This window comes from Lithobates pipiens, unplaced genomic scaffold (genome assembly GCF_037356315.1).
Source record: "Lithobates pipiens isolate NorthernLeopardFrog02 unplaced genomic scaffold, aLitPip1_a1.2 Scaffold_1, whole genome shotgun sequence".
NCBI classification, from domain to species: domain Eukaryota; kingdom Metazoa; phylum Chordata; class Amphibia; order Anura; family Ranidae; genus Lithobates; species Lithobates pipiens.
The window spans coordinates 134378423-134446521 of NW_027507685.1; the positions used below are offsets into that span (position 1 = coordinate 134378423).

At 44.6% G+C, this 68099-nt stretch overlaps 1 protein-coding gene across 2 annotated transcripts; it reads right to left on the reverse strand.

Annotated features, from left to right (window-relative positions):
• Positions 1-22797: 22797 nt before the first annotated feature.
• On the reverse strand, positions 22798-60547 carry SAPCD2 (suppressor APC domain containing 2). 2 transcript variants are annotated; one of them, XM_077477215.1, is made up of 6 exons: positions 60049-60547; positions 41778-41908; positions 33823-33957; positions 31694-31795; positions 25797-25895; positions 22798-24341 (listed from the first exon to the last, which is right to left on the reverse strand). In XM_077477215.1, the coding sequence occupies exons 1-6, from the start codon at positions 60494-60496 to the stop codon at positions 24213-24215; spliced, it is 1044 nt and encodes a 347-aa protein (XP_077333341.1). In that variant the 5' UTR covers positions 60497-60547; the 3' UTR covers positions 22798-24212. The 2 variants fall into 2 exon arrangements, with proteins under 2 accessions (XP_077333341.1, XP_077333334.1); XM_077477208.1 differs by having other exon boundaries at positions 41778-41911.
• Positions 60548-68099: the final 7552 nt, after the last annotated feature.

Genomic DNA, 68099 nt, shown 5'->3' on the forward strand with positions numbered 1-68099 from the left:
CACCCCTGGCAGGGTCATGTTTTGTCCCAACCAAACCAAAGTGTGTCTATGGGAATGTTTGACCATTCTTCCAGAAGCGCATTTGTGAGGTCAGGCACTGGTGTGGAGGAGAAGGCCTGGCTCACAGTCTCTGCTCTAATTCATCCCAAAGGTGTTCTGTTGGGTTGAGGTCAGGACTCTGTGCAAGCCAGTCAAGTTCCTCCACCCCCTACTCGCTCATCCATGTCTTTATGGGCCTTGCTTTGTTGTGCAGTCATGTTGTAACAGGAAGGGACCATCCCCTAACAGTTCCCACAAAGTTGGGAGCATGAAATTGTTCAAAATGTCTTGGTATGCTGACGCTTAAAGTCCCATACACACTATCAGATTTTCTTCTGGTTTTTGTCTTCAAATTTACCAAAACCATGTAGTGCAAGGGCCTGTCTGATTGCATACACATTAAAACTCCTAAGATTTGACCTCATATTATATGGTTTTGGTAAATCTGAAGGAAAAAATCTGCAGAAAATATGATAGTGTGTATGGGGCTTAAGAGTTCCCTTCACTGGAACTAAGGGGCTAAGCCCAACCCTGAAAAACATACCCACACCATAATCCCCCCTCCACCAAATGATCTGGACCAGTGCACAAACAAGGTCCATAATGTCCACATGGATAAGTGAGTTTTGGGTGAAGGACTGACCTGCACAGAGTCCTGACCTCAACCCGATAGAACACCTTTGGGATGAATTAGAGTGGAGACTGCGAGCCAGGCCTTATCGTCCAACATCAGTGCCTGACCTCACAAATGTGCTTCTGGATTATATATATATATGAGAAAAAATGTTAATAGTTTATTTTTTTATCAAATAACCAAATGGAAAGTAAATGAACAGAAGAGAAATCCAAATCAAATCAACATTTGGTGTAACCACCCTTTGCCTTCAAAACAGCATCAATTCTAATTACACTTACACTTGCAGAACTGGGTGACATGAGATGTTAGCGATTGGGTTAATTAACATCTACGTTTATTTCTGCTTCTCATTCACCAGTACAATTGCTGTATACAATGATGTGATCTCTGTTACATATCTCTTATTGGAAAAGGGTGTATAGCTCTGTGCGTTTACTTGATTACATAGCACATAGAACCTAATGATTAATCCATTATTTTGCCAATTACATCAGCCCTGGAACAGCTTTAGTAATATGCTTTAACCACTTCGGCCTGGAGTATTTTACTCCCTTCCTGGTCAGAGCACTTTTTGCGATTCGGTACTGCCTAGATGCATACAGGGGCCCAAAATCCATTTGGCTTTCAAGGAATATTATTTATGTGTCAAATTTTTGGACTACCTATCATATTTTTGGAATCCCTAAAGTGCCTGGACAGTAGAAACACTCACAAAGTGACTACATTTTGGAAAGCAAAGACTGTATTTTCTGATGGACAGGATTGAAAATATATTTTTGTGCTACAAGTTTTTGGAAAATGCAGGAAAGAAAATTTTACTTTTTTTTTTTTTTTTTTTTTTTTTACACAAAGTTGTCAATTGATAAGATATTCCTAACACACGTCATAGGCATACTTAGAATTACACCCACAAGATATTCTGCTACTCCTCCAAGTATCACAACATGACATGCATGAGACTTCTTCACACCTTAGCCACATAGAGGAGCCCAAAATCCAAGGAGCAACTTTAGGCATTCTAATTTCCGGACTACCTATCACATATTTTGGGCCCTGAAAGACCAGGACAGTGAAAACCTGAAAGACCAGGACAGTGAAAACAAAATGACCAAATTTTGGAAAGCAAACAGCTCAAGGTATTTTTTAATTAGCATGGTTGGTCTTTTGAAGACTTTTTTGCCACAAGTTTTTGGAAAATGTGGAAGGAAAATGAAAATGTGTTTTCTTTTTACACAAATTTGTCAATGAATAAAATATTTCTCACATGGAGCATAGGCGTACTTTGAATTACACTCCAAAACACGTACTGTTACTCCTTTGCAAGTGTGGCGATATCACGTCTAACACTTTTTCACAGCCTAACCACATAGAGAGGCCCAAAATCTATTGTAGGGGCATAAATTACTCATCTAATTTCCTGATTACATTTTTGGAGGCCCTGCAGCATCAGGGCAGTGGAAACACCCATAATATGACCACATTTTGGAGAGTAAACATCTCAAGGTATTTTTTAAGAGGCACAGTGAGTCTTTTGAAGACTTCATTTTTATGCCACAAGTTTTTGGAAAATGCAGAAAGAAATGTAAATAATTTTTTTTACACAAATTTGTCAGTTTAACAAGATACTTTTCAAACTCAGCATGGGCATACTTAGAAATACAACCCAAAACACATTCTGCTCTTCCTTCTGAGTATGGCGATAGCACATGTATGAGACTTTATTATATACCAAACATTGTCTCTTGTGTATCACACAAAGGAACAATTTGTGTCAAAACCAATGTACTGTAGTGATTGCCTCTGTACGAGTGGTCAGGGGATATAACTTAGTGTAGCATCACCTGTAGCACTCTCTGTTCCTATTGGTCAAGAAAGGTCAAGCAAGCCTAGCCTACTGGTACATGGCTGCCACAGGAATTCTTTGTTTACTGGTTGGGAAATACAGGTGGCTGTAGAAATGAAGAACTAAAGAGTTCCTGTGGTTGCAAGAGTGAAGTTGTCCCCAGGGGATTGCTGTCTCACAGAAACATAGTCGGATTGTCGAAAATGCAGGAAAGAAAATTAAACTTTTTATTTTTTATTATTTTAATAATAAAGTTGTCAATTGTCCTAACACACATCATTGGCATACTTAGAATTACACCCCACAACACATTCTGCTACTCCTCCAAGTATCACGACATGATGTGCATGAGACTTCTTCACACCCTAGCCACATAGAGGAGCCCAAAATCCGAGGAGCACCTTTAGGTGTCCTAGGGGCATAAAATATGCATCTAATTTCCTGACTACCCATCACATTTTTGGGGCCCTGAAAGACCAGGACAGTGAAAACCTGAAAGACCAGGACAGTGAAAACAAAATGACCAAATTTTGGAAAGCAAACAACTCAAGGTATTTTCTAATTGGCATGGTTTGTCTTTTGAAGACTTTTTTGCCACAAGTTTTTGGAAAATGTGGAATGAAAATGTATTTTTTTTTTTACACAGATTTCTCAGTGAATAAAATATTTCTCACATGGAGCATAGAGGTACTTAGAATTACACTCCAAAACACATGCTGTTACTCCTTTGCAAGTGTGACGATACCACATGTCTAAGACTTTTTCACAGCCTAACCACATAGAGAGGCCCAAAATCTATTGTAGGGGCATAAATTACTCATCTAATTTCCTGGTTACATTTTTGGAGGCCCTGCAGCATCAGGGCAGTGGAAACACCCACAATATGACCACATTTTGGAGAGTAAACATCTCAAGGTATTTTTTAAGAGGCACAGTGAGTCTTTTGAAGACTTAATTTTTATGCCACAAGTTTTTGGAAAATGCAGAAAGAAATGTGTCAGTTTAACAAGATACTTTTCAAACTCAGCATGGGCATACTTAGAAATACAACCCAAAACACATTCTGCTACTCCTTCTGAGTATGGTGATACCACATGTATGAGACTTTTTCACTGTCTGGACTGATTATATACCAGACATTGTCTCTTGTATATCACACAAAGGAACCATTTTTGTCAAAACCAATGCCTCTGTATGAGTGGTCAGGGGATATAACTAAGTAAGTGTAGCATCACCTGTAGCACTCTCTGTTCCTATTGGTCAAGAAAGGTCAAGCAAGCCTAGCCTACTGGTACATGGCTGCCACAGGAATTCTTTGTTTACTGGTTGGGAAATACAGGTAGCTGTAGAAATGAAGAACAAAAGAGTTCCTGTGGTTGCAGGAGTGAAGTTGTTCCCAGGGGATAGCTGTCTCGCAGGAACATAGTCGGATGTGCAGATGGGCCAATTCAGGCGGCAGGCAGAGACATGGTCAGCAAACAGGCAAAGGATCAGTCCATGCAACAGGCAGAAATGTGGTCAATAAAAGGCCAGGGTTAGTATAGGTGGCAGGCAGAGGCAACACTGCACTGGTGTGGCGGTGATCAGGAACACTATTGCTGGCATACACTGGTCTGGTGACACTGGGACTGGTGTGGGGGTGCTTTTGCTGAGTGCAGATGGTTAAAGCAGGTGTTGAGGAGGTAATAAAGTGCCTTCTCGCTGCCTGTTAAATGCTAAAGACAAATGGCTCTTCAGAGAGTATTGCACATGTGAACACGTCCTTATGATGACTGGTGTGGCAGTAATCAGGGTGTGGTGGTGATTAAGGACAAAATATTAAAGTGATTAGTGGTATTGATTAGTGACACTGGCTGGTGCTGCAGTGATTAGGGATACCGACTGGCAGAACTGGTCTGGTGACATTGTACCACTGTGTTGGTGATCATGGACAATGGCTAATGACACTAACATCAGAGCAGCAAGCCATTGTACATGATCCCTGCCACAGCAGTACAATGTCACTATAGTGTCACCGAACTTGAACTGATGACAGTATGTAAAAAAATATATAATTTTTCATGTTAACCATACTACCATAGTGACCCTGAACTGCTCTGGGGGGGGGGGGGGGGTGACTGTGATTTTCTTTAACACTATGATTGCTAATGCAGCCATGATCACTATATAAGCAATCATTTTATTACTTTCTAATAATTCTAACTATTCATGATGCAATTGTTTACTACTGTGACAGCTGTGATTGGCCACAGATATCTCATGCTACAGGGCCACTGTAACTGGCTCTTTACCATGTGATCACTGTGACCAATCACAGAGATCACAATAGTAAACAATGGTGTCATGAATAACAGCCGTGTTTACTACTGATGACTGTGATTTGTCACGAACACAGGTACATCCCCCTAGAATGATGCTTATCTCACCCCGCCACTGCATGTAAATGGCCCATTAAGCAATTAGAGAAGTAAGGGATATTTTCATGAATAGAGACTGTGCATCATTATTGAAATTTTTTACTATTTTTTTGTCATTGTGCATCTTTGCTGTTTCACTTATTGATGACTCAACAGAAAATATGTTAGTAGAGAGTTGGACCAGAGGATTGAAAAGGGATGGGGCTTAACATGTAACATGTAAGTTCGTCTGTCACAAACTGAGAGCAGGCAGGCTCTTTATTGCCGAAGAGACATACAATGCTAGTATAAATCCAGTAGGTTTTTATTGTAAATGACAAAAGAATAAATCCAATGTATTTTGGAGCCTCAACCCCCCCGCCCCCCACCCACTTTAGAGCTATTTATTTTAGAAATAAAATGAAACAACATATGGAAATATACAGAAAACATACAAATCATGGGAGATCTACAGGGATATGGAAAAAAAAAGGGTTCTAAAAGAAAATACATTATCAAATTAATAGAATTATATGGCACATAATTGTGAAGTGGAAGTAAAATGATAAATTGGTTTTCACATTTGTTTACAAACAAATATGTGAAAAATGTGGCATGCGTTTGTATTCAGCCCCCCTGAGTAAATACTTTGTAGAACCACCTTTCACTGCACTTACACCTACAACTCTTTTTGCACATCTAGAGAGTCAACTTTTTGCCCATTCTTCTTTGCAAAATAGCTGAAGCTCTGTCAGATTGGATGAAGAGCTTCTGTGAACAGCAATTTTCAAGTTTTGCCACAGACTCTCAATTGGATTTAGGTCTGCACTTTGGGCCATTCTAATACAGAAATATGTTTTGATTGAAATCATTCCATTGAAGCTCTGGCTGAATGTTAAGGGTCGTTGTCCTTTTGTAAGGTGAACCTCCCATCTCTCAAATCTTTTGCAGTCTCCAACAGGTTTTTTTCTAAGATTTTTTGGCTCCGTCCATATTCCCATCAAGTCTGACCAGCTTCCCTATCCCTTCTGAAGAAAAGCATCCCATTCCTCACAACATGATGCTGCCACCACCATGTTTCCAATGATGGTGTGTTCAGGGTGTAGTGTTAGTTTTCCGCCACACATACTGTAGCTTTTGCTTTGAGGCCAAAAAGTTAAATTTTGGTCTCATCTGACCAGAGCACCTTCTTCCACATGTTTGCTGTGTCCCTCACATGGCTTCTCACAAACTGCAAATGGGACTTCTTATGGCTTTCTTTCAACAATGGCTTTTTTCTTACCACTCTTCCATAAAGGCCAGATTTGTGGAGTACACAGCTAATAGTTGTCCTGTGGACAGATTCTCCTACCTGAGCTGTGGACCTCTGCAGCTCCTCTAGAATTACCATGGGCCTTTTGGCTGCTTCTCGGTTTAATGCTCTCCTTGTCTGGCCTGTCAGTTTAGGTGGACAGCCATGTCTTGATAGGTTTGCAGTTGTGCCATACTCTTTCCATTTTCGGATGGATTGAACAATGCTCCATGAGATGTTCAAAGCTTGAGATAATTTTTATAACCTAACCCTGCTTTAAACTTCTCTACAACTTTTATCCTTGACCTGTCTGGTGTGTTTCTTGGCCTCCTAGAGGCGATTCAGTTCGCATTGTGCGCTATATAAGTATTTCATTCATTCATTCATTCATTCCATGATGCTGTTTGTTCACTAAGGTTCTCTAACAAACCTCTAAGGGTTTCACAGAACAGCTGTATTTATACTAAGATTACATTTCAGACAGGAGGGCTCTATTTACTAATTAGGTGACTTCTGAAGGCAATTGGTTCCACTGGATTTTAGTTAGGGGTATCGGAGTAAAGGGGGGTGAATAGCAATACAACACTTTTCACATATTTATTTGTAACAAATGTTGAAAACCATCGATCATTTTCCTTCCACTTTGCAATTATGTGCCACTTTGTGTTGGTCTATCACATAAAATCCCAATAAAATACATTTACCTTTTTGGTTTATGGAAAGTTTCAAGGGGTATGAATACTTTGTCAATACTTTGTACTTTATACCCAACAATGACTATTCTATTCACAGAAAACAAACAGTAAATAAGCATTTTGGTGTCAATGTAGTAAAATTAAAAATAATGCTGAATAATACTAATAATATGTTGTAGGTATAACTAAATAACATCATATAGATAAAATAATAAAGAAGGTAAAATCTGTATAAGATGCAGTTCAGTACCATTATATATTACAATAAAAATTCTTCAATGAGTTTAATAGAAGAAAAATGCTTAATAGAATTCATTAATAATTAGTACTATGATCGCTTATGTAAATTATATCCTGTACTGTTTATCATAATGATAAATGATAGGCAGTAACATAAACAACATGGAATAACCACCATGGCCGCACATATCAAAGAGATTAACATTAAATTCCGTATATCAGCCTATTAGTGTAGTCACCTTCAATCAGAAGGTTTTTTATGATCTCTAGATTAGTTATAATCATTTCTCCCTTTTGTGCATTTCTAATCAGAATGTCCGAATTTTGATACAGATTAATTATCTGTCTGTCGTTTGTTAGGTTGTGGTTGCTTAATTTCTTAGTATTATTTACTAAATTTCGTAATCACAATTATTACAAAGTTTTACATTGGTGCTATTCCAGCACCAGATACTGCAGTGGCTCCTGAGGAAGTCCACATGTGACGAAATGTGCAGGAAATAGTCAGTGTCATCATTACATTTCTGGTTGGATCATACTCCACTCCCGAAAGATTTTGTACGGACTGCGTCCAATATTAGAAAGTAAGTTGAACATTTTTTTATTACTAAAATATATTACACTTTTGGCACTTTCTCTCCTTTATATTTTTATTACCTGGAATTTGGTGGTGAGTTCTAAAGAAGTGAAGCTGTTTTGATAAATATATCTCATACTGCAGTTTGGGAAAAGCACTTAGTGACCTTTGTTTTCAATGTTTAAAGGTAATGTGATTTTGGTGAGTTTACCCTACTAACACTGTCCATACATTATAAAATCTCCTTGTTCAATTTTCTTTAGATTTATCTTCAACTATGTAGTTTAATGGCCTGCCTGATTTCATACAAATTGAAAGTGTTTAGGTTTGACCTCATATTATATGTTTTTGGTAAATCTAAATGAAAATTGTATAAGAAGATTGTATAATGTATGGCCAACCTAATAGGGTCATCAGTGTCACCTTTTATCTAGGATTGAAAAGCAAATCTCTTTTGGTGGATCACTGAAGTATATCGGGAACATTATTACACTGCTCACTTGGAATTGATTATTACTATTGCCAATTTTTCTCTTAAGATAAGGATACGATATTTGATTATTATCACATTTGCACTTTATTTTTCACAACTTTATTGTCAGCATTATTGTTATTTTTTTTTTTATTGGATTTTTAAGTGTTTATACATTATTAGAGACAATTATTTATTAAGTGATTGCCAACCTGCTCACGCCAATATACATTGGCAGAATGGCATGCCTGCGCAAACTGACATACCTGTACATCAGTCCGCAAAAGCAGGATAGCAGGCATGTGCACCAGCCGCGAGAGCGCACCTGCGGACTAGTTGTCCGCTGGCAGCCCGCAATCATGTCAAGGTAAGGCAGAATGGGGAAATTTATTTCCTTGTTCTGCCTAGTAACATGACAGAGATCTTCTGTTCCCTGTCGTAGAAGAATACATATTGGCCTAAACTGAGGAAGACTTTTTTTATTTTTTTTTATTTTGGGGATATTTATTATAGCATAAATTTTTAGGTGCTGGATATATACTGTACAGTGCAGAGTGGGTTGCTTGATAGAAATAAAAAAAAAGGCAATATAAAGTGAAAGGAGAGAAAATAAGGTGAAAATTAGTGTACATAAATGCAAAAGTGGCAGGGAAACTTGTGTACTTAAACCATAAGGTGACAGGAAAGGGGACAAATGTGACAATCAGCAGTATATATGGAAATTAGTGAAAATAAACAGGAAATTATGACAAAAGCAATGTTGAGAACAACTGCGTGAGATTTTATGGTTGATTTTACCTTTATTATTATTTTATTATCTAAACATCTCTTGTATCATGTCCTCAGTCTCTGACCATCTCTTGTATCATGTTCTCAGCCTCTAACCATCTCCTGTATCATGTCCTCAGTCTCTAACCATCTCTTGTACCATGTCTGAAACCTCTGACCATCTCTTGTATCATGTCCTCAGTCTCTGACCATCTCTTGTATCATGTCCTCAGTCTCTGACCATCTCTTGTACCGTGTTTGAAACCTCTGACCATCTCATCTTATATCATGTTTGCATTCTCTGAGGGAGAGTCTGGAGAGGAGTTAAGAGTGGGAGTGCCGCCAGGATGGGGGTCACGGGAGAAGTCAGATGTGTGTGGACTGTGGAGAGGAGACTATAGGATAAAACCAGAGCCACCAACCTGGAGCCATCTAACTGAGCCCTGCACAGTGTACTTGATAGGAGGCAGTGACAGCGCTGCCAGGCAAGTCTAAGGGGGGGGGGGGGGGGGTGAGGTCACTGATGTAAGGGGGGAGTGAATACAATATAAGGGGGCACTGATATAAAGGTTTCCCCCTTATATCAGTAACCCACCCCCTTACCTTTTTGTATTCTTTCTGCAGAATGTGGTCTCTGGAAACCAGAGTTCCCCCTCCCATATGCCCAGAGTTCCTGGGGTGCCCCTTGAGGATTGGCCAATCTTAGCACTTTTAAATGAAATTTACACATATATATATATATATATATATATATATATATATAATACACACTTCAAATGTGCTTTAAAATGCATGGCTTTGCCTTTCATGGACAAGAAAATGACGACGTTATGATGGTTATGATGTTGGGCTGGTATGACATTTTTTCCAAGTCTGGTTTTTATTCTTAGTCCGGCCCTGTCCATATCCGATCCACCAGATGGATGGAAAATAGGACCACTATCCATCTGGATTTGGCGGACAGGATCGGATCAGATAGTAGCGGATGTTATAGGGGTGGATGGAGGGTCTGATCAGGTCCGCCTGAAAAATTGACAAGTGGACCTGATCAAAAAGCCGGTGTGAAAGGGGACCTTAAGTGGTTATAAAGGCACAAGTTTTTTTTTTACCTTCATGCATTCTATGCTTGAAGGTAAAAAACCTTGTGTGCAGCAGCAGCCCGCCCCAACACTTACCTGAGCCCCCACTCGATCCAGCGAAGTCCACAAGAGCCTCGGTTCTCCAGGGACTAACACTCCTAATTGACTTTTGGCAATGGCTCCTGCTGCTGTCAATCAGTCACAGGCAGTGAGCCAATCAGGAGATGGGGGGGTGGGGCCGAGCACCTGCTTGGGTGCCCCAGAGCGAGCCGCTTGCTGTGGGGGCACCTGGCAGGAGGGAGGGACCAGGAGTAACAGCGTGGGACCTGAGAAGAGAAGGATAAGGACTGCTCTGTGCAAAATCACTGCACATAGCAGGCAAGTATAACATGTTTGTTATTTTAGTTAGCAGAACCTTTAGTATTACTTTAATGCATAGAATGGTGTGCACTGAAAATTAAGCCGGGTACTAGGGATGAGCTTCGAGTTCGAGTCGAACTCATGTTCTACTCGAACATTGCCTGTTCGCCTGTTCAGCGAACAGTGAACAATTTGGGCTGTTCGCAGCAAATTCGAAAAGCCGGAACACCCTATACAAGTCTATGGGAGAAATCTAAAGTGCTCATTTTAAAGGGTAATATGCAGGTTACTGTCCTAAAAAGTGTTAGGGGACCTGGGTCCTGCCCCAGGGGACATGAATCAATGCAAAAAAAAGTTTTAAAAACTGCCGTTTTTTCAGGAGCAGTGATTTTAATAATGATTAAAGTGAAACAATAAAAGTGTAATATTCCTTTAAATTTCGTAGCTGGGGGGTATCTATAGTATGCATGTGAAGGGGCGCATGTTTCTGGTGCTTAGAACTGTCCCTGCACAAAGTGTCATTTGTGCAGGAATAAAAAGTCTTTTAAAATCACTTGCGGCTAAATTGTCGGGTCTCCGTAATACAGAGAACACTCAATGAGTGTTCTCTGTATTAGCCGACAATTCATTCATTCATTGATTAAAAAAAAAAAAAAAAAAAAAAAAAAAAAAAAAGCGTGGGGGTTCCCCTAAATTCAATTACCAGGCCCTTCAGGTCTGACATGGATATTAAGGGGAACCCCGTGTCAAATTAAAAAAAAAATTGACGTGGGGGTCCCCCCAAATATCCATACCAGACCCTTCAGGTCTGATATGGATATTAAGGGGAACCCCGCATCAATTTTTTTTTAAAAATTGACGTGGGGGTCCCCCTAAAAATCCATATCAGACCCTTTATCCGAGCACGCAACCTGGCAGGCCGCAGGAAAAGAGGGGGGGACGAGAGAGCGGCCCCCCCTCCCTCCTGAACCGTACCAGGCCACATACCCTCAACATTGGGAGGATGCTTTGGGGGTCTGTGACCACTCAAAGCACCTTGTCCCCGTGTTGATAAGGACAAGGGCCTCATCCTCACAACCCTGGCCGTTGGTTGTGAGGGTCTGCGGGCGGGGGGCTTATCAGAATCTGGAAGCCCCCTTGAACAAGGGGACCCCCAGATCCCGGCCCCCCCTGTTTGAAATGGTAAGGGGGTACAAAAGTACCCCTACCATTTCACAAAGAAAGTGTCAAAATGGTTAAATAAGACAAACACACTTTTGAAAAATTCCTTTATTAAAAATGAAAAAAATAAAAAAAAGATTCCAGCGGTGCTAATCCACTCTTGCTATCCAGCGACGGATCTCCGGGGTCCAGCGATGGATGATCATATCCAGCGACGGGGGATCTCTCAGTCCAGCGCTGTCCATACATCTTTCTTCTGTCTCCACTCCGGAGACACTGCAGAGAGCCCAGCGCTGACTTTTCTTATATTAGGAGGGCGGGGCCACCCGTCACCTGACCCCGCCCCCTCTGACGCTGGTGAAGGGAGCCAGGGGTTCCCCAGTGACGTGTGGGTGACCCCGCCCCCTCTGATGTAACGGAAACCTGCGTTACATCAGAGGGGGCGGGGTCACCCACACGTCACTGGGGAACCCCTGGCTTCCCTCTCCAGCGTCAGAGGGGCGGGGTCAGGTGACGGGTGGCCCCGCCCTCCTAATATAAGAAACGTCAGCGCTGGGCTCTCTGCATTGTCATATGATATGATCATCCATCGCTGGACCCCGGAGATCCGTCGCTGGATAGCAAGAGTGGATTAGCACCGCTGGAATCTTTTTTTTATTTTTTTCATTTTTAATAAAGGAATTTTTCAAAAGTGTGTTTGTCTTATTTAACCATTTTGACACTTTCTTTGTGAAATGGTAGGGGTACTTTTGTACCCCCTTACCATTTCAAACAGGGGGGGGGCCGGGATCTGGGGGTCCCCTTGTTAAAGGGGGCTTCCAGATTCTGATAAGCCCCCCGCCCGCAGACCCTGACAACCAACGGCCAGGGTTGTGAGGATGAGGCCCTTGTCCTTATCAACACGGGGACAAGGTGCTTTGAGGGGTCACAGACCCCCAAAGCATCCTCCCAATGTTGAGGGTATGTGGCCTGGTACGGTTCAGGAGGGAGGGGGGCCGCTCTCTCGTCCCCCCCTCTTTTCCTGCGGCCTGCCAGGTTGCGTGCTCGGATAAAGGGTCTGATATGGATTTTTAGGGGGACCCCCACGTCAATTTTTTTTTTAAATTTGATGCAGGGTTCCCCTTAATATCCATATCAGACCTGAAGGGTCTGGTATGGATATTTGGGGGGACCCCCACGTCAATTTTTTTTTTTAATTTGACACGGGGTTCCCCTTAATATCCATGTCAGACCTGAAGGGCCTGGTAATTGAATTTAGGGGAACCCCCACGCTTTTTTTTTTTTTTTTTTTTAATCAATGAATGAATGAATTGTCGGCTAATACAGAGAACACTCATTGAGTGTTCTCTGTATTACGGAGACCCGACAATTTAGCCGCAAGTGATTTTAAAAGACTTTTTTTCCTGCACAAATGACACTTTGTGCAGGGACAGTTCTAAGCACCAGAAACATGCGCCCCTTCACAGGCATACTATAGATACCCCCCAGCTACGAAATTTAAAGGAATATTACACTTTTATTGTTTCACTTTAATCATTATTAAAATCACTGCTCCTGAAAAAACGGCCGTTTTTAAAACTTTTTTTTGCATTGATCCATGTCCCCTGGGGCAGGACCCGGGTCCTCAAACACTTTTTAGGACAGTAACCTGCATATTACCCTTTAAAATGAGCACTTTAGATTGTGAACGTTCGAGTCCCATAGACTTTAATAGGGTTCTAAAGTTCACACGAAGTTTAGGTCTGTTCGCAGGTTCTGGTGCGAACCGAACAGGGGGGTGTTCGGCTCATCCCTACCGGGTACACACTAATCACCTGTTAGCTCCAGTCAGAGCTGCTGTACTAATGATCCGACATTAGTACAGCAATCACCCCCGCTGAGCTGTTGTATTCTGACAGGGAGACGACCGATCAGAAGCCGGACGAATGCTGGTTTTCTAGCAAGCTTGTCTGACAGAAGCCTGCCACATGGACCGGCTTACATAAACATGGGCCGAAGGTTGGACAATTGTTATTGAACTGACCGGTGTCTCTCGAAATACGACCCGTGTGTAGTGGGCCTAGGTATGGGATGCAGTACGTTTTCAGTGCAATGTAATCCTCCACCTCACACTGCACTGTGGCCAATAGAACCTAATGAAATTTTACTTTGACAAAATCTTCATTTAAAAAAATAAAATAAAAAAATAAGTTTCACAGTACACTGCTGTCATCCAACTGCACACCAGCAGCTGCGTTCTTTGTTGTTACCATGGTGACCATCTGCTCCATCTAGTCGCAATAACCGATGACAAAATTACATTTGCAAATACATATTTAAACCCAGACCACTCACTTCCCAACTGCTATATACCTATTCTTCCAAGTCCCTTAACCTGGGGATATATGCAATATTTGCACCCTCTATCTGCTGAATATAAATAGAGACTGCTTTATATTACTGGGCTTCCTATTAATCATGATCGCTATATATTGATAAATCAGAGTCCACATTGAGATGAATGTATCCTCTGGGTCCATGTGAAAAAGACCTTGCTCACACCACAGCGGGTGCACTACCCAAAACACAGACAGTGTGGGTTTGGGTTTCGCCCGCCCCTACACCGCTGTCAGATTGGGAACAGGAGCTGTGTCCGTGCAGCCGCTGCATCCCATTGGACATAAATAGGACAGCCCACACCGGGATGCATGAAACGACTTACATGGCAGTACACAGTAGTACACCTGTGTGAATGAGGCCGTCTAGGATGTACACTCAATTTTTAGCAGCACTTCACAGCCAATTTTGCGGCGCCATTCGGCCGCTAGTGGGGAGCTTTTACCCCCACGCGCTAGCACCCGAAAAAGGGTTAAAACCACAGCAAAGCAGTGGCGCTATGCCGGCGGTATGGGGGGCTTGGATTAAGCAGGTACCCGATTTTGACAAGTACCTACTTCCCACTTCTGTTCTGAAGAGAAACTGAGTTTCTCCTCCCTCCCTTCCCGCTGCAGTCTTCTGGGACACCGATAGGTCCCAGAAGACTGCAGCCCCCACTAAGGCTGCGCAGTGGGCACCTGGCTGTGAAGCCGCAAGCTGTCACAGCCGGGTGACCATAGTGAAAATGCCAGCACCAGGGACCAAAGACAGTGGGTGAGACTGACTGGGGTGAGCACACTGCTGGATCGTGGGACAGGTGACTGGCTGTTTTTTTTTTTCCATGATGGATTGAACAGTGCTCTGGTCAAAGCTTGGGATTTTTTTTATATCCTATCCCTGCTTTAAACTTCTCCATGACTTTATCCCTGACCTGTCTGGTGTGTTCCTGGGCCTTCAGGGTTCTCTAACAAACCTCTGAGGGTTTCACAGAACAGCTCTATTTATACCAAGATTACATTTCAGACAGGTGAGCTCAATTCACTAATTAGGGGACTTCTGAAGGCAATTGGTTCACAGAATAGCTGTATTTATACTGGGATTTTTAGCTGCTCAGTTATTTTTTTCACAGGTGGCTGGAACTCCATTTTATGGCATATCTGACTGAAAATAATCATTTCTCAGCATTCTCCGACGATGTGAAACATCAATAGTCCCCAGCATCCAAATACCATTTGATCTTCTACCTAGGCTTTAGCTCATATCAGGTAGCACACAAACCCTGAGATTTTATACTCATGGCAAGCAAGAAGTCTTTTATCATCAAAATAATAGTGTGTCTTGTTTATGTTCCTAAGGTCCCTTTCACACTGGGGCGGTGCGGGCGTCAGCGGTAGAGCACCACTATTTTTAGCACCGCTTTACCGGTGGTATGCAGCCGCTAGCAGGGCGGTTTTAACCCCCGCTAGTGGCCGAAAAACGGTTAAAACCACCCGCAAAGTACCGCTGTATAGCCACACTGCCCCACTCATTTCAATGTGTAGGAGCGGTGTATACACAGCTCCAAAGATGCTGCTAGCAGGACTTTTTTCACCATCCTACTAGCGCACCGCTCCAGTGTGAAAGCCCTCCGGGCCGTTTTTTTTCAGGCGCTATTTTTAGCGCTGTAGCGCCTGAAAACTGCCTCAGTGTGAAAGGGGCCTAAGAGATATATAGTGGTTGGTGGATGCTGGCGCATCTTATATCAGGTTAGGGTTGGCAGGCCATGCAATAATTTAAGGTGGACAGTCAAGTAACCACATTTCCATAGCTCCCAGCTGTCCCGGAGTTCAAGGGAGTGTCCCCGATTTGAAACAATGGGGTTGATCTACTAAAGCCAAATCCACTTTGCACTACAAGTACACTTGGAAGTCCAGTTGAGGAAGCTCTGAAATGAGGGGAAGCTCTGCTGATTTTATCATCTAATCATATACAAGCAAAAATGCAGTTTTTTTATTTTCCTTGCATGTCCCCCTCAGATCTACAGGGACTTCACTTCCAAGAGCACTTGTAGTGCAAAGTGGGTTTGCCCTCAGTGAATAAACCCCAATGTCCCTCTTTCCTCCTCATTTTTCTCTATATAGTTGTATATAAAATGCACTACTTATCTTTCAAAAAGTGTTTCTCAGCGCTAAACCTTTCACCCAGTTTTTAAATTGCCACATTTGCAAAATTTCAAAAGCCAGTATAAAGGAATAGTAGTGGTAAAAGAAGAAACCGCTTGGGGTCTTAGCTAACCTTTTTGTATAATTCTAATTCTTTAAGGGGGTGTGAAGGTGTCCGATGCCTACATGTTTTTGCTAATAGGCGTCCCTCTTTCCAATCACAAAAAGTTGGGAGGTATGCATTTCCCACTCTCCTGCTGCACCAGGATAATTGATAGCATTAGGGGCTTATCTGCCGCAAGGCAAACAAGGTGTTTGCCTTGGGTGGAGCCGCCCTCCCCCCGGGGTGATTGCGCTGTTGCCAAATGATGGCTACAACACGGTTGTACAGTTCAGGCCAGAACTGCACCCGCTGTGGTGTGCAGTGTCCTTTGGGCACGCAGCTGTGATCGATGGGTCCTTGGGGCACGCAGCTGTGATCGATGGGTCCTTGGGGCACGCAGCTGTGATCGATGGGTCCTTGGGGCACGCAGCTGTGATCGATGGGTCCTTGGGGCACGCAGCTGTGATCGATGGGTCCTTGGTAGGGATGCACCGAAATTTCGGCCGCCGAAACATATCGGCCGAAAATGGCCCTTTCGGCAATTTGCCGAAAGGAAAGAACGGCCGATAATTGAGCCGAAAATGGGGCGTGGCCTGGGCATAGCTCCGCCCCCGCCCCTGGTGCTGCCCATCACGGGAGGTGTATAGCGCAGGAATGCCGCCTCCGCCGTCTGGATCAATAGAGCGCCGGGAACATCACAGCTTTAATTTTAATAGCTGTGTGTTCCCCCGTCGCGCGCCGTCGCATACAGTCCCCCCCCTCGTTCGGGGAACTGTGATAGACAGATCCCCCGTCCGGGGGATCTGTCTATCACAGTTCCCCGGACAAGGGGGAGGGGCTATATGCGACGGCGCGCAACGGGGGAACACACAGCTATTGAAATTAAAGCTGTGATGTTCCCGGCGCTTTATTGATCCAGACGGCGGAGGCGGCTCTCCTCTCTCTGCATCACTGACTACACAGGGGACACAAACACTGGCTGCACGAGGGGGGACACAAACACTGGCTGCACGAGGGGGGACACAAACACTGGCTGCACGAGGGGGGACACAAACACTGGCTGCACGAGGGGGGACACAAACACTGGCTGCACGAGGGGGGACACAAACACATATCTCTTTTTATCATGTCGCCAGTCTCTGGCCACCTCCTGAACCATGTCGCCAGTCTCTGGCCACCTCCTGAACCATGTCGCCAGTCTCTGGCCACCTCCTGAACCATGTCGCCAGTCTCTGGCCACCTCCTGAACCATGTCGCCAGTCTCTGGCCACCTCCTGAACCATGTCGCCAGTCTCTGGCCACCTCCTGAACCATGTCGCCAGTCTCTGGCCACCTCCTGTACCATGTCGCCAGTCTCTGGCCACCTCCTGTACCATGTCGCCAGTCTCTGGCCACCTCCTGTACCATGTCGCCAGTCTCTGGCCACCTCCTGTACCATGTCGCCAGTCTCTGGCCACCTCCTGTACCATGTCGCCAGTCTCTGGCCACCTCCTGTACCATGTCGCCAGTCTCTGGCCACCTCCTGTACCATGTCGCCAGTCTCTGGCCACCTCCTGTACCATGTCGCCAGTCTCTGGCCACCTCCTGAACCATGTCGCCAGTCTCTGGCCACCTCCTGAACCATGTCGCCAGTCTCTGGCCACCTCCTGAACCATGTCGCCAGTCTCTGGCCACCTCCTGAACCATGTCGCCAGTCTCTGGCCACCTCCTGAACCATGTCGCCAGTCTCTGGCCACCTCCTGAACCATGTCGCCAGTCTCTGGCCACCTCCTGTACCATGTCGCCAGTCTCTGGCCACCTCCTGTACCATGTCGCCAGTCTCTGGCCACCTCCTGTACCATGTCGCCAGTCTCTGGCCACCTCCTGTACCATGTCGCCAGTCTCTGGCCACCTCCTGTACCATGTCGCCAGTCTCTGGCCACCTCCTGTACCATGTCGCCAGTCTCTGGCCACCTCCTGTACCATGTCGCCAGTCTCTGGCCACCTCCTGAACCATGTCCCCAGTCTCTGACCACCTCCTGTATAAAAATATTTTTTAAAAACAGTCATTTTCGGTATCGGTGCTGTTTCGGTTTTCGGCCTAGTGTATTTTTCATTTTCGGTATCGGTTTCGGCACCAAAAAACCCATTCGGTGCATCCCTAGTCCTTCGGGCACGCAGCTGTGATCGATGGGTCCTTGGGGCACGCAGCTGATCACAGATTGGGGTAAAGAACCAATCAAAGCAGATCTTTACCATGTGAGAAACTGTGTCCAATCACAGCTGATCACAATGTAAACACACTTAGCGGTCATCAGCATTCCTTTCCTCACGCTGTCACAATGTGAGGAGAGGAGAGATCCGGTGACAAGCCAGTGTAACAGGGGGACATCTACACTAATAATCAGGGCACTGATCATCGGTGTGGCGATGATCAGTGCTGCCTATCAGTGCCAACCATTTCTGCCAATGCTGATTTTACTCTTGCCTAGGGCAGCACAAAACCAAAATGCACCACTGGATGGCATAGCTTATGCAGCTGTAGAACAGGGATGCTCCAACTGCACCACTGGAACTATTTTTCTGTTTCAGAGTGACAGAAGACGCTTAACATGTCTTTCATTCTTGGAAATTACAATACAGTACTGGAAGAATGCAAAATTTCCACTGACTGTAGGAAATCTAGGAAATGGCAACCCCTACTGGGCATCAGGAAAATATTTCCTGGAGCACAAAACATTGGGGGTTATTTACAAAAGGCAAATCCACTTTGCACTACAAGTGCAAACTGCACTTGAAATTGCACTGAAAGTGCAGTAGCTGTAGATCTGAGGGGAAGCTCTACTGATTTTATTAACAAATCGTGTGCAAGTTAAAATGCTGTTTATTTTCCTTGCATGTCCCCCTCAGATCTACAGCGAATGCTCTTCCAAGTGAAATTTCAAGTGCACTTTGCACTTGTATTGCAAAGTGGATTTGCCTTGCCACTCTTCTTCAATGGGTAATGATTTTACTTTCTAGATGTGCAAAGATGGTAGAGACATCCCAAAAAAAAGACTTGCAGCTGTAATTGCAGTGAAAGGTGGTTCTACAAAGTATTAAACTCAGGGGGGCCCCATACAAATGCACACTAAACTTTTCACATATTTGTGAAAAAAAAACATTTTTCATTTCACCTCACAATTCTATGCCACTTTGTGTTCTTTGGCATAAGGTGCCATGTTAAACTTCCAGTATGAGAGGGAGCGATAACACCAAATTTCTCACACCTGCTCCCCAGTCACACCAACGAGCCACATGGCAACGGGAGGGAAAATGGCTAATTTGGCCCAATTTGGACATTTTCACTTAGGGGTGTACTCATTTTTGTTGCTGGCAGTTTAGACATTAATGGCTGTGTGTTGAGTTATTTTGAGGGGACAGCAAATGTACACTGTTATACAAGCTGTACGCTCACTACTTTACATTGTAGCAAAGTAGAGCTGCCACGATGCGTCAACATAATCGACGTGCGTGAAAGCCATCGACGTGTCACGCACGTGTCATCTCACGGGTAAATGGCGGTAATGGCAGCGACGGCTGCTGCTGCTACTCCTCCTGCTCCGGGGAATGGGGAAAAAAGTTCTGGTGCAGCACGAAAAGCCAGACCATGACTTTCAAAGGTATGGGAATTCTTTAAACAGAGGCCAGATAAAATGGTCCTTTGTTCCCTCTGTAAAACCGAAATGGTGTACCACAGCAGCACTACTGCGATGCACGAGCACCTCAGAAGAAAACATCCTGGGCGTGCTACAGCCTCAAAACGGACGAGCCACTATTCACTAGTATTTTTTTGTTTTGGGAGACATTTTTGGTCAATTAATATATACTGCTAGTAATTATTACGGATGATACATCATTATTAGTGCATGCTCAGGGGGTACATATTTGTTGCTGTGCTTTCTACAAGGCACTTTTTGCATTGCAGCCCTCAGTGTCTTGCTGATCTGGGGATCCCTCAGGGGATGGTTGACTTTGACAACTAACTGCAATGTATGACCTGAGAGAAGAGATGCCATGCTTTTCTTCCAAAATACACAGAGCAGCAACAATATAATTGCAATAAATAAATTAATGAGTCAGTGCAGACAGACATTTACTACCCTACCCTCTTTGAAATACACAGTACAAGTACATTATTAGCATTGAGCATTCATGTTGGTTAAACTTGGTTCAGGTTCCTAAATGTTAAATTATTATTGTGTGTTTGTTTTTTTTCTCAGGAAGAGGCAAAGCTGTGTACAGGAGTAGTTCTTCCATAAAAAGGATGTCACTGTTTGCACACCCCAAATGGCCGTTGCATATACCAATAGCATACTCAACATGATTGTAAAAGATATGAGACCTCTTTCTATTGTAGACAGTCAGGGATTTCGTGAGATGATCAACATGTTTTAACCAGGATACACACTTCCCTCCAGGTCCCATTTCACTAAGCTGATGGAGAAGAAATATGAGGAGAATTTTGAAAGATTCAAATCGTCACTCAAAGATGTGAAATCAAAAATAGCTCTCACCACAGACGCATGGACCAGCATACTTGGGTGTCACATGCCACTTCATCAATGAAGACTGGAATCTTACATCGTACAATCTGACCACTATGCCACTTGAAGATCGGCACACAGCTGAAAACATTGCTAACTGGGTGGAAAAAGCAGCTGAAAAGTTTGAGATATCCATGGCCAATGTAAATGTAGTTGTCCATGATAACGCTGCAAATGCTGTCGCGGCTCTGCGTATTTTGGAAGAAAAGCATGGCATCTCTTCTCTCAGGTGTGCTGGTCATACATTGCAGTTAGTTGTCAACCATGCCCTGAGGTATCCCCAGATCAGCAAGACCCTGAGGGCTGCAAAGTGCCTTGTGGAACATTTAAAAAAAAAAAAAGCGAGCTGGCCACTACAAAGCTTAAAGCAAAGCAGCAACAAATGGGTACCCCTGAGCACACACTAATAAATGATGTATCCGTAAGATGGAACAGTACTTTACACATGATCAGCCACCTGCTTGAACAGAGGTGGCCTGTGACTGCAACTCTTTCCGATCCTGATGTCACACCACGAGGGAAACGCTTCCAGGATTTAAAACATCATCAGTGGAGCTTACTTGAGGAAGTGGAAAAAGTCCTGAAGCCTTTTGAGTGTGCTACTGTTTTCTTGAGTGGAGAGTCCTATGTGACTGCTTCCGCTCTACCTCCTCTGGTAAAAGGGCCTCCAGAAATCCATATAGAGCACAATTTGTGAGACAGCAGCAGTCAAAGCTTTCCAAAGTGTTGCTGCACAGGAGATGACATCAAGATGGGAGCGGGAAACTAAATTCAGAGATGATGGTGGAGAAAATATGTCTTACTGCAGAAGCCCTGGACCCCAGATTCCGCAAACTAAAATTCCTGCCAGCAGAGGACAGTTTAAAAGTTCACCTCAAGGTCCAAGCTCTTGCTCTTGAAGTGAAAAGAAAATATGAGGAAGAGCAAACGCAACATCGATGTGAGAAACAACGGTCAGCCAGTGCAGACATGAAATTTCCTGAGAAGAGGCAAGTGTCTGTTAGACACTTTGCTCGGTTCTTCGGATTCAGATGACCACCACAGTAATGGCGAGGATGACACTGGTCACATCCAAGATCAAGAAACCCACAGTGAAGTTGTGCGGAATGAGATACACATGTATTTCAGTGAGCAGGCTATTCTAAAGGAAGAAAATCCACTGAAATGGTGGAAGTAAAAATGAAAAGAGATTTCCCATCTTGGCCATGCTGGCAAAGAGTTACTTGTCTGTGCCTGCAACATCAACCCCATCGGAAAGGTTTTACTCAGTTGCTGGCAACATTGTGACTTAAAAAAAAAAAAAAAAAAAAAGAAGAGCAAGCCTAACATCAGAGGATGTCGATATGCTAATCTTCCTCCATTGCAATGCTAAAATATAGCATTGTAATGAAGTAACACAGGCCCCCAACCTTTTGCACTCATACACTGTTCTTGTTGGGCTGTATTAGTGTATTTATGTTGAGATGGCTCATGGCTGCCTTCAGGGTATTGGTCATTATTTCTGCACAGCCACTGTGTTGAGCAGTGCTTTTGTTGGGCTTGGTTCCTTGCTTCCTTCCTTGAAAACTGTTACCTCCTCAGGTATGTTTTACATTACAAACCACAAAAATACTGCTCAATCGACTCTACAATAACACTAAGTAAGTAATAATGATTACAATTACATAGTGTTATTGTATGTTGCATTTTTGTGGTGTTAAACAACAACACTTTAGGTCAAGAGGCATAATGCCATATAAATTCTGCCTAACACTTTGCAAAAGATGAATTCAGAAGGCATTATGCGGTAATACATCTTTTGCAAAGTGTTAGGCAGAATTTATATGGCATTTTCATGCCTCATGCCCTAAAGCGTTACCTTTTATTTTTGGTCACTTTATTTTTGTATATTATGTCTTTCATTATTATTATTATTATTCAGGATTTATATAGCGCCAACAGTTTGCGCAGCGCTTTACATGTGTTTTGTACACACTCAGTGTTGTCACATGATGTGAGGGGTGTACTCACTTTTGCAAGATACTGCATGTTCTGAAAATGCACTATATTTACCAAGTAAAAATATAAGGACTTGATGGATGACAATCAGCATAAACCCAACTGAAATAACAGCCTTGGGTGGTCTGCCTCTTTATTTTCTGACAGCATCAGATGTCGTCAATAGAATTCTTAGACAAATAACCATTCATAACAAAACATTTTTTATATATAATATAATATATATATATGCACTACAGGTAAACAAAGATCGGCACTAAAGGTTTTATAGTAAAAGAACCCTGTTCTGTGTCATAGAAGGCAGTGAAAATGGGAGTTATAATAAACCTATCAGCAGCTAAGCATATGCTGAAAAAATGCAAATTAGAGGAATCCCCCTTCTAGAATTACAAGCAGCGGAAGTTATGAGCAAATCTCCAATTTCCTGTAAATCAAGCTTGGCCCCTCCGCCTTTTTGAGCTCCATAACAAACCTTTATTATGACAAGCAGTCCCAATGATCAAAAGGGAACTTTGGGGCGGTGGGGGCCACACTTGTCTTTAAATTGTCAAAGTTTGAACATGATTTGATCTCAGGATCTCATGTATTTTCCCAGCATATACAGTTAAATTGCCCAAGTCCTCCTCTTCCAATCCTAGAACCTGTCGGGCATCAGGAATTAATTTATAAATGCAGGGTCAGCTAATGGTGGTGGTGGGCATCTCATAAGAACTGACCACAGAGCATGGGGCATTTTTCCATCTCAATGCAGGAAAAATACAAAACCCTGCATTTAAAATGGTAACAACCCAGAGCGCTCCACTGAGAGCTGCTCCCTGGTCTACATAAGAAACCAGATTTGTGCACAATGCTGTCTTCCAGCATTTGGAGTACCTTCAATATACCAAATAAAGAATAGTATATCTGATGCCTTAACTACAGATTACTGTTCCTTTTGCAAAAAGGCAAAAATCGTAAACACCAAAAGAAGCAGGTCTGTGTAATCTGCATTCTACTGGTTTAAATCCGGAGTGTTAAAATGTGCAAATAGCAGCACTGCAGTGCCCCGATTGGCTCCTGTAAATATTGCGCATTTTAAAAATCACCATATGCTACAACAGTGCTCTCCTGCCACCTTGTGGTGGGTCACATTACTGCATGCCAAATTCAGGGCAGGAACAATGTTAAACTTGACATTTCCTGAACAGCTGCCAAAGAAAAGGTGATTAAACAAAGTTACAATTAAAATGTAAAAGAATGTCTAAAAAGAAAGTCTGTAAACATTAAAAGGAGTGTTTTCCACGTGAATAGGTATTGGTTGTGTTAAGTTCCTTGTGATGGGAAAGTCAAACATGATTGGTAATTCGGTGTCATCTTGTGCAGTTTTCAGCAGTTTGTGAGTTAATGAAGCATTTTCTGTACCGTAAACGACAACCATGCAACACCACATTCTTTTCCCTGGAGCGCCAAACTCCTTGCCGTCTCCAATCAAAGGCGAGAATCTCCCAGCAGTCTATATGAATGTGGAATCCATTGCACTGGTTTCAGGATTACTCCGAGCTCGCGCTTCAAAAAGCTGCTTGATTAAAGCCGATTTTTCCTGCTCCAGCTGGGTGATGCGGTCACTTTTATCAGACACCTCCTAGACACACAAATACAGACATATTAAAAAGGACACAACTAGGTTAAACCCATAATTGTAAATTATAGAAGCAGTGAAGAGACATTCCAGGTATGGATATTTTATACATTGTTACACTGGTCCAGTTGGGCTAATAAAACTGAACAGTATAGACTATACCTGGCCAATGCCCCTGCAAACTGGAAATCACTGAAGTAGACACTCCTGAGATCTATTTATTCTGGGTCCTGTGCTGAGTGGCCAGCCAGGGTGGGCCTCTTGGCATGGGCGCCATTCTGAGAATGATATGCATGTTCTGAATAAATGCAAGGAGTTTTCTAATTTGACAAGGTAGACGGGCAGCGCAGTGATGTCACCTTGTCCAATCAGAGAACACTTTGCATTCATTCTGAAAATGCACAGCATTCCCCAAGTGGCACCCATGCCGAGTGGCCAACCTCCTGTGTTCAAAACGCAGCAGGGTAGCTGCTTAGCACAGGACCTGCAAGCAAGTGGAAATTACTAGAGTAGTGATTCCAAGCTGGACTAATATAACTACAGTATATATAAAATATCCCTACCTGGAAGTCCTAAAAAACAATACAGCTCATTACTTTGGAGTCAAGCACAAATGATTTCCCCTAAGATGTGGAAAGGCATTTAGACCCATGCTGTCCCCTCTGCCCTGATCTACTGCATAGCAAGCTGCTGACACCAGGACTCCTAACAGCTTAGAACCTGAAGTGCCCAAAGCGGAGAATTGTAAGGTTAATTTAGCCTGGTGCAGGCTGGTAATGAACGAGTACCAATCTTCTCTTGATATCCATGATAATTGCCCTGGGGGAAAACACCAGATTGGGAGCCTGTCATCAAATACATATGGTTATGTCTAAATGTACACCACCAAGGAAAGTCCTATGTATCCCAGTCCAGTATCATCTAATTGACAAGAGGACCTGAGAGACACCCCAGAACACACCTAAGGCCCCTTTCACATGGGCAGACCATTCAGGTCCGCCTGTTCGTTTTTTTAGGCAGACCTGAACGGATGCTCCATACAGATCTATGGAGCGATGGATGTCAGCAGTGACATGTCCGCTGACATCCGACCCGCTAAAGTGTGACAGATGCAAACCCTACTTTTCCATTCGTCTGGCAGATCGGATGAAAATGGACTATACGGTCTGTCTTTGTGCCGCTCTCCTCTATGGAGGATTGGACGGTGTCCAGAGACAGACCTGTCATCTGTGTGCTCAGCGGGGATCGACAGAGCGATCCCCTGCTGAGCAAAGCAGAGCCCATACACAGACACACGTCCGTCTGAAAGGGCCCTTAGAATCAAATTGCAGGAGGAGCTAAAATCTCTGGATAGAAAATAGAAAGTTCATGACCACCTGCTGCCTCTTCAGCCCCACTGATCAATTAACCATATCTAGATCCCCATAAACATAGGACAAACATGAGGTTTTCACTCACCTTTGTAAGTAAATGATTCTGCTCCTTTAACATGTTTACAGTTTGCTGCTGGCCAGATACAGTGGCGGCATTGGTCACAGGCGACGAGTGGTTACCAGTCTGCCAATGAAGGTAGAAACATTATTAAACTAGAAGGAAACAGGTGAAGGCTGTGGTCAAAACCCAAAAAGCTGTATACATATGTACGGACAGTATATGACAAAAGCGAGCACACCCCTCACATTTTTGTAAACTTTTTTTTTTATATCTTTTCATGTGACAACACTGAAGAAATGACACTTTGTAAAGTAGTGAGTGTACAGCTTGTACAACAGTGTAAATTTGCTGTCCCCTCAAAATAACTCACACAACCATTAATGTCTAAACCACCGGCAACAAAAGTGAGTACAACCCTAAGTGAAAATGTCCAAAATTGGGCCCAATTAGCCATTTCCCCTCCCCGATGTCATGTGGTATCATGAAACTGAGCTGCAGCACAGTGGCCAAGACCATACAGAGGTTTAACATGACATGTTCCACACAGAATAGGCCTCGCCATGGTCAAAGAACTTGAGTGCACGTGCTCAGCGTCATATCCAGAGGTGGTCTTTGAGAAACAGGCGTATGCGTGCTGTCATCCATGCTGCAGAGGTTGAAGGGGTGAGGGGGTCAGCCTGTCAGTGCTCAGACCATACACCACACACTGCATCGAATTGGTCTGCATGGCTGTCATCCCAGAAGGGAGCCTTTTCTAAAAGATGATGCACAAGAAAGCCTGCAAAACAGTTTGCTGAAGACAAGCAGGCTAAGGATACAGATTACCGGAACCATGTCCTGTGGTCTGATGAGACCAAGATACACTTATTTGGTTCAGATGGTGTCAAGCGTGTGTGGCGGCAACCAGATGAGGAGTACAAAGACAAGCGTGTCTTGCCTACAGTTAAGCATGGTGGTGAAAGTGTCATGGTCTGGGGCTGCACGAGTGTTGCTGGCACTGGGGAGCTACAGTTAAATTGAAGGAACCATGAATGCCAACATGTACCATGACATACTGAAGCAGAGCATGATCCCCTCGCTTCAGAGACTGGGCTGCAACATAAACACACCTCCAAGATGACCACTGCCTTGCTAATTGAACCTGAGGCATTGGCCAAGCATGTCTCCAGACCTAAACCCTATTAAGCATCTGTGGGGCATCCTCAAATGGAAGGTGGAGGAGCACAAGGTAAACCAAGGATTTAAATAGAAGCTTCAGATGGACCACCACCAAAAGGCTCACAGGGCCTCCCAATTAGTCTGTCTTGTGGTCCGTAACACCTTTGGAATGAACCTCATCCAGGCATGTATTCTTTAGAGCTCTTTCACACTGGGACTGTGCAGTGGGGCGGTATAGTGATCTTCCATGATGCCAGGCCAGTTGCGTGCTATGCGGGGTGAGGAAAGATCCGCATGTGTGCGGCAGAAGAGCTGGGCTGTAGGACACCCGTGAATCTGGGAAATTAATATTTGTGTGCAAGTTTGCTCGGGCTGTTTTTATTTCTATTGTGACAACGTTGCCATAATGTTTTCATACTTTTGGTGAAGGTGCTGTTCATTCTGGCTCATTAGCCAGCTTTAACGTTTCTATGTGCTTTTTTTTTGCATCAATTAAGTTTTTTTGTACTCATACCGCAGTGTGTGCCATCTGAAGCTTCCATTTAAACCCTTGGTTTATCCTTTTTGTTTGCATGCCTCTCGTGGCTTCAGGAACCTCGGCTATATCCAAGCTGAGCCGCTAGCGTACCCATTACACTCAGTCAGTGTTGATCTACCCGCACTTTTATTTATTTTTTTGGAAGAACGCAAGGTTGCTAACATCCACCAGCTTCGTGATGTCACCATGGAGGAGTGGAAGAGGACTCCAGTGGCAACCTGTGAAGCTCTGGTGAACTCCATGCCCAAGAGAGTTAAGGCAGTACTGGAAAATAATGGTGGCCACACAAAATATTAACACTTTGGGCCCAATTTGTTGCCCTTTTGTTGCCAGTGGTTTAGACATTAATGTCTGTGAGTTTTTGAGAGGACAACAAATTTACAGTGTTATACAAGCTGTATACTCACTCACTACGTTATATTGTAGCAAAGTGTCATTTCTTCAGTGTTGTCATATGAAAAGATATAATAAAATATTTACAAAATGTGAGGGGTGTACTCACTTTTGTGAGATACTGTATGTACTGTTTTAACTGTCAAAATATTTGTAATGGTTAGCAACGCATGTGAGTTTCAAGTTCAGCTTAAAAAAATGTGTAAATATACTTTGACGTTGATAAGTCAGAAGCTTTTTTTTTTTTTTTTTTTTTTTTTTTTTTTTATATCTTAATGCATTAACCATTTGAGCCCCTGAAGGATTTACCCACTTCTTGACCAAGCCATATTTTGCAATACGGCACTGCCTTATTTTAACTGACAATGCGGTCATGCGACGTTGTAAATAAAATAAAATTGATGTCCTTTTTTTCCCCACACAAATAGATCTTTTCTTTGGTGGCATTTGATCACCTCTGCGGTTTTCATCAATTTGGACCAATATGTATTCCACTACATATTTTTGGTAAAATCCACAATAAGCATATATTGATTGGTTTGCACAAAAAAAAGTTATAGTGTCTACTAAATAGGGGATAGCTGTAGAGCGTTTTTATTATTGATCTTTATACTAGTAATGGCAGTGATCGGCGATTTTTAGTGGGACTGTGACATTGTGGCAGACAGATCGGACACCTAGCTGCCATTTTTGAAACCTTTTGGGGAACCATTGCCCTTATTACAGTGACCAGTGCTAAAAATATGCACTGCCATTGTACTAATGACACTGACAGGGAAGGGGTCAACATCAGGGGCAATCAAGGGGGTAACGGTGTTCCCTCAGTGTTTATTAACTCTATGGGGGTGGGCTGCTTGGGAAAACACACAGATCCATCTTCTTGCATAACAAAAAGACAGGATCTCTGTGTGATCATGTCAGAACGGAGATCTGCCTTGTTTACACAGGCAAATCCCCCTTCTGTCACTGCGGGAAACGATAGCAGAGGGCGGACAGATTCCACCGGACGCGATGCTTGGCTCCCCTGCCGACTACAGAACACCATGTATGACATACACCTACAGCGATTGGTGCAGCCAAGCCAACCTGTCGCAGTATAACTGTGGTGGCTGGTCAGCAAGCAGTTAAGATAAAAAGCCTTCTGTGTGCAGTAGCCCGCCCTAAAACTTACCTGAGGTCCCTCTGTCCAGAAATATAAATGGACACCGGGAGCTGCAACTCGGCTTGGGTGCCCCCCATAGCAAGCTGCTTGCTGTGGGGGACACTGAACAGGGAGGGACCCGGATCACAGAAGAAGAGGAACCCGAGAAGAGGAGGGAGGAGGAGGAAGAGGAGGGTCTGGGCTGTTCTGTGCAAAGCCACTACACAGAGCAGTATAGCACGTTTGTTATTTTTATGGGGGGGAAAAAAAAAAAAAAAAAAAAGGACTTTATAATCACTTTAAGGCTAGGTTCACATTGCTGCGATGCGGGAACGCCGCGAATCCGCGGCGTTTTCCCGCATCGCACACCTCCCGCCGGCAGTTCACACTGCCCTATGCGGACGGCTGGGGGTGTCAATGTTATGTTAATGACACCCCCAGATCCGTCGGCATATCGCAGTGCGATCTGCCGACTCGCACAGGAATCGGATCGCATGGTGTGAACCCCCATGCGATCCGATTCCGTTGCGGACCCAAAAAAGGGTCCCGCGCGAGTTTGCTGCGGGACCGCTGCGAGTTCAGCCATACTATCTGTATGGCTGAACTCGCAGCGCTACGGAGATCGGATGTGATTTGCTGTGCGAATCACATCCGGTTCTCCCCCCGCAGCGGTGTGAACCCAGCCTAAAGTGGAACTGAATGTATTTTAACAGCCAGAAGGTTTTACCCCCTTCATGATCAGGGTTTTTTTCTTGCCATTTAGCACTGGGCTACTTCAACTGGTAATTGCGTGGTCATGCAACACTGTACCTAAATTCAATTTATATAATTTTTCCCACACAAGTAGAGCTTTCTTTTGCTGGTATTTAATCATGGCAATGCAAAGTTCAAGTGATTGTAAAAGGTACATGAAAAAAAAAAAAAAAAACGAATAAAAACACCACTTCTACTTGCCTGCTCTGTGCAATGAAATTGCAGAGCGGCCCTGAACCTCTTTATGGGTCCCCAGCTGGCACTCCTGGCCCTTCATCCATGAGGGCACTCGTGCATGCTCGGCCCCCGCCCCCTCGCCACTTGCTTTGATTGACAGCACTGGGAGCCAATAGCTTCTGGTGCCCCAGCGAAAACTAGCGAGACACGGAAGTGAGGGGAGAGAAGAGATGCAGACATGCGCAGCACTGGATCGAAGGAGGGCCCAGGTAAGTAAAATGGGGCATGGGGGGGGGGGGGGATACCGACACCTAAACATTTTTTACCTTAATGCAAGGAATGCCTTAAAAGGTAAAAAATATTTAGGCTTTACAACCACTTTCAGCTGACAATTGCTGGTACAGTCCCTGTGTGCTGGGGTGACTGACTCTTGTGAATGCCCAGGAGTTGTGCCATCCTGCACTGGCTAATGGGGGTGCCTGAAGACAGGCACTTAGAGAGAAGATGGCAGAGCCAGAGAGGGACCCAGACCGTTAGAGAGGTGGTAAGTAAAGTGCCTCTAGTTCCACTTAAACCGCTTCCCAACTGCCTCACGCAGATATACTGCGGCAGAAGGGCACGTACAGGCAGATTAATGTATCTGTACGTTGCCCTTTAAGAGGCGGCTTGCGGGTGCGCCTGCCGGAAGCTCCGTGGCCACGGAGATACCCGCGATCGTCTCATGGTGAGGAAGAACGGGGAGATGCTAATGTAAACAAGCATCTCCTCGTTCTGCCTAGTGACACTGTCACTGATCAGCGCTCCCTGTAATCGGGAGTGGTGATCAGTGACATGTCACACACAGCCCCTCCCCCCGGACAGTTAGACTCACTCCCTAGGACACACTTAACCCCTACAGAGCCACCTAGTGGTTAACCCCTTCACTGCCAGTGACATTTTTACAGTAATCAATGCAATTTTTTTTTAGCATCGCTGTATTAATGCCAATGGTCCCAAAAATGTGTCAAAATTGTCCGATGTGTCCTCCATAATGTCGCAATCACGATAAAAAATAAAAATGCTGATAGACGCCCTTACTAGTTAAAAAAAAAAAAAAAAAATCATCAATACAAAAGCCATAAAAACTATCCCTTATTTTGTAGACGCTACAACTTTTGCACCAAAACCAATCGCTTATTGTGATTTTTTTTTTTTTTTTAACAAAAATATATATAAGAATACTGAGGAAAACAAATGTTTTTAAATATTTTTTGGGGATATTATAGCAAAAAGTCATGTTTTTTTTTTCAACATTGTCGCTATTTTTTTTTTTTTTTTATAGTGCAAAAAAACAAAAAAAACAAATAAAAAATAAAAAATCGCAGAGGTGATCAAATACCATCAAAAGAAAGCTCTATTTGTGGGAAAAAAAGGACTTCAAAATTGTTTGGGAGTCACCTTGCATGACCGTGCAATTGTCAGTTAAAGTGATGCAGTGCCGAATTGAAAAAAAGTGCTCTGGTCAGGAAGGGGGTAAATTCTTCCGGGGCTGAAGTGGTGAAAAAAAACATATCCTAAGATCTTATCAGAAGGACCAGGACTTCACCCTTGTCTCTAAGCATTCTGGGCACAGGCTGAGAGTAAGGAAAATAGTACATTTCCCCCCCCCCACCGGATTTATTTCCTTTCTGCAGTCATTTATTAAGGGGTGGGGTAACGTATTAAGTGGACCTTGCTTTTTAGTATAATGCCAATTTTATTAAGCCTATATAATGAACTCACTCTGGGAGGAGAAAGGAGGTCACCCAGGCACCGGTTCACTTCCTGCAGTCTGGTCAGCAAAGTATTTGGGGGTCCTCCGGGTTGGGCATCACTGAAGAATTCCTGGAGAGAGACAGATGGTGAAAAAATGAAAAAGCAGCATCTACAACACAACAAAAATGATTTGTGGCATCACTACAGAAATGCAAACTTGTAGATACATATGGGGGCTGCAATCGCTGACGCTCAAAATGCCAACTGTCTGGCTCTCTTTCAGTTGTGCCCTAAAGCATTTTCCCTATTGACAGAGATCCTATCAAGTGTATCTAAAGCCAAAAAAAATTCTTAAAACTGGCTGCATTCCTTTTCTTTTTTTAAGCTTTTTCCTTAATTTTCACCTAGTAATCCTGACAGTAACAAACTTCCTGTTTTAAAAGGTGACAACACTCACTCTACTGGACCTATGGAGAAGCAATGTTGTCACCCTAGGACAGGATGTTAGGAGTACAGAACAAAACCACCTTCTCATCTCAATATCACATGGGGGTGTTTTGTAGTCCTTACACTTCCTAAAAAAATTGTTTGAAATATGAAGCAGAGTACACAAGACAGCATTGGATTTCTAAATCATTTTATTTGTATTCAAACATACTATCAAAAACTTTGTTATAGATTACAGACCCAAAAAAAGCAAATAGGAGAAGTTCATATTAGGCTGTACCTAAAGCAATTTTTTTTTCACTTGTAAGTGGGAAGGGGTAAAATACTTATTAAGGTTTTTTTTGTGGTCTATGTCCTATTGAGAATATTCCTCCACACTTCCTGTACCAGATACTCAAGAAATTAGAGGAAGTCTCTAGAGTTACCAAACTAGGTAAACCTGATGGGTTTTACTTCCTCTTTTGCTCCCCAAAAGGCCTGCAAATTGAAAGCATGATGGGCTAGTATGCATCGCATACTAGCCCATTATACGACACCTGCAAACGAAGACCACGCCCTGTGCAAGCCTTGTCCATCTTCGCTCCCTCTTCCTTCCGGGGCTTCAGACTTCGGCTCTGACTGGCTGGAGTCGCATACACGCGGGAGCTGTCAGTCGTGGTACACGCTGGGGGGGAAGAAACGGCACGGAGGTCCGTTTCTTCACAGCGCATGCGCCGATGAGGACATCGGCACACTACAAGTGGAATATCTCCAAACCGATGCACGTTTAGGAGATATTTCCATTATCTATAGGTAATCCTTATTCTAGGCTTACCTATAGATAAAAGACAAACAAAAGGGTTTACAACCACTTTAAAGTAGAACTGTAGACAAAAAAATTCTATTAATTTTGGATAGAGTAAGGGAGGGTGTTTATTCTGGCCATCTGTGTCCTGTTGGGAAGATTTCCCTTCACTTCTTGTCCCAAAACAGGAAGTGAGAAAAAATCCCTGCAAATTAAGGGAATCCCTTGGGCTCCCCAGGCCACCAGAACTAGTGTCTACATTGGAAGATTTCTCCCTCCAATACTCTTCTGGGGACAACCAAAAATGTGGGTTTTTTTTTTTTACTTTCAATGACAATGGTAAACAGAACAAAGAGGGTGAATCTCCATAATGGCAGCAATAAAAACCTGACAGGGGTTCTAAGTCCTCTCCACTCAGATAAAAAAAAAAAAAAAAAAGTTTTGCTTTTAGGCATTTGTAAAATATGTGCAACTGTAGTCACAAGAACATCATGTTGCTTACAGATGGTCTTATAGGCTTTACCAATGGTGGTCTAGAATTTTCTTTCTGATCTCCTCAAACATTGTCCTTCGCTTTCTCTGGTCTATGTTCAGTGTATATCAAAACATGAAGATCCACCCAGCAAGCAAGTACTGTTTGTGTGTCTGGAGTAGTGTACAACTGTGTGCAGACCATCTGCATCCCTATCAAAGTCGGATGTGCCGGAGAGACCACACATCTGCTGTATCTCCATTCACTAACATAGGGAGCCTGCATGCAGCTCTATGCTGCTCCAGATGTGTAGGTGAATGGCTCTTACACTGCTGTATGGGCCTCTCTGCCCATGGGAATGTGCCCTTAGGTAATAAAACGTATGTAAGACAGGCTCTGGCAGACAAAAGGGGTTTTGTTTCATTTATTAGATTACCCGTTTTATTCACCTACCTTCTTTCCCAAATTCCTTTGCTGCTCTTGCACAGTGTGCATATGCTGCAGGTACCAGTCCCGAGCCTTCTCCATCATCTCCAAACCTTGAAGAAGTAGATCCTTCTCATGTTCTAGCTCCTTCATCCTTTTGAGCTGTGGACACAAACATTTGCTCTTTATTGGCATTGCAAGCTACTTATATAAAAGGGCACAGAGTTTAACCGATCACAAAATGCAACATCTGACTGTCAGGCACAAAATCAGCCATTTTAGCATATGGTCCTCTGCACCTTGAACCCAAATGCTGGTGAATGACCTTGGACCAGACAGTGAAGGTCTGACAGGTGAGCATGGCAACAGTGGCAAGGCAGAGGGCAGAACCTGTGAGGAAGAATATGACCTTAGAATGGGCTTTTAGCCTTGCCAAATGCAATGAATAGGGATGGGCCGCAAGCACCTTATTTGGACATGGCTGAGGTTGCGCAGGTGCAGCATTTACAGGGTTTAAAAAGGAGAAGTCCAGCCTAAGCCTGTAAGGCTGGGCTTCTCTGGGCCATGCGCCGTAGACAGCGGTGCCCGTTTTCGGGCAAATATCTCCTAAACCATATAGGTTTAGGAGATATTGCTTGGACCTACAGGTAAGCCTTAATCTAGGCTTACCTGTAGGTCAAAGTGGTTTGTAAGGGTTTACAACCACTTTAATCGCTGGTACACACAAGATTAAATCGGACGAATGACCGCCCATTTTTCTTCTTTGCATGCTAATCTCAGATCAAACCTGAAGAGTTTATTAAAAATCAGAAAAATACTTGTACGACAAAATTAAAAAAAATAAATAAAAATCGGACGTGATGTCATGTATTGTAGTGTATTTGTATTGCATTTTTGAATGACCGCTGTACTGATTAAAATGAAAATCATACGATCTGGCATTGTATGGAAAAAAAAAAAAAAAATTTCTGCATGTCCGATCAAATAAAAAAAAAAAAAAAAAAAAAAGAAGAAGGATGAACTGTCTTGATCGGCTTTTGAAAGCTGTCTGTCTACCAGCAAACAGATTATCGTATCACTCCAAAATCAGTTTTTGTACGATTTTCTGATTGTGTATATGGGGCTTATATCTCTGCTGGAGTACTGACGCTGAAAGGCAATAGGAGAAGGACATTCATGAGGAGGACACTCAGGAGAACGTACAGAGGATCAAGGGGCTGATGTATATGCAGGAGATGGCGGAAAGGTACCAAGTTTCACACGCACTGGAAAAACGTTGAGAACATCTGCAGTACGACTCACAGGAAGAGACTCAAGAAGAAGTAGTAGGGACAAGGAGCCTGCGCAGCTGCAGAAAGGACTGCTCAACTGCCCATCTCAAATTTGGTGCAGCTCCCCTTTCTGCCACCAATTGTGTGACCAAAAATATTGCAGCCAGAGCCTGACAAATTAACCCCTTACGGCAAGCCCAGGACAGGAACTCCAGCCTTGGAGAAGTGAAGTGATGGATTATTATAGCCAAACTTATACTATAAGATTTCAACAGAAAGGAGAGGCACAAAGGAGTAGCACACATCATACTTACTAAGGTATGTCACTTGTGCCGATCTCCCTCTGTTTTTAGCTAAACTTATGCAGCGTACACACGACCAGACTTTCCAGCAGACTAGGTCCGACAGTCTGCCCAACTGACTTTTCAGCGGAGTTCCGACGGATTTCCGAACGAACAGACTTGGCCACATAGGAATGGACTAAGTCCATTCGAAAGTCCATTCGTTTTGAACGTGATGACGTAAGATGGGACTAAAAAAAAGAAGTTGAATAGCCAGTAGCTGCCCTTGCGTTGTATTTGGTCTGTCAGACCAGCATACAGACGAACGGTTTTGCCGATAGGAATGGAGTCTGTCAGATTTTAAACATGTTCTATTTCTAGGACCATCGGATTTTTAGAACGAAAAACGATAGGATTAGCCCACACACGATCGGATTGTCGGACAGACTGATCCAGTTGGACCTAGTCTGCTGGAGAGTCCGGTCGCGTGTACTCGGGATTAGACTTCAAAGTGGAACTTCACCCTAAAAAAGGGACTCAAATATTTATAATTTTTTTTGGGGGGGGGGGGGGGGGGGAGCGGGTACCTATTTCTAGTATGTACCCGATATCACTTCTGCCAGCAAAAGTGCAGCCTCCTGCCTCCTGGGACAGGTCACAGGAGGCTGCGGGTTAGGGTTGCCACCTCATCCCTTTAAACTTGAACACATATTACACAGGTTGTGTGGCTGATTAAGGTGGTAATTAAAGTGGTTGTACACTGTTTAGGTGACGTTTACAAAAAGACAGGTCATCGCTGCTCCGGCGCTGTGAGTGTCCGGAGCAGCGATACCAAGGAGAACATGGAGACTCCGTGCTACAGGGGACATCGCTGGCTCCTGTGTCAGGTAAGTGACACAATGGGATACTACCCTGTTTCCCCGAAATTAAGACCTACAAGGACTTTAACTAGGGCTTAGATTGCAGCCATCACTGACAATCACGCTACGTCTTATTTTCGGGGAAACAGGGTATGTGATGCATAGTAGTCCATTATGCTTTACCTTTGCAAGGAGACAAAGAGGAAGTAAACCATCAGGGTTTACTTCCTCTTTAAGCTCACCCAGTGCCTTACCTGCATTAAAATTACCCTCAGAACTTGTGTAATTCGTATGTGTTTAGGTTTAAAGGGATGAGGTGGCACCCCTACTGTGGGTCCATTCACAAAGTGCAGCGCAACTCCCACATGCAAAGTGGGAAGCCAGCTGTGTAGCCCCACATCCCAAAATGGTGGCACTGGGGACCCCAAGCTTGACTTGGGAGAGCACAGCGCTGAATCCTGGGACAGGTAAGTGTCCTTCTATAACAAATATTAAGCATTTGTAGCTGCTAACTTAACTTTTTGTTAACTGACTCCTTTTTAACCTTGTACATATGCCTCTCTGGTTACTTGTGTAACTATTTTCAGAATCATCATACACCTGATCAGGCCCAAAAAAAAAAAAAAAAAAAAAAAAAAAGGAATGAAATGGGCAGACTCGATGGACTACTCTGTCTTATTCTACCGTTCTACCGTCACTTTTCTATGTTTCTAAGCAGAGACTAGCAAACCTAACAGATCTGCGATTCTTTTCTTGGCAACTATCATTGCTGCTCCCATAAAAACCTGCTAAGGGGCTGACAAGGGCATCCTTCTATTGGAGAATTGGCCCCTGTGGACACCGGAGCACCTCGTTAGGTGATCTGACAGGCCAAATCATCTGATAAGTCACACACTATTGTTGGCAAGGAGAATGTTCATAATACTTTGTGTGGCCGCATCAATTTGAAAAACAAGTTCTGCACTACCTTTGGCGATTGCGACTTGCATAGTTATCTGTGCATGAAGCCACACAGATGTCTTCCATGTCGCACCAACATGCGGTTTTAAAATTGTGCAATTTCAGATGAAGTCACATGATTTCAAAGCCACATTCAATGTGAAAGAGGACTTAGGTTTCATACACACTGCGGATTTTGTACACTCTACTAGCAGGAGAACAGGCTTCAAATATGCAGCTAAACAGCGTTTAGGCATGTCAAGTGCTTGGGCTTTACTTTATTTCATTGGCCAGAATATTCTTTTATTCATGCAATTGAAATGAAAAATGCACAAGCGCTAAACATGCCAAGCACTTAGGTGCATTTAGATGCGTTGGGCGTAATTTCTGCTTAAAAAAAGTGCCCTCCTGAACACAATTTTGGTGCATTCAGATTTCTGGCCCTAAACACCTCTAAAAGTCTATACACCCATGGACACATAGGCTAACATAGAGGGGTGTCTAGGGGCAAAGCCAAACAGCTGCAGTGTGCATGAAGCCTAAGCCCTTGTACACACGGTCGCAGATTCCGACGGAATGTGTCCGATCAGACCGTTTTGTCGGATATTCGGACTGTGTGTGGTCTACATCAGACTGTTTCCGTTGGAATATCCGACGGACCAAGTTTTCCAACATGTCGTTAAAATTTTCTGACAAAATGCTCCGATCGCACATACTCCGATCATGTGTAGAGAATTCCGATCGGACAAAGTGCCACGCATGCTCAGATCAAATTGCTACACCAAAGCTATTGGCTACTAGCCTGAACGTAGTCCCGTCGTAACAAAATAACGTCATCACGTCGGATTTTCCGACAACTTTGTCCGACCGTGTGTATACAACAGCTTCGGACAAAATCCGACGGACAAAATCCGACGGATTTGGTTGTCGGAATCTCCGACCGTGTGTACAAGGGCTTAAAGTGGTAAACTCTGTAGTACCACTTGTAACTACAATAAGGCTTACCTGTCAGTACTGTAATATCCCCTAAACTTTAGGAAACCGTTTAGGAAATATTCAGAGTGCATGCAGCCGATGACATAATCGGCACATGCACTCTAAAAAGGTCCAGTGTTCTGCCTTTAGAGCGCATGCACGGCACCACCGGCAGCCTATACACTATGGTACCAGCTATGACAAGTGTACACTGTTAGTCCACTCGCAACTAACAACATGGCTGTCTCTTTCTTACCCGGTATTCTGTCGTGTTGTGTAAAAACAGCAACTCGTCCAAATCTCCCATTATTACTGCTGTAGAGTCACCGGTAGTGCCGTGGTTGGAGAACATCGTCCGCCCTCTCAGCGGTGACTTTGCAGCTCTGGAGGCTTCGTTCCAAGGTGAGTATTTTATAATGTGCTAGTATGCGATGCACACTAGCACATTGTGCTATTGCAGGTTTTTGTTTTGTTTTTTATAAATAGTGGGTTTACAATAAATTTCAAAAGCACATTGTGGGCGGATGAGAAAGGGAAAACCAGAAATGTACTCGGCACTTTGTAATGGAGAATTTGACTTTCCCTTTCCATGTGTGAGGAATGCAGATCGAAGTCAATGACCCAAAAGCATTAAGTGACCCCTCCACTAATTGTTTCCTTGCTTCCTCCTCTCCTCGGGGATCCCATCAGTCAGGATTTTGTGATGCGCATGGATGAGTGAATCAGTCATTCGCATGCAAAGAGACCACTGAAAGGCAAATGGAGCTATTTCCTTATGCACAATGCTGGCCCAACGCTCCCTCTCTAGAGGCCAGGGCTTGGCAGGGAACATAGAATGAAACTGGTTTATTACAGAGGGGGGGGGGGGGGGGGGAGCACAGACCCTTTCCAAGACAATAGCATACACTACTTTTTAACAAACTTAACTGCAGATCCACACCTGCTTCTGTTTTGTAGATATTGAGATGTTCACGTGAACTTGCTGAATTCTTTCAAATAAGCTAAGTGGGAGGTTGTGCCTTACGGTGCATGATCAGATCACAAGACAATGCATTTCATCATTGATTCAAAGTTTCTCTACTGCAGCTGCCAAGGTAGACTTTCTTCTCTTGTATCTTTAAAAGGAGAAGGAAGGAAATCCTGTTTTTTTTCAGATTCATACTTACCTAGGTGGATGCAGCATGGGTCCGATGCTGCATCTGTCCCCCAGCACCTCTTCACTAAGAACCGAGCGATCGAACACCACCGATGCCTCGGTTCTCTCTCTCCTCTCCGAGCAGAGAGCCGGTGACTGTTAGTCAGCATCTCTGCTCCTCCACACTCATTGGAACACTGAGCTGTGGAGGGGAGGGGCCATCTCATCGGCTCACTGAGAGGCTGAGACAGCCATCAGTCCCATCTGGCGGATCCAGACTTCCAGAGACGGGATGACGCGGTGCCTGGACTGATCTGTGACGTCAGAGAGCGGACTTCATAAAACAGGTCACAGGAGTGCAGTACAAATTGCCATTCCCATAGGAGAAGTCCAGACAAATGAGCTCAGGCTTCTCCTTTAACCACTTCCCGCCCAGCCTATAGCAGAATGGCAGCCACAGAAGGGATCAGTTATCCTGACTGGGCATCATATGACGTCCAGCAGGATAAGGCACGCAGCGATTAGTGGTGCCGTGTGTCTGTGCGACACACCACATCTCCGATCTCGGTACAGAGCCTAGGACGTAGGCTCTTTACCACATGATCAGCTGTGTCCAATCATAGCTGATCACATGGTAAACAGGAAGTGCTGGTAATCAGCTTTCCTCCATTCGTGCTGACAAAGAGTGGGTAGAGAGCCGATCAACAGCTCTCCTAATGGGGGGGGGGGGGGGGGGGTCTACTCTCTGATAATCCGTGCAATGGATTATCAGTGCAGACCCATCAGCAATGCCCACCAGCTGAAAATTGGCCTGGGCAGGAAGGGGTAGAAGTGCCCTGTACTGAAGTGGATAATGTGCGACTACACCCATAACAGTAAAATCAGTCTTTATATGCAGTAAAGAATGCTTGTTATACTCACTGGCTGTTTGATCCTGTCTTCTCTGATCCTCTCCTTCTTCCACTGTCCAATCCATCTCCTGATAGTACAGAGCATTGGGGGCACACTGCACATGCTCAATTAAAAGGTTTTTTTTGTTTTGTTTTTTAGGGAGAGTGCATGTGATCAGCACAGGGCCAATTAACACTGTCCCTGACAGAGGGTCAGAGCTCATGCAGCCCAATTGGACAGAGGAGAATGAAAACTCCTCCTACAAGCTTTAACCAGTCTTCAGCCAGACACCGATAAAAGTCACAAGACTGCTATATACTGCTGATGTGAAAAAGGTGTTTAGCCATTTATATTTACTACAATAAGTGCATTTCCATGTTCTGTGTACGACAAGATATAGTGAATGCAGGGTCCAGGGTTTAGGAACACTTTAACTTGAATGCTTTATGAGCAAAAAAGCTAAGACAAGAATGCAAGCTATGAAATAATAGTGAAGTCAGCGCTCCAGATCAGCAGACTTGATTTGACTTAGTTGGATTGATTGGTCAAATACAAACAGGCTGTTCACTTTGTAAGGGAATTTACCCCACAGCTTAGTGAAGGTGGATAGGTTTCAATTTGCAAAGAATAACCAATCATATGAAAGGAAAATTTATCCCAATAAATATACATACATACTTTTTTTTTTACTTGCACTTGATCAGATGATTGAAGTCAGTAGATCTTCATTTCATTCATTAAGCTCGGGTGCACATTGCCCTTGCAAAGTGAACAGCTTATTTGCCTTTAGTAAATCAACCCCAGTGACTCCAAAACATGTTATTTAAGGCTGGGTTCACACTGAAGCGATGCGGGAACGCCGCAAATCCGCAGCGTTTTCCCGCATCGCATGCCTCCCGCCGGCAGTTCACACTGCCCTATGCAGACTGCTGGGAGTGTCAGTGAAATGTTAATGACACCCCCAGATCAGTTTGCATATCGCAGTGTGAACACCCATGCGATCCGATTCTGCTGCGGACCAAAAAAAGGGTCCCGTGCGAGTTTGCGGCGGGTGCGATGCGAATTCAGCCATACTATCTGTATGGCTGAACTCGCATCGCACAGAGATCGGATGTGATTTGCACTGCAGTGCGGTGCGAATCACATCCGATTCTCGCTGCCGCAGCGGTGTGAACCCAGCCTAAGGGGTGAAGGGTTAGAACATCCAGCTAAGTTTGTATTGAGGTCTGCAAATACCATAGACAACTATGATCATCATTTTTAGTACTGTGTCACAGGGAAAGGAAGCGAGGTGAAATTTCTCCAAATGGGGGTCACAGACAGAAATATATGCCTAGCAGAGAATTTAACCCTTCTCCAATTTATCAAAAAAACAAAAACAAAAAAAAGTCCTTGTATACAACTGCACTTTCCCCTGCCGTCAGATCCATTTTAGCCAACCGCACATTCCCCGCTGTCAGACCTATTTTATCTATAGAAGATGCCTTATTCAGCAAAAATAGATTTTTGGCAATCATTAATATTTGCGACTGATGTAATGACAAAACTGTACTTTTGTATTTTTGTATAACTGACATATTATATAGTCTTGGTATATGACAAAGAAAACCCTGTTTTTTACTATACTCACCACGCCATAGTCCACTCCATTGGTAATAGTGTGCCGCCTATGCTCCCCTCTGGTGCGCTGGTGGCGGCACTGCTCCATCAAGCCTTGACCGCTGCCCTCACTGTTGGATCTACACATATTCTTCACCTCTTCTGCTGCCAAGGGGGAAACAAAAAAAAAAAAAACACACACGACATTATCAGACCACAGGCAGCTATTAAGTACACAGACATCATCCAGGGGAATAAAAAGGGAACCCACACCCTGAGGAAGCCACGTGACCACTGACGCAACATGTTAGGCGGAGCCAGGGACATCACTTCTAGTTGATGTGAAAGCCAGAAGTATGGTGAGAAACTACAATTTTGGACTGGGACATACTGCTCAATGCGTTTTTAACCACTAGCCGACCAGCCACAGTATATATACTGCAGCAGGTTGGCTCTCCTGTGCAAACCAATGTACCCATATGTCAGTCCCTGCATGTTAAACTGCGGGCGCATGGTCGTTGTAGGAGCGCCCCGCGGGTCTTGGGACTGTCAGCCGGCAACCTGCAGTTGCATTAAAGAGGCAGAACGGGTCAGGGGACAACTCAGATCTGCTATTCCCAGTGATAACAGTGATCTGTTGTCCCAGGCAGCCCAGCCCCTACACAGAACACACTTAACCCCTTCCCTGCCATTTATACATTGATCAGTGCATTTTTATAGCACTGATCAATGTAATGTCACCGGTCCCCAAAAATCATCACTTGGGGTCAGATTTGTCTGCCGCAATCTCGCTAAAATTAGATCGCCATTACCAGTAAAAACAAAAAATAAATGTATGTATGCATGTCCCTCATTTCGTAGGCGCAATATCTTTTGCACAAACCAATATACTCTTATTGTGATTTTGTAACAAAAATATGTAGCAGAATACATATATTGAAAAGTTGTTTTTAATATATTTTTTGTATATGTATTCTAGCAAAAAGTAAAAAATATATTTTTTTTCCCCAAAATTTTCGCTCTTTATTATTTTATAGCACAAAAAATAAAAACCTCAGGGAGGTGATCAAATACCGCCAAAAGGTGCATTTGTGGGGGGGGGGGGGGGGACTTCAATTTTGTTTGGGTACAGCATCACATGCCTGCACAATTGTCATTTAAAGCGATGCAGTGCCGTATCAAAAAAATGGCCTGGGCATTAAGGGGGTAAAACCTTCCTGGTCTGAAGTTGCAGAGTGGAATTGATTTAGTCACTTCATCTCCGGAAGGATTTACCCTCTTAAATGACCAGGCCATTTTTTGCGATATACGGCACCGAGTCATTTTAACTGGCAATTGCATGGTCATGCGACGTTGTACACAACATTTATGTCCTTTTTTCCCCACAAATAGAGCTTTCTTTTGGTGGTATTTGATCACCTCTGGGGTTTTTATTTTTTGCACTATAAACAAAAAGAGCGACAATTTTGAAAAAAAAAAAAAAAAAACACAATATTTTTTACTATTCACTATAATAATCCCCCCAAAAAAATTCTTCATCGGTTTAGGCCAATATGTATCCTCCTACATTTTCAGAATTACTTTTTTTTACTAGTAATGGCAGTGATCAGCGATTTTTAGCGGGACTGCGACAGACAGATTGGACACTTGACACTTTTTTGGGACCACTGACATTTATTCAGCAAAACAGAACTAAAAATAGCCACCGATTGCTGTATAAAACCACCAGTAGACATTGCGGCCGGCGGCCACATGCCACCCCCCCCCCCCATGGCTCTTAAAGCACCCACTATACAACTACGGAAATTTGTGCAGCCCTGCCAACCTGCCGCCATAGAATGGTGGCGGCTGGTCGGCAAACAGTTAAATCAAGCTGAGTTAACCCATTTTTAAAGAGCAACTGTCATCTTTGTCCTGTAGCAGCTCCTCCTCTGACCCGCTGCGGACTCGTTCACTTTAATGGGACAGCTGGCGATGCGGCAGTGAAACAAGGTGAGGGACGTGGTGGCAGTGGATGCCCGCTAACAGGCGCTGCCACGATGGATCTGAAATGACAGGTGCTCTTTGAATGTAAGGGACTTATTCTTGCTGGTAGTTAGGAAACCTTCATTTTTGTTTGCAAATATTAAAGATTCTATTTAGAATAATAAGCTGTCAGGTTAGTAAAACAGCGATATCAGCACAGATTCAATCGTACAGTTTGAAGTGTACATAGATTTGGAAAACAATGGGATAAAGGAATATTACTGAACTTTGTTTTATCTCATGGTTACTGTGAAATTTCATGCAGTGCATGTTCAGTTTGTAGAGTTTGGATTCATCGAATGAGTTTACCAACAATGTAAATATTGCAGAATATACAGCCTCATGCTACAGAACTAAGCTCCAATTCATGCTGAACAAAAAATATTAATATATTTTAGATAGATTTTTAGCCCATAAGCATTTTATTAAAATTCATTTGATAAAAAACAAAAATCTGATTTAAAATTATATATAAATATATATATATTTTTTTTTTAATATATGAGGTTGCATTTATATTATAAAATATTTTTAAACTGGTACTATGTGGTGCGCTATGAGAGCTCTCCCCCTTATTTTTAGATACAAGCTAAACGAAGACAGCAAGGATTGGTCTCTTGGGGCCCTGCACATGTTGCATAAACATTTGAAAGTGCAAACTAACCTAAAGTTTTAGGTCAGATGCCAAGGTGAGAGGGCATTGCACTTATTGTTGGATTGGCAATAAGACCACTGGGGAATGTTTATTTCAAGCACTTTGGAAGAAATTTTTTATGCCACTGAATAAACCGTATGATTTGTAAACTGGATGTGATGTTTTAAGGACAATAAAGCTGTCTAGTTGTATTTACACCATATCACGCGTAATTGACATTTATATTATTTGGACTTTGGTTCGAGTTTTCTAAATGTTGCTTCACATTTGATGGTTTATAACATGTTCAGATTTTATTTTCATTATGTATATTATTTATTGAGATACATCAGTTATTGAGATATTAACAGGGATATAGTGATTAGTCCCTACACCAGGAATTGGTAACTTTTGGGTGATAAGGAACAGCACATCACCTATTAATATAGATATAAACCACAGCATGGCAATCACGAGACTTCCAATTCAGAGCCGACTTTCATTGCTGGAGGATACATAACCCCAACTATGGCAGCCTTAGGTGTGCCATGGCCACCATAGTTCAAGCCGAAAAAATATGTAGGGGAGGAATTATATGGCCCCAACTCCTCCTACAAACACAGGCTAGCTGATGGCCAGCCTTCTAACATATCGGGATATGAGGCCAATATGGGGTACTTACGAGAATACACACTAAAACATCTGCAGACCGTGTGCAGTAACTGTTAAGTTACCCTAATAAGTTCATTTTAAAAGGAAAGCCACCATGATAGAAGGAGAGACCACTACCATTGCAGATTTAAAGGTCCAGACTCCAGGGCTGTCATTCCCATCCAGACTTTTCTACCTAGTGAGTCACCCAGACCAAGCTGTAGGAGGAAAGTTCTAACCCAACAATTCTCAACATGCGACACTCCCCGTTCCCTCCCACATGGACTTCAGTAGCCAACTGGATGACCCAAGCACTGGTCACATTGGGCAGGAGGAGAGTCCTTACTCTGTAAGCTCTGGGCAGAACAAATAGAGCTTACACAGGGTGTCCTTTGCTCACAGGACTGGGCAAAGGGATTAGCAGGGGAATGATGGGAAGAATAAGTAGAGCTGGGGAGGAGGGCCCAACAGTGAACCTGTAGCTTTGCAGAACACAAGTTCATCTTAATTGCAAGTTAAAGAACTGAGGCAGAATATTCACCATAGACAGCCATGTAAAAAGTCCAAATGTGTTCTACCGATTCCATTCACTGACCAATAACGCAATGAGGAAATCTGTATTTGCACTGCTGAGGCTCCTGCGAACCCTTGGAGATATCAGAAAACGTACGCTGGCACCTCGCTGCCTTCACTATCCATCTACAACCGGCTTACATCCAGAAACAAGGCCAGGTACACTAATCCAGAGGTCTTCTTTGGACTTCTTCTCACACAGGATAAAAAAAAAAAAAGAGGGCCGACACACATGGAATCAATTATTCTATGCCTGCCGCCCCCCAACCACCACCACCACACTCCTGGAGCTCCTCAAGTCCTCAGCTGCAGTTCACTTCCTGTGGCCTCAGCAGACGTGAAATTATTAAGAAAAGTCCCATCAATAATCCGTAGTATCAACGTTTTCTGAGTTCTTGTCCACAAGCACTGCCCCTTGCCTGCTTCATATATAAAACCAAAACTGGTCTTTCCCAATAGTTTTACAAGAACATTTCAAGTGTTTTCTACATAACCGCACCCAACTATATCCTCAATGCTTCAATAACTGACACCAAGTTGGTTTTATTTGAGCAGTTTATTATTCCTTTTGATTTTATTTTATGTCCTTTTCAGCATGTGTGGGCTTATTGCTCCTCCATTTAAACTTTAACTATACTGTGGGCCAGTTAAAAAAAACAAACACATGAAAAGTAGGTTATATGGCTTTCAATGGCATAGTTCACACAAGCCCTTGCAGTTCCAGAGAAAAAAAAAACAAACAAAAAAAAATAAAAAAAAAGTAGAACATGCTGCATTTTTCCTGCACTGGATTGGAATGCTGTAAAACACATCAAAAACGCACTGGAGCACACATGTGCTTTTTAGTGCCAGTTCACACCACAAAAATGCACTCATACCTTCTGGATCATTTTTTGCTTGCAGTTTCCACAACACAAAAAAAAAAAAAAAAAAAGGCAATATTTTTTACAATAATAAATTTATATGTGGGGCGGCACAGTGGTGTAGTGGTTAACACTTTCACCTAGCAGTAAGAAGGGCGACTGGTTCAAATCCCAACACTACCTGCCTGGAGTTTGCATGTTCTCCCTGTGCCTGCGTGGGTTTCCTCCGGGTACTCCGGTTTCCTCCCACACTCCAAAGACATGCTGGTAGGTTAATTGGATCCTGCCTAAATTGGCCCTAGTATGTATGAATGTGAGTTAGGGACCTTAGATTGTAAGCTCCTTGAGGGTAGGGACTGTTGTGAACGTACATTGTATATGTAAAGCGCTGCGTAAATTGACAGCGCTATACAAGTACCTGAAATAAATTTAAAAAAAAATATATCTCCTAAAATGTTTTCCTCAGTTTAGGCCAATATGCATTCTACATTATTTTTCAAAAAATATTGCAATAAGCGTTTGGTTTGCGCAAAAGTTATAGCGTCTACAAAATAGGGGATAGTTTTATGGCATTTTTTTTATTTTATTTTTAGTAATGGCAGCGATCTGCGATTTTTATTGTGACTGCGACCGCTGTTTTGGCAAATTTAAGGGGGATGTACCTGTATGCCCATTTGCCTGCCTGTGCCATTCTGCTGAGGTACATCTGTGTGCAGCAGTCGGCAAGCGGTTAATTTACAAAAATTCAGAAGTGATTTAAAAATTGTATTTTTGGGCAAAAACTGTACTGATTAAATCTGGTATCTTATGAGAAAATGTTTCACGTTTGTTCCTTCAGATAATCGGATGAACTGTAATGATTAGCTGACGAAAGCTCTGCACTAATCAGTTTATTGTACGATCGATTAGAAAGCAGAAGTTTTAGTCCAATTTTCTGATCGTGTGTACAGGTCCATTTAGTTCTCCCTTAACATGGTGCAAAATCAGGCGGCCTCATTAATGGGTCCTCCTGCTATATTGTCTACGTCATGTGCTTTGACATAAGCCATCATTTTTCATGAATTTGTCAAGCTGTACCAGAGTGCTCAGGGAATCCCCACACTTTGTATGCAAATAGAAATATTTTTGGCATATAGAAGTTGCACATCTCGGCCAGATCCTGAGGGACTGTCCAAAATTCACTATGTTAGTGATCCTGTTGGCTGCCTCCAACCCCAACATCTCTCGACTGTAAAAAGGAAGGAGCCAGGTGGAAAACTGTCAGCCGAGCAGCGGCTGCATCTCATCTAAGCAGCTGCAAGGTGTCAGAATGCAGCAGCCAGAGCAGTAGAATTCCTCCCTCTGCACGCTATAGCCGTGGATGGGGAAATCTGTTATTTTTGCTCAACCTGCAGGCTAAATAAAATCTAAAAAAGGTTGTATACCCAGTCTTAAAGTGATTCTAAAGGGTTCGTTTTTTGGTTAACACCCACACACATACTTACCTCCACTGTGCAACTCGTTTTGCCCAAAGTGGCCCGAACCTCGGCGGGTGCTCCCCACATCTCATAACCCTAGGAGAAGCGCTCTCCCGGGGGGGTGCTCTGCCAAGTCCATCATTTAGTGTCCATAGAGGCGGAATGTAGGACTCAGCCCTGCCCCATTATTGGATTTGATTGACAGCAGTGGCAGCCAATGGCTGCGATGCTATCCATCTATCCAATCAAGAGCCGAGAAGCCTGGGCAGAGAGACGGCATGTCCTTGCGGGTCAAGTTGTAGGGTTTAGGTAAGTAAAACAGGGGGGCTGGTCACTGACAGTTGTTTTTTCACCTTAATGCATAGGATGCATTAAGGTGAAAAAACATGTAGGTTTACAACCCATTTAAGCCGGCCATAAACAGTTCGAATCTTAGCTGGTTCAGCAGGAACTGGCTGATATTTAAGCCATGCATGGACAGGCAGATTGTACCCTAGTCGATCGATCAACTTGGATGCAAGTAGAAAGTCGGATTTTACATGGCATTATTGCTAGCAGCTGTTAAAACCCCTGGCAATAATCACTGTGTTCTCAACACAATGGCTCTGCAGGAGGGATTCCTACATCAACATCGATATTTGAGAATTGGGGGGGGGGGGGGGGGGAAATCACTCCATCTATGGCCAGCCTTAGGAACACCCAAGCTAAGCCACCCACTTGGCATTGCAGGACGTGGGGGAGCTGGAGCCTAAAGTTGGCCAAACAATAGTAGTATTGAGTGCTCATACCTTTGTACCAAAATTCTCATTGGTACATCGAGGGCATGACCAATGTCATCCGAAAGTACTGCTTTTAACTAGATGGGCTGAACTCCCAACCCCACCCCCCCCCCCCCCACACCGTTTGGTTCGCAGCAGAACTCCCGAACATGGAAAAAGTTCTGACCTGAGCAGTGTCTATATGTCCCCATGTTCCCCCTATATGCAAGTAATTGCCCATAAAAAGTGTATGGGGGTCCTGGGTATTGCCCTGGGGGGGGTCATGCATCAGTGCACAAAATGTTTTTTTTTAAAGATTTTTTTTTTACAGGAGCAGTGATTTTAATGATGTTTAAAAGTGTAACAATAAAATTAAAAAAAAATCCTTTTACATATAGTGCCTGGGGGAGGTCCCCTTAGTCTACCTGGTAAGGTAAGTGGTGCATCTGTACGGTGTATAGAACATGCTACAGCAAAAATGACATGTCTTAAAATAAATAAAAATATATATATATATATATATATATATATATATATATATATATATATATATTTATTATATCTCTATCTATCTCAAGAAATTACTTTTACATTTCAGCCAATACAAAACCACTGCCGACAATAGAAAGAGGTTTTTAAAAAACGGTGTCCATACCAGGCCCCTCGAGTCTGGCTTCCCGGCCCCCTCCTTTACAACCAGCTATTCACTGCTCTCGGAATTCGTACACCCGCCGAACGCCCTGCAAATTCAGTTTTTTGCCAAATGATAAGACAGGCAATGTTCGGCCCAAACCAGTCGCCCAACTCCCTTTTAAAATTTGCTTGGAATGCAAACCCTACTGAGACAGGTTTGCATCCTAAGCAAAGAAGGTTAAACAGTTTTACTACATTTTGCATTTAAAGGCAAACGTTTGAACAGCATTGTGTCTTAATGCGGCAGATAACATGCTTACACTAAAAGGTGAGATTTGCATACTAACAGCAGCCAGATAGAACGCATGTCAGTATGCATTATGTGCGTGTGCCTGCTGGTCGCATGGTATCCTGCATGTATATTTTACTACACAATTATGAATTTCTATGGTTGCAGTAAAACATATGCGGGTTCCTTTTAGTGTAACGCACTACAACACAGAGGAGATCTGAACAGCCCTGATTGATCTGTAGGTAAATCTTTGCTGCAATTTTCTGCGGAAGCCAAGAACCGTTCAGATTTGAATGTAGCAATCTGATCAGGAATTTGAACTGAGCCCGGCCGAGTCTCACCTGTCAATCCTCAGAGTAGGCAGGACGGAGCTAGTCCCTACCCGCCTGCCAATATTTACTCTGCACATGAGATAAGTCTTTGTCAAGGAGCCAGGCAGAGGCCAAAAGGACAGGAGGGATAGGTGTGGGGATTTGCACCAGCAGCTCCATATAAACATTCCAGCTGTAAAAAACGCTCTTCGCCTGCTTGTGAACACATGGACACTTCTCCTCCATCCCCCTCTATACAAATCACTCTTCACACAGGAGCAAATATGGAGATCAACCCCTCCAAGAATACCAATTGCATGAAACTTTGTGGGCCTTCCCTATTTCAGTTTCCTCTCTCAGCTGGATGACATCCCAAGAAGAAAATAAATGTCTTAACAATCGGCCACCATTGAATTTCCCACCAAGTGTCAGGCAATCTACTTCTGGACTTTCCAGGGAAAGTCCAAAATGGTCATTTATGATGGGACAGCCATCCAAAGTCCTCCATGAGTCCTGGCCTCAACGCATCGTATGTAGACTGTCTTCAGCATGGTGGAAGTTTTCTGCAACCATTCCTAATGTCTCAGGATGCATTCACACCTGAGCTTATCGTTTTCAGGCTGTTTTTCAGCCTTAATGATAAGATTAGGAACGCTTCAGCAAGTCTGGACCAGGTCAAAATCAAAGACCTGGACATTCAATGATTGCCGCCTGCTTGCGGGTCCCGTGCCAAGTGCCTGCACTGCTGCTTACCAAAAACAGGAGGTTGCTTGCTCTGCAAAGGCCCCATTCAGAGAAGACATTGCATTTTATCAATGGATACAAAGTGGAGATTATGTCGTCACTGCCCACCCTCTCCAATGCGTCCAATCAGAGAATGCTTTGCATTCACTGAGAAAAATGGAAAATGTTCCCTGAATGGCGCCTGTGCCAAACGAGCATCCTCCTATGTTCACAATGCTGCATGGCAGCTTCTCAGCACAGGACCTAGAAGCTTGCGACGATCATTGGGAGAAGCGGATTCTATTACATTAATAACCAGCTTTCACATCAACACACACACACACACACTTTCATTGGTCCACCACCAATGTAAAGATTGCCATACCTGGAATTCAGCTTTAAAACTATCTGTCCAGTGCCTTAGAAGCCGCTTCCCATGTGGGGCCCCTATGTGTGCTCACTCCCGAGCCCCTTGTATTCCATTGACACTGACAGCAGTAATTGGCCCTGTCAGTGGCATTAATTGAGAGCACTGGGTGCCCCAGCAAAGCCAGCAAGACCAAAAGTGAGTGGAGAGAAGAGCTGCAGATGTGCTCACCGCTGGATTGAAGGGGACTCAGGAAAGTATAAGGAGGGATGATGACGGGCCAAATTCAATGCCTAAACATTTTTTATATCAATGCAAGGAATGCATTAAAAAGGGATTATAAACCCTCATGGTTTTTCACTTTAATGCATGAAAGTGAAAACTTTTTTTAGTGCTGCAGCCCCCCCAGCTTTACTTACCTGAATGCCATCATTCTCTGCCGGGAACGAGCACACCATCTGTAGCTGGTGTCTTGTGTCCCGATTGGATAGATAGCAGTGCAGCCATTGGCTCCCTCTACTGTCAAGCAAATCCAATGACGTGGCCCGGGGGGGGGGGGGGGGGGGTTAGGGGGGGGTGATGGAGGAGAGGGGCAAGGCCGAGTCCCTGCATTCTGTGTGAATGGACAAAGAAGCAGAAGGGTGTCCACCAAGGAGAGCGCTTTTCCAACATGGACACTCGATGTGGGAAGGCGCCACCAGCACCGCCGGGGGACCCCAGAAGAGGAGGATCGAGGGCCACTCTGTGCAAAACGAACTGCACAGTGGAGGCAAGTGACTTTTTTTTTTTAAATGTCAAACACACCACAAGGGTTTACAACCCCTTTAAGGTAAAAGAAAAGTGTAGGCTTTAGTACCACTTTAATACAGAACAGTCAAAAATAAATAGCGCATTAAAAAGAGAAATAAAACTAGCTTTTGCAGCAAAAGTAATCATCAGTCCAGATATTCCCCTGCAGTACTTTGTTGCCAGGTGTCCTCAGTCTGACAGCCAGCATCAGTCAACCCCATGTCATCCCGGACCAGCCCCAATCTGACTGGACAGCGAATGGAGAAGCAGCACAATGATGAGCTGGTCTGTCACTCTGCTCTCTCCTATCAGCATGCACACATCTTCCCATCAAACTGCAGCCCTGCTATACAGGAATGGTAAGAGGCTGACACCAGGTCAGATTCAGATACACTGCCTGCATGAAAAAAAAAAAAAAAAAAATATATATATATACAATTATGTATTATTGATTGCATTTATTTGTTTCTTTTATAGCTGCCTAGAATTCTATGGTGGTCTGAAGAAAGCCACGAGGCTCCCATGGAGCTAACGGAGCCCCTACTTGTTTTTGCTTTATTCTTTTGGCTTCTCACATTCCATGACCATAATAGATATATTATTTCATTCCAGGAATTAATTTACGCAGACATCTAATACTGTATATTACTGTAAAAGCGGAGAGCAAAGTTCAGATCCACACATGTGGAAACCTGCAGCTAAGCTGTCTCCCTTTACACCCATAATTCATCCATTTCCCCATTTGATTAAATCAAGTTTCACCTACTCCCCCCTAAATTCCAGGCACACCCAGCCAATGTATTCATTCTGGGGAAAGCTGCCGACAATGCACAGGGCTGGGGGGGGGGGGAGGCACCAAATCCACTCCTCAGCTCTCGCTTCAATTTCAAGCAAAAATTTTAGCGTAGCTGGAGGCAGGACGATTGTTCAGCTTTGGGACAAAAGTTTGATTTAAAAATAAAAATAAAAATTTAAGATTAAATCCAAACTGACTGCTTTAATCTTTTGCTACTGAGTGATTTATAGGAAAAGTGCATTTATTCTCTTTGGCCTAAAGGATAACACCTTCCCCCTCGGCAGAGTTGCGCCTACCAAGATCCGATGGCCACGGATTCCGCAATTTTTTGTTGATAGCCAGAGGTGAAAGACTCGCTCTCTTGGCTACACCCGAGCAGTACATCCCCATAGAGTTCCACAAGGCTTTTCTACCTCCGGCCAGGCAATCATCCCATTAAAGTTTTTTTGGGTTGTAATGTGCATGCCCCGTCACTAGAGGGCACCTTTCGCCACTGCATGTAAACAAAAACGGGAGGCAGCGGCTGTGGAGGGTGGGATCACTCAGGGCAAAGCAAAAAGAATAAGTGGCGCTTTGTTTGAAAATGCACATATTTTTAACCTAAGCTAAAGCAAACCTACATTTTTAGGAGCTCAATTATGCTTAAAGAGGCACTCATCTTGCCCATTCGGTCAGAAAATAAGAAGCATCTTGTAGCAATCACACAGGAATGGAGCATTGTGTGATTAAAGTGACACTAAAAACAGTTTAATTTTGGGTGGATAAGATAGAAACGTGTGGAACTGCTGCATCGTGACCTACCATAATATGAGAATACCACCATGAGATTCTTGTGACCTCAGTGGAATGGGTTGGGGCCTTGACCTCACCGCCACCTGACTGTCTTACTTATGCGTGCAATGGTTTATTTGAGGGTTTGTTTATTGTTGTTTGGGGGAAGGGGGGGGGAAATAAAAACAAAACCTGTACACACTTTCTGTATACCTGAAGCACAGGGAAGTTATTACTGTAAGACTGGATACCATTTATGATGTCTTGTTTGTATTACACAGAGATGTACAATACCTGTTTTACCGTACCTGTCTGTACCAATTACTACTAATAAAAAAAAGAAGTTTAAAAAAAAAAAAAAAAAAAAATAAAAACAGTTTAATTTACATTGTCCCTTCTATTTCTGTATATGAATGATAGATTTTATTTTTTATTAAAATGACAGTGCTAATTACTTTTTTTCCTAATCGATATACTGCTGTCCCGTGACCCAGCTCTCTCCCAGTCTGCCTGCATGGAAACAAACAGGAACAGCTTCTAGTCCTCTGCTGCTGGTCACATAAAATAAAAACAGCCTTTAGAATACAGGGAGTAAAATAAAAAAAAATAATATATAAAAACTGTTTTAAAAATTGTCATACAAATATATATTTGAAATCAAATATTTATTATTTCCTTGCAATAACATGGTGTGGGTGGATTCCTGCCCTTCACAGGCTGTGTCACACCCCCTCCAGCCCGAATAAGAGTGAGGTGTTCGCGTTCACATCAAAGCAGTGCAGTTTAAAAAAAAAAAAAAAAAATTGGGGAAGAAAAATTAAAGCACCACAAATGCAGGGAATGTACAAGCGCACCGCACCCCATTAATCCAAGAAAGCCAAGCCCAAAAATGTATAGAAAAAATGCACTGCAAACAGTGCTAAACGCAGCCCAAAATGCATTAATGCGTGCTTCAAAATGCATGTAGACATGCCAAAAACACAATCCAGCGCTTAATCCCAGGACTTCCCTAAACATTATGACTATGGCAGGCAAGGGTTTCAGCAATGCAGCCCTCCTCAGACTGGGCGATCCCTCCAAATACTGCAAAAACACACACAAGATGGTGCAAATGCCTAGTGCATTACCACCAAAAACATTTATCCAAAACACACAGTGATATACTGACAACGCAGGAATAAAATCAAACTGGTCATATACAATGCTTCAGGCAGGTGCCTATGACCACATGGTGGAAAAAAATCGTATGCGTTTCAGGTACAGACCCCCCCCCCCCTTCCTCAGAACTCTTGAAGCTCTGAGTTAGGGGGTCAGTCCCCCGAAATGCGTAGTTTTCCACCTTGTGGTCATAGTCACACACCTCACCAGCTGTAGCATTGTATATGACAAACTTGATTTTAGTCCTACTTTGTCAGTATAACACTTGTGTGCTTTCGATAAATGGTTTTGGTGGTAATGTAGGCATTTGCGCCCTCTTGTGTATGTTTTTGCAGCATGTAAAACATGCAGTCAAAAAAACACAGTTATGTGCAGTTTCTGGTGTGAATGGGCCCTTAGGGCCACATACTGTCAAGTCCTAAGCAGCACAAAAAGTATGAAAGAAAAAAAAACAAAAACACACCTCCTTTTGTGGTAAGCAACTTAGGATCGCCGGGACAAAAAGGAGGATGAATCTCCCCAGTAATGACACAGACAACAATAAACACCTGACCGTTTATAAAGTTACCCACCCTTTCCAAAACTAAAGAACAAAGTTTTGGTTAGACATACAGTATCTCACAAGAGTGAGTGAGTAACCCCTCACACTTTTTTTAAATATTTTATTACATATTTTCATGTGACAACACTGAAGAAATGACACTTTGCTACAATGTAAAGTAGTGAGTGTACAGCTTGTATAACAGCGTAAATTTGCTGTCCCCTTAATATAACTCAACACACAGCCATTAATGTCTAAACCGCTGGCAACAAAAGTGAGTACACCCCTAAGTGAAAATGTCCAAATTGGGCCCAAAGTGTCAATATTTAATGTGGCGACCATTATTTTCCACCACTGCCTTAACCCTCTTGGGCATGGAGTTCAGCAGAACTTCACAGGTTGCCACTGGAGTCCTCTTCCACTCCTCCATGACGACATCACAGAGCTGGTGGATGTTAGAGACCTTGCACTCCTCCATTTCCCGTTTGAGGATACCCCACAGATGCTCAATGGGGTTTAGGTCTGGAGACATGCTCACCTTTACCTTTACCCTCAGCTTCTTTGGCAAGGCAGTGGTTGTCTTGGAGGTGTGTTTGCGGTCCTTGTGTTGGAATACTGCCCTGTGGCCCAGTCTCTGAAGGGAGGGGATCATCCTCTGCTTCAGTATGTCACAGTACATGTTGACATTCATGGTTCCCTCAATGAACTGTAGCTCCCCAGTGCCGGGAGCACTCATGCAGCCCCAGACCATGACACTCCCACCACCATGCTTGACTGTAGGCAAGACACACTTGTCTTTGTATTCCTCACTTGGTTGCCACCACACATGCTTGACACCATCTGAACCAAAAACGTTTATCTTGGACTCATCAGACCACAGGACATGGTTCCAGTAATCCATGTCCTTAGTCTGCTTGTCTTCAGCAAACTGATTGCAGACTTTCTTGTGCATCATCTTTAGAAGAGGCTTCCTTCTGGGACGACAGCCACACAGACCAATTTGATGCAGTGTGTGGCTTATGGTCTGAGCACTGACAGGCTGACCCCCACCTTCAACCTCTGCAGCAATCATATGTCTATTTCCCAGAGACAACCTCTGGATATGACGCTGAGCATGTGCACTCAACTTCTTTGGTCGACCATGGCGAGGCCTGTTCTGGGGAGAGAGGGAGAGAACACCAAAATTTTAAACACACCTGCGACCTTGTAACACTAATGAGTCTCATGACATCGGGGAGGAAAAATGGCTCATTGGGCCCAATTTTGGACATTTTCACTTAGGGGTGTACTTGTTATTGGCAGCGGTTAAGACATTAATGGCTGTGTGTTGAGTTATTTTGAGGGGACAGCAAATTTACACTGTTATACAATCTGTACACTCACTACTTTACATGGTAGCAAAGTGTCATTTCTTCAGTGTTGTCACATGAAAAGATATAATAAAATATTTACAAAAATGTGAGCGCTGTACTCACGTTTGTGAGATACTGTACATATGCAGAGGTCATGTACCTGTGCATGTGACTTGGAGAACCGCACTGGCCGAGCACTGCCACAATAATCCGCTATAAATTCCTCATTGGGATCAGTGTTTAGTTTTTGCCTGGGCTGTTCCAGGAGATTTCTTGTTGCGGTTAAAGACAGTCCCTGCAAGTGATATTTTAAACCTCGCTATACTACATAGAAACCTAAGCAATTAAGAAGTGTTTATACTTTGCCGACATTTCCTAGTAATTAAAAGTCTCTCTACAACAAGGTCACATCACCATTGTTCTAAACACAACAAACAAAACGAAAAACAAACAAAACGTAATAAGGAAGACAGGTCTAGAAGAGGATTGTGACATAAGAACACAGATCTAGGTTAGAACATTGAATTGGGGTGGTCATAGACAATTAGGGGGAGATTTACTAAAACTGGAGCACTCAGAATCTAGTGCAGCTGTGCATGGTGGCCAAAACAGCTTCTAATCTCAGCTTGTTTGACCATAAAACCTGGATGCTGATTGGTTTTCAAGCAGAGCTGCACCACATTTTGCACTCTCCTGTTTTAGTAAATCCCCCTTAGATCTGTTCAACAAAAACCAGAGATGAGATTAAAGGCCGGCCATACACAGTGCAAATCTCTTTTCTGCAACTGCCCCCACCCCCCCCCCCCTATCAAACACAGACAGTGCGGACAACAGGGCTGGACTGGTACAAAAATTTGGCCCTGGACTTCATCCAGACCGGCCCACTTTAATTTTGCAAACAAGCACAAAAACAGTTTATAAAACTATACACAATCGTGCAAAAAAACATAAGAAGTAGTATAACATAAGGAATCCTCACTAACCTCTTTTATTATTTCACTTATTCTCCTCTGTATTTTTCTCATCTTTCTCACATCACTGCATGAAGTTGAGGACGAGCCTCACAGCCATTACTTTGTCACTGAAACCGGCCCACCGGGAAACTCCCTGTAGTCCCAATGGCCAGTACATGCCTGGCTGACAAGGGAATCAGCAAATGTCTTCTCTTGGCTGGGGGAAGCCTTCCCCACCAGAAGACAAGGATTGTTGCTAGCGGCTATAGCAGCTGCTAGCGATAATCGCAAAAGAAAACAGCAGGATGGTTGTACCCAAGTTGTGCGATCAACTTTGTACACTCAGCCTGCCCATTATCGGTTCAAATCTCTGCTGCTTCCTGTTGAACCAGCTTGGATTCAAACCACGTATAGGCCAGTCTAAAAGCAATGTACTTAGACTATAAAAACCATCAGATAAAGCTTCAATATTTGCCCCCCAGACTCCTGATGATTCCTTTGTACCACTTTGTGGAACTAGTCCAAATCTAACCCAAAAACCTGCCTGTTCTTCCAATTCCTTAACTTCCTGCAAACACTCCCGATAGCTTCATAAAGTAGAATATTAGACAGAACTTTGGTGTTGAAGAGCTCACTTGGAAGAGAGTCAGAGGGAAAAATACAATACAAATCTAACCCTTCTCTACATAACTAACCTGAAAAAGTTTGTCTGAGGTCCCAACTTTTTTTTCTGTCAAAAACAAAAATACCAAAAGGACATAAAAAGCAGAGATCCCGGGTGAAGCCCCAAACCACCAAGTCTGGGTTTTCCCATTGCTTAAGCCAGGTCTCCCTAGTTGGGCTCTTTTTGGTGCTTATTGTTGGCACACTTCATGTAGTGGAACCACAAAGGCTGTGTTTTATCCACTTTGCGTCTTGACAATTTGGCAGGAGTTTGGTCACTTTTCTACCTTCTGCCCCAAAATATTCATCAACTTCCAAAACCCATTAAAGCCATCAGCAGAATGCCTCACGTTAATCGGAGTCTCTTCGCTGTTCCTTCTGGATGCAGGCAGTACCATCTCAGGATCTTGTTGATGGGCCATTGACCTGGATGTAGTGCCCCCCCCAAAAAGGTCAGGATTTACATTTGAGATCTACTGTTCCATTCCAAAATTTGACATCCAGTAAAATGTTATTACAATAAACAGCTCTAGCTTTTTGAACCCATCACTACGTTTTACCACGTCCTACCTGAAAAAGACATAAGTGGGGAACCCAAACTGCCCCTCACGTTGCCTAGGCCCGGATCAAAGTGGGGCATGTTTTACTTTACACTCAGTCATTGGTACTGTTAATGTAGTGGACCCCACAAGGTTGGGTTTGCATGCCTTTTCTGCTTTCTTAATCAAAAATTTAGCAGTCACTTTTGTTTTATCACTTCTGGCAGTTTAAGGACTTTCCCACTTTCTGCCCTAAAATATTCATCCGGCTCTTGGTGCCATTTACCACAAATGCCATCAGGAGCATGCCTCCCTTAGCAAATCCGCTGTCTTCTGTAGATCCAGAATGTAGGGTACCATACCATGATCTTATTGATGGGTCATTTCCATTGACGTAACACAGCCCCAACAATCAGGATTTGATATCTACTCTTCAACTTTGAAATGCTGCTCCCAGAAAGATAGTAAACCCAATGACCCATTCCAGACGGAGGTCTTTTCACCCCCCCCCCCCCCCCCCCCCCAACCACCACAAAATCACGCACTACTACCTGATAATGAGATAAGCAGGGAACCCAGGCTGGACCCCCAAGTTACCTGGATTGGAGTTTTGAACTTTTTTGTGCTACGCCTGATGGTTGATATTATTAATGTGTTTGACCCCCCCCAAAGGGTTGTATTTGCCCAAATTGTGTACTTTGTCACCAAAACATTTTGCAGCCACTGTTTCTAGCCATTTGATTGATTTTTCACCTTCTGCCCCAAAATATTCATCAGCATCTGCCCCCCACTAATGCCACCAGCAGAACACCTTTACTTAATCTGCAATTCCACTCAGAACCAGACTGCAGGCAGTATCATCTCTGGATTGCGTTGACGCGTCATTGGCATGGGTGTACCTTGGGTCTCAGTTGTGAACTTTTTGGTGCTACACCTAATCTTTGGTACTAATACTGTAGCAGAACCCCCAAACGTTGTTTTTTTTTTATGTTATCGGCAGTGCCAACCAAAAATGTTGCAGTTGCTTTTAAGTCATCGTAATCCACTACCCAACATTGACATAAGTGGAGAGCCCAGGTTGGCCCCTCCAAGTTACCTAGCCTGGTACTGTTGATGTATCGGACTCCCCAAAGGTTGGGTTTGCCCAGGTTATCTACTTTGTTACTTTCATATCATCACTTCCCACTTTCTGCCCCAAAATCTCCATCGGCCTCCAATACACACACAGATGTCACCAGCTTTGTTGGCCAATTTCGGGTGTCTCGGCTGTTCCCACTTGTTGAGGGGTGGATGACATTGATCTTGTGCACCCCAAAAGGTCAGGATATCTCTACACTTCCAACTCCAATAGTTAGCACCCCAAAATATTTTATACTAAACAACCCCCCCCTTACTTATACCTATCACCAGATGACGTAAGTGGGGACCCCCCAGGTTTACACCCCCAGGTTACCTGGTCTGGGTCTCTCCACATCTCCTCGGCAGACTGGTCCATCGCCCCCAGTGGGGACGCGGTCGGTGCTACGCCGGGGGTTGGTGCCATTGATGAAGCGCACCCCCAGAGGCTGAGGTTTACAGGGGTACCCCACTTTGCTGGGAGCTTTGGCCAGAACCCGAGGAGCCCCCATCTGGCAGTTCTCTCTGTTCTGGGAGTTGAACATTGAAGTCCGGAGCCCCAACACAAAGCGATCGAAGGTCAGGTAACCATTAGGGGGCGCCACCTTCCTCAGGCACTGCAGCACCCCGGGGGGAAGCTCCCGTGTGTCCGCTCCCCTCCAGCGGGTTTCGATCTCATGGATGTGCACGTAGCCCCGGCGCTCATCGTCCAGGATATCGAACAGAGTCCGCAGACTGTGCAGGAAAGCTCGGGGTAATCCCTGTGTACTGCCCGCCGCCTCCATCCAGCCTGATCCCCGACCACACTCTGCAACACTCAGCTCAGAACAGCCGGCACTGACGTCATCCGCTCCACCTCCACATCGCCGCTCATTGGCCGGCACTCACCTCTGCTCGTCGCTTATTGGCCCGCACGCAGCTGACTTGCAGTTTGATTTTAGAACACAGGAGAAAGTGTGAGGAGAGAGAGGAGCGCCAGCCCAGGAGGTGTGAGACCTATCGGCCTGGACCAAGACGTGCTCTATGGTACCACCCATATACGCTGCACGGGAGCCACCTACCACCCATGGACACTGCACGGTGGCCGCCTACCACCCATAGACACTGCACGGGGGCCACCTACCACCCATAAACACTGCACGGGGGCCACCTACCACCCATAAACACTGCACGGGGGCCACCTACCACCCATAGACACTGCACGGGGGCATAGACACTGCACGGTGGCCGCCTACCACCCATAGACACTGCACGGGGGCCACCTACCACCCATAGACACTGCACGGGGGCCACCTACCACCCATAGACACTGCACGGGGGCCACCTACCACCCATAAACACTGCACGGGGGCCACCTACCACCCATAGACACTGCACGGGGGCATAGACACTGCACGGTGGCCGCCTACCACCCATAGACACTGCACGGGGGCCACCTACCACCCATAAACACTGCACGGGGGCCACCTACCACCCATAAACACTGCACGGGGGCCGCCTACCATCCATAAACGCTGCACGGGGGCCGCCTACCACCCATAGACACTGCACGGGGGCCACCTACCACCCATAGACACTGCACGGGGGCCACCTACCACCCATAGACACTGCACGGGGGCCGCCTACCATCCATAGACACTGCACGGGGGCCGCCTACCATCCATAGACGCTGCACGGGGACCGCCTACCACCCATAGACACTGCACGGGGGCCACCTACCACCCATAAACACTGCACGGGGGCCACCTACCACCCATAGACACTGCACGGGGGCATAGACACTGCACGGTGGCCGCCTACCACCCATAGACGCTGCACGGGGGCCACCTACCACCCATAGACACTGCACGGGGGCCACCTACCACCCATAAACACTGCACGGGGGCCACCTACCACCCATAAACACTGCACGGGGGCCACCTACCACCCATAGACACTGCACGGGGGCATAGACACTGCACGGTGGCCGCCTACCACCCATAGACACTGCACGGGGGCCACCTACCACCCATAAACACTGCACGGGGGCCACCTACCACCCATAAACACTGCACGGGGGCCGCCTACCATCCATAAACGCTGCACGGGGGCCGCCTACCACCCATAGACACTGCACGGGGGCCACCTACCACCCATAGACACTGCACGGGGGCCGCCTACCATCCATAGACACTGCACGGGGGCCGCCTACCATCCATAGACACTGCACGGGGGCCGCCTACCATCCATAGACGCTGCACGGGGACCGCCTACTACCCATAGACACTGCACGGGGGCCACCTACCACCCATAAACACTGCACGGGGGCCGCCTACCACCCATAAACGCTGCACGGGGGCCGCCTACCACCCATAGACACTGCACGGGGGCCGCCTACCACCCATAGACACTGCACGGGGGCCGCCTACCACCCATAGACACTGCACGGGGGCCACCTACCACCCATAAACACTGCACGGGGCCGCCTACCATCCATAAACGCTGCACGGGGGCCGCCTACCACCCATAGACACTGCACGGGGGCCGCCTACCACCCATAGACACTGCACGGGGGCCGCCTACCACCCATAGACACTGCACGGGGGCCGCCTACCATCCATAGACACTGCACGGGGGCCGCCTACCATCCATAGACGCTGCACGGGGACCGCCCACTACCCATAGACACTGCACGGGGGCCACCTACCACCCATAAACACTGCACGGGGGCCGCCTACCACCCATAGACGCTGCACGGGGGCCGCCTACCACCCATAGACACTGCACGGGGGCCGCCTACCACCCATAGACACTGCACGGGGGCCGCCTACCACCCATAAACACTGCACGGGGGCCGCCTACCATCCATAAACGCTGCACGGGGGCCGCCTACCACCCATAGACACTGCACGGGGGCCACCTACCACCCATAGACACTGCACGGGGGCCGCCTACCACCCATAGACACTGCACGGGGGCCGCCTACCATCCATAGACGCTGCACGGGGACCGCCTACTACCCATAGACACTGCACGGGGGCCACCTACCACCCATAGACACTGCACGGGGGCCACCTACCACCCATAGACACTGCACGGGGGCCACCTACCACCCATAGACGCTGCAGGAGGGCCGCCTATCGCCCATAGACGCTGCAGGAGGGCCGCCTATCGCCCATAGACGCTGCAGGAGGGCCGCCTATCGCCCATAGACGCTGCAGGAGGGCCGCCTATCGCCCATAGACGCTGCAGGAGGGCCGCCTATCGCCCATAGACGCTGCATGAGAGCCACCTACCACCCATAGACACTGCATGGGGAGGCTACCTACCACCCATAGACACTGCATGGGGAGGCTACCTACCACCCATAGACACTGCATGGGGAGGCTACCTACCACCCATAGACACTGCATGGGGAGGCTACCTACCACCCATAGACACTGCATGGGGAGGCTACCTACCACCCATAGACACTGCATGGGGAGGCCACCTACCACCCATAGACGCTGCATGGGGAGGCCACCTACCACCCATAGACACTGCATGGGGAGGCCACCTACCACCCATAGACACTGCATGGGGAGGCCACCTACCACCCATAGACACTGCATGGGGAGGCCACCTACCACCCATAGCCACTGCATGGGGGTTACCTACCACCCATAGACACTGCAATTTTTTTACTTTCTGCTTTAATACATATCCCAAAAAAATATATAAAAACCAAATGTATTCATCTGTTTAGGCCGATATGTTTTCTTCTACATATTTTTGGTTAAAAAAAAAAAAAAAAAATAGGGGTATATATATGTGTGCAAAAGTTATCGCGTCTACAAATTACAGGATAGGCTTAGGGACTATTATTTTTACTGGTAATGGCGGCAACCTACCAATTTTAGTGGGACTGCGACATTGCGGTGGACAAATCTGACCCACAAATGAAACTTTTTGGGGAACAGTGACATTATTACATTGATCAGTGCTATAAAAAGCACTGATCAATGTAAAAATGACACTGGCAGGGAAAAGGTTAACACTAGGGGGCGATCAATGGGTTAAGTGTGTTCACTGGGTGTTTTCTAACTGTAGGGGGAGGATAGGCTACCAGGGCTTGACAGATCACTGTTCCTGATCACTGGGAACTGTAGATCTCTGACATGTCATCTGGCAGAACGGGGAATCGCCTTGTTTATATAGGTAGTTCCCTGTTCTGCCTGTGTACACCACAACTGTGGGCCACCGGCGGACATCGAGTCTGCCGGGCACGTGCCCGATATCTCCCGCGCAAATACCGACGTACAGCTATGTCGGTTAGGCGCCAGTCAGTAGCGCAGTGGACGATGGCAGTCAGTAGAGCAGTAGTGTACACCATGATCGTGGGTCGCCGGTGACTATCAAGTCTGCTGGGCACGATCTCAGTAGAGCAGTGAATGGTGGCAGTCCTAGAATGCAGGTTTGGTGCTGCTGTGATGGGGGTAGAGAACATACTGTAGTTGTGCAGATATGTGGACAAAGGGGAGCACTCATTTTATGCTTGTTCTTGTGAGGATGAGGCAGGGGTGGCCCGTGCCATTAAGGGCGCACGGGCGCCCCCCCCTTTGCATGTGTGCCGCGCCCCCCCCCCTCAATTGTATACACAGGATAGCGAAGAACCCATAGGACCAAGGCTTAATTGCACTCATTCAACTGCCAGGTGAGAAGTAAGATTGCCCTGTGTAAGCTCCAAGTCATGCCAGTGTAAGCTTACAAAGGTCTAAAGACTGTTCCCACCCCCATGTGACAGTGCTGCGCCAATAACCAGTACTGTTCACCAGCATTGGTGTTGTCACATGCTCCACCATACTCAGAAATGCTGGATGGATATATACTTTTACTTCCAGGGAATGGGATGGTTTGGGAGCCAAAAAAAGGCATGGGGGGCATTAAAGTGAACCTGTTGCTTTTTCCTGCATAGGCAAAGCACCAATTAGCAATAAAGTGGTTGTAAAAGCTAAAGCTTTTTTTTTTTTTTTTTTTTTTACTCTAATGCATACTCTGCATTAAGTTAAAAACCTTCCACTTACCTGAGCCCGAGCTCGATCTGGCCCTGTGCCTGAGAGCAGCAGCGCTTCTCTCTCCACAGGACTCCGAGGTGGCAGTGGGAGTCCTTGGCTATCAATCGAATCCAATGAGAAGGGGGTGGGGCCAAGCCACACTGTATGTGTCAATAGATGCACACAGCCCGGCTTGGGATCATCCCCCATAGCAAGCCTCTTGTAAGGGAGAAGCAAAGTGCGCTATTGGCGGAGTCAGGAACTTCAGAAGAGGGGTTGGAGGGAACTGTGAAGAAGGTGAGTATAACAGCTTTATTATTTTAGAAAAATAAATCGCTTTAAATGTACTTTACCCACACAGGACGGTTCACCTAATAGCTTGCTGTCTGTTCAGCATCACTGAGTGAATGGTTGTTGGTCACTTCTATCCTGTTCTTTTTTTGATTAACCATTTTACATTTTAAACGTATATATATTACTATTTATAAAGCACAAATTATCATGGATTTCCTAAAGAAGGAGCACATCAGAAGCTGTTTGCCTTCAGACTCTCTCTCTTATTGTAAGTTCGTAAAGAGCTGTCTGAGCAAAACAGGGAGCTGGAGGGGAGCAATGGATGACTGCTCTGATTCATAAAGCCCTAATAAAGTCTAGCAAAATCTATCTCCTTCTAATCTGAGTACACACGACCGGACTTTCCGGCAGACTAGGTCCAACGGTCACCCCGATGGACTTTTAGCGGAGTTCCGGCGGACTTTCCGAACGAACGGACAGACTTGGCCACACTAAGTCCGTTCGAAAGTCCGTTTGTTTTGAACGTGATGACGTAAGACAGGACTAAACAAGGAAGTTCAATAGCCAATAGCTGCTCTTATGTCGTATTTGGTCCGTCGGACCAGCACACAGACAAGCGGTTTTTCCGATTTTAGTCAGTCGGATAGATTTGAAACATGTTCTATTTCTAGGTCTGTATGATTATTTATTTATTTTTCGAAAAACGATCGGACTAGCCCACTCACGATCGGACCTAGTCTGCGGGAAAGTCCAGTTGTGTGTATGCGGCATTAGGCACTTGTGTACTTGCTCCATTTACATTACAGAAGCATCCTTCTTGCCACATCATTCTTGAAAGTCATTGCTCACAATCTCAATGTCTGTAGTTTTCAGTCCCAGGCACCAGATACTGGTGGCTCCTCTCTGATCATCAGGGTGACCTGTACCCCTACAGCCCCAGTAAGTATTTGGCTGAAGTCATCACAGCAGTATTGAAGGAACAAAGGTACTGATGTATTTCAGCTGGATCTCTGACAGTGGTTTGCGGCTGGCTAGGTGGGGGTTGCCTCACAAATTAAGAACAGCCTAAGAAACATCCTCAATTACGCCCACCTCATCTCTGGAATCCCATGGACTCAAGGGAAATGTAGTTCATAATACCAGGTCAGAAGTGACATGCACAGATTAGTTTTATCCTCCCTCCGTCTGGGGATTGGTATTGATCAGTGACTGATGATACCACCCTATTATAATACACTTTTTTTACCAAAGAAAATCATGAATTATTTAATAACTGCAAGGTTTTTACTCAGCAATTTTTGGGGAGCTCTAAATCACAGTTCAGCATTATTCTGGAGTTGAGCTTTTAAAGCGTATTTCTGCTTTTGGAGCCAAATTTTGGTAAAACTTTATTATTATTGTGATAACCCCTATTTGTTAACCACTTGCTTACTGGGCACTTAAACACCCTTCCTGCCCAGACCAATTTTCAGCTTTCGGTGCTCTCACACTTTGAATGACAATTACTCAGTCATGCAACACTGTACCCAAACTAATTTTTTGTCCTTTTTTTCCCACAAATAGAGCTTTCTTTTGGTGGTATTTGATCACCTCTGGGGTTTTTATTTCTTGCGCTATAAATGAAAAAAAAAGAAAATTTCGAAAAGAAAAAAAACGCATATTTCTTTGTTTCTGTGACAAAATTATGCAAATTATTCATTTTTCTTCATACATTTTGGCCACAATTTATACGGCTACATATCTTTGGTAAAAATAACCCAAATTAGTGGATGTTATTTGGTCTTTGTGAAAGTTAGAGAGTCTACAAGCTGTGGTGCAAATCATACAAAATTGATCACATCTGATGTACTGGTGGACTATCTCACTTCTTGTGACCCAAACAAGCCATTATTTCTCTCACATGGCATGTGTATAACACAAATGACACCCCCCAAAAAAATTCAGTTATTCCTCCTGAGTATTACAATACCACATGTGTGGGACTTTTTCACAGCCTGGCCACATAGAGAGGCCCAACATGCAGGGAGCGCCATCAGGTGTTCTAGGAGCATAAATTACACATCTAACTTGTTGTCTACCTATTACACTTTTGAAGGCCCTGGAGCACCAGGACAATGACACGTGACACTGATGACAGATGGCACTGATACGTGGCAATGATGACACTTATATGTGGCACCGATGACAAATGGCACTAATACGTGGCACCGATGACAGATGGCACTAATACGTGGCACCGATGACAGATGGCACTAATACGTGGCACCGATGACAGATGGCACTAATACGTGGCACCGATGACACGTGACACTGATGACAGATGGCACTGATAAGTGGCATTGATGACACATGACACTGACAACAGATGGCACGTGGCACTGATGACAGATGGCACTAATATGTGGCACTGATGACAGGTGGCACTTATACATGGCACTGATGACAGATGGCACTGGGGACAAATGGCACTGACAATAGGTGGCACTGGGGACAGATAGCACTAACAGGTGGCACTGGGGGCGGAAGGCACTTTTTTTTTTTTTTTTCCTCCCTACTTACGGCCGCTGCAGCCGTTCATCTCTCCCCTCTCACACGTTGTCTGTGTGAGGAGGGAGAGCGGCGCTGAGAGATGATCTCATATGTTTACATATGAGATCATCTCACATTGGAGACGCGGATAGCGCTGTAAACAGCCGCTGTGATTGGCTGTTTACAGCGATCTGTGTTTGCCTGTCTCCGGGGGACGCAGAAAACACAAAACTTCCCCAATGCGCGCCCGCGGTGGCGCGCATTGTGGAAGTAAACACGGGGACGTCCAGGGACGGCCTCCCGGACAAAAACGCCCGCTCTAAAGCCGTCATTCGGCTATAGGGCGGGCGGGAAGCGGTTAAACATCCCCATTTACATAGCATAACTTAAAAATTGTTGGTTGCCTCTTTAAGTGCCTTTTATTTACTTAAAAAAATCCTTACATGCTCCCCCTGCTTTGTGATGTTTAGGAGGGGCTGTGGAATAATATTTAACAGAATTGAGGCCAGGGGACCGTGACCCGATGAAGTCGCGTGACACCACGCATAGCGAC

Coding starts and splice junctions, on each gene's coding strand:
- SAPCD2 (XM_077477208.1), bottom strand. CDS start 60,496: ATGGAGGCGGCGGGCAGTACACAGGGATTACCCCGAGCTTTCCTGCAC. Junction 31,796..33,822: donor AAAGGAATTTGGGAAAGAAG/GTAGGTGAATAA, acceptor GTCTCTCTCCAG/GAATTCTTCAGTGATGCCCA. Junction 25,896..31,693: donor ACCTCCTTTCTCCTCCCAGA/GTGAGTTCATTA, acceptor CTTCATTGGCAG/ACTGGTAACCACTCGTCGCC.